This window comes from Gymnoscopelus microlampas, assembly GCF_963454915.1.
Source record: "Gymnoscopelus microlampas genome assembly, chromosome: 12".
Classification (NCBI taxonomy): domain Eukaryota; kingdom Metazoa; phylum Chordata; class Actinopteri; order Myctophiformes; family Myctophidae; genus Gymnoscopelus; species Gymnoscopelus microlampas.
In genome coordinates, this window is record NC_139949.1 from 9,762,004 (window position 1) to 9,834,092 (window position 72,089).

The 72,089-nt window shown below is 41.6% G+C and overlaps 1 protein-coding gene across 1 annotated transcript; it reads right to left on the bottom strand.

The window, feature by feature from the left end:
* Positions 1-44,286: 44,286 nt before the first annotated feature.
* Positions 44,287-53,130, bottom strand: LOC311056844 (uncharacterized protein). Its single transcript, XM_084073681.1, has 6 exons — positions 53,048-53,130; positions 51,413-51,598; positions 48,982-49,137; positions 48,174-48,353; positions 47,400-47,432; positions 44,287-46,850 (listed from the first exon to the last, which is right to left on the bottom strand). Exons 1-6 carry the CDS (start codon positions 53,067-53,069, stop codon positions 46,582-46,584), a joined length of 846 nt encoding a protein of 281 aa, XP_083929807.1. The 5' UTR covers positions 53,070-53,130; the 3' UTR covers positions 44,287-46,581.
* Positions 53,131-72,089: the final 18,959 nt, after the last annotated feature.

Here is a 72,089-nt window from a genome sequence, read left to right on the forward strand (position 1 = left end):
CACGGAACTCCATATATGGGCATGAAAGGGACACAGGCAGACGGATAGATACAGACATCTCCACATATGGGCATACGTAAAAGGGGCACAGACAGACAAAGGGGAGGGGCATTGTTCCCATGCAATGGGCATCAGTTCCCCATCATGTCCTCGAGAACCGTCCAACTGGAGGTACAGACCCGTCATGGTCCATTTGGACCCTGTGTGGGTCCCCGGACAGCACGTTGGGAAGCACTGCACTAAATTAGCTGTCATCTGTCATCAGTGGACTCAGGAAACAGCCTTGTCAGGGCTGACATGTTGACATTTGCTAAATGCACATTCAAATAAGCTGCAATTGCAAACGCAAGCACAATAAAAATGTTGAAACGTGTATTTCATATCGTAGGCTTTTTTTGGCCTAATGTATGAAGGAAAATACATATGTACGATATGATATGTTTGTAAGTTTTAATGGACACGGTCAGCTAAAATCTTAAAAAGGATATTAATTATTTATTTTAAATAAAATAAAAATCCATCTGCCAGATGTGTTTCTTAAAAGAGAATAAAACAAGTTCAAGTTTATTGTCATGTACATGATAATGATGCAAATCAGAATATACGTTATCGTTACATCAAGCTTACAGCAAGCTCTCAACATCACAGTTTGGAGATAATAATATATTTTTTTACTATTTCTAATTCTATCACCTGAACTATTTTCTACAAGCTCTGGCACATCGGTTATTTTCACTATACATTTTTCCACCATTGTGCAGCAAGGTATAAAATAGGGCTCATTGTTTTTTAATATAAAAACTCTTCTCGATCATTCAAGTAATCGAAAAGTAATTTATAGAATAATAATAAAGACATAATCGCTATTTGAAGTCCTATTGCAGTTACAGGAAGAGTTAAAATAAAGAAGAGAGAAGAGAAAAGAGAGAAGAGGGAGGAAAAGAACACAGAACAGATCAATAACAGGAAGGTACCGAGAAATCAAATATACCATACTAATCCAATATACTTAAGGTGCATGATTCAATAAAATAGCAAATGGATAGATGGCCCTATGGAAGGCATGTGGAAAACCTATCCAGCATAAATAGCAGCAGGTATATAGGATAGGATCACAGTTTCATGTGCATCTATATTACCAGTAATGACATTCTTGGTCTCAGGGCCAACTGAACTGTACAAAGAAAGACAATTCAAATGTTCGTCAAATATTCTGCAAAGTTTTAGGGTGCGTACCAAGCAACATCTCCAGGTGCTCCCCTGAGAACTAAACCAAAAATAAAATGAGTGCACTCCTGGTCATATCACTGGTTTACAGGTGTGGGCCAAATTATATATAGGCTACTACTAGACCATATCCGTGGGGGGATATGCGCACATGATCTGGCAACCCAGGGGCCAGCGAACACAAAAACGCTAATAAACAGCTGAGATTTCGTGTAATCGGAGCACATGGTAAGGGTCAATGGCTGTGTGCAAAGCCACTGAGGAGAACCGGGCAGAACAATGTTGGCCTCACCACGACACCATGCACCCACGCACTACAGAGGTTTGTCAAATTATAGGAGGATTTTTGTACAAGCTCCCAATGTTTTGCAATGAGGAAAACAGAGGAAGTAACGAGGAAAGATTCAGATAACAAGAAGACACAAATATATGAAGGTGAAATATACAATCTAATGATGAAATGAGGCAGAAATGCTTATTGTGCAAGTGATAGACATCACTTAGCAGCAGATACCAATACAAAAATGAGTCATAGCGCCAGTATAGCAGCAGTGAAGTGTAATCAGAATCATACCTACACATTGTTTGCAGAATCTACCTATTTCAACCGGTTTATGTTTTGTTTTTGTTGTATTTTTGTGTTAGTTAATTAGTAATGAGTGTCATGGAAGCGAAAATAGCTGATCCACAAGCTCACTGAGCTTATGCTTTTGATACATGGGTATCGATTGCCTGGCCGTGGTCTCAGCAGCGGCGTGAACCGATTGTGGCTGGGGTGAGTGACCTTTATGACCCGTCCAGAGTTCGCTAAACTGTATTTAAAAGACAAAAGATACAGTACTGTATACTTATGTGCCCTAGTGGCAGCGTGTATACTAAGCTTGGCACTGATCGGTCCAGGTGTTCACTAGATCAATTCCGGAGAGTTACACGCACGCACGCACGCACGCACGCACGCACGCACGCACGCACGCACGCACGCACGCACACACGCACACACACACACACACACACACACACACACACACACACACACACACACCCTGTCAGAGGGATAGACTCGGCACTAGCCATGCCGTAAAAAGGCAATATATAATCATATAAGTATATACTTTAGGCCACTGTTTTCCAAACAATGGGTATAGGGACCCTGTCACAATTAAGGGATGTGTCACAATTAAATATACTTTTTGTCCCCGTTATTTTTAAATTTTCAGCAATTTTTGAGAAACAATTAGTTTAAAAAAAGGTTTTGAAATTCAGCTGAGACATGTACCACTTCAGCCCTATTTAAACTTTGTCCATTTGAAAATAGCCGATCTACAAGCTCACAACGCGTCGCGATGCGACACGTTGTGAGCTTGTAGATCTGCTATTTTCAAAACATTTTTATACATTCTAGACTTGATAACTTGTGAAACGGGAGATTCTGCTTAACAAATTACTTTTACTTTTAGTACTTTAAGTATAGTTGGATGCCAACACTTTTGTACTTTTACTCAAGTCAATTATGATTACCGGACTTTTACTTGTAACATATTTCTGCATTGAAGCGTTGATACTTTTACTTAAGTAAAACATTTGAGTACTTTTTCCCCACCACCGCATACATAAACGGACAGCAGATCTGAGCGGTCTGCTCAGCAGCCTGATGTGAAACCGTCCCTGAGAGTGGCATTTGATACCGGGCTGGTTAGTCCACTTAATAATCCATTTAGCCTTGGCTACGCACCGGCTGGCTCGCGTCCTGGAGGGGGGCGAGCTCACCTCCGATGAACTTTGGGGCGTTTGATAATGGGCTGGTTAGTGTCCTTAAAAAGCAGCTTCTCCTTGGCTACGGACCACCTGGCGTGTGGCGTTGTGTCCTGGAGGAGCTCACCTCTGAAGAACTTTAAATTAAAGTGACTGGTAGTAACAACATAAACTGCGGTTTATTCTGCAAGTGGCCAAAAGGGCAAGCGTGTGAGGTACAGTGGTAGGAAAAACTTAAGTAAAAGTATCAATACTGCAATGTGGAAATACTCTCTGTTACAAGTGTAAGAGTCCGGAATTCAACATTTACTTGAGTGAAAGTACAAAACTATTAGTATCAAAATGTACTTACAGTAGCAAAAGAAAAAGTACTCGTTAATTCACAAGTTTTCAAATGTATACAAATCTTTTGAAAATAGCAGATCTACAAGCTCACAATGCGTCGCATCGTGTCACATTGTGAGCTTGTAGATCCGCAATTTTCAAATTGCCAAAATGTATATAAGGTTGAAGAGGTTAATATATGTTTTGTAATAATAATCAAAATCTACAGAGTAACTCGTAACTCGAGTATGTTTTGTAATAATAATCAAAATCTACAAAGTAACTAGTAACTCGAGTAAAAGTATAATATTTGCCTCTGAGATGTAGTGGAGTAGAAGTAAAAGTACTGAAAATTGGAATTCTACTTAAAGTAATGCTACAGTAGTAAGGTAACTTTTAGGTAACTTTTTCAATAAAACTAAAGTTAAATTGTATATCTTTTGTGAGTGGCAAATGTTTCACAATACCCACTCCATGAATTTCACCCCCGAAAGCCTTTTATTTATATATTTTCTATTGAACATGGTCGGGGTTGACTGTCCCGCGTAAATGACGTCATCTGGCCGGAAAATGGAAGCGGAAATGCACCGGTTTCCTGTTTGGCCAGGAACTACTGCACCGGTTTCCTGTTTGGCCAGGAACTACCGCGCTAATAACAAAAAGGAAACTCACGCTGATTTTAACAGATTGTATGATTTGAAGAACGGGAAAAAAAACAGAAAAAGAAAACACAGCTCACGGTAACTAAAGTTCCACTGGCTAAGAGAAACGATCCACAGATCGTATAAAACAATTAAAAGAACGCTTTTTGAAACGCTTCCGTCTTCCGGTGAAAACGAATGGAATTCTGGGTAACGCAGTAATCAACAAACGGCGTGCAGTGACGGTAATGACCAGCAGAGGCTGCTAAAAATCGTTTTTTTGAAATTTGCACTGTACAGCTTTGAGTACAGTACTTGAGTAAATGTACCTATAGTTACTTTACACCACTGGCGAGGTAAGTGTCCATCCTCCTGAAAGCAGTTTAGGGCTGCAACTATGGGGTCCGCTCAAAATTTCGACATCACATTATTCCGACATCCCATTATTCCAACGTCCCAATAGTCAATAGACAAACGTTAGGTTAGTGTGAGGTTAGTGTGAGGTTACGGTTAGGGATAGCCAAGTGTGTGAGGTAAGTGTCCATCACTATGGTCTGTGTGTGTGTGTGTGTGTGTGTGTGTGTGTGTGTGTGTGTGTGTGCGTGCGTGTGCGTGTGCGTGTGCGTGTGCGCGTGCGTGTGCGTATGTGTGTGTGTGTGTGTGTGTGTGTGTGTGTGTGTGTGTGTGTGTGTGTGTGCGTGTGCGTGCACGTGCGTGTGCGTGTGTGTGTGTGTGTGCGTGTGCGTGTGTGTGTGTGTGTGTGTGTGTGCATGTGCAGCTGGTGTGAATCTGAAATCAGACAGCTTTGTTCTGAGTTGCTGTGGACTTTGTTGGTGGAAGGGCACGCGAGACGTCTTGTCGTCATAGACGACATACTCACACATCTCTGTTTGTCTGCAGACAGACAATGCCGCTGTGTTCAATCTGGTTCTGCCGATCAATTCACGGGGACAGCTTTTGTCTGCGAGAGACACCCTGTCATTCTGAACTCTCTTTTCATCTCTGCTGACACTTGCCAACCAAGATTCTTATCTCGTCTGATTTCTTTTGTGCAGTCGCTCTCACGCTGTTTCAGTCTCCACTGATCTTAAAACATTTTCAATGCCCACAGCCACAGTTCCAGCACGCTACGCTGGTTTATATATGGGAGGGCACTGCTAGGCCAACACTCCAAGATATGCCTATCGATCATCCTGCCCCAAACCCTCTGAAAAAAAAACAGAAACACACAAACTTAGCTATAAAACTCAACTTAAACTAAACCCATGTGACTAGTGCGTGTAAAACTGTGGGCTTTTCAGTGGGTCGTCCGTCAGTCGGCTTTAGTTGTTTACTCTGTCAATCTCTCTGCCTGATTCTTACTCACTTTTCACACCTCTCTCTCTCCATCGCTCCATCTGTCTGTCTGTCTGTCTCTCTCTCACTCTCGCTCTCAATTGAATTACATTGAATTCAAAGGAGCTTTATTGACATGAGAATGTGAAATACAAACAGTTAAAACTCAATGTGAGTACAATTTAAAGGAATGAAGAAATGTGTACACAGCGCTGTGTCCAGGGCCGTAGGAACGAGGGGGGGGAGGGGGGGGGTATTTGGGCCACGGGGAAAAAGAGGAGGAGGAAAAAAAGCCTCACGATCAGCTGTGTGAGGTGCTTGAAGGTGGAGGAGCGGCCCCACCCCCCCTCTACATTTTTTGGTACCGAATTAACCGAATTAAAGTAATAAAAAACGGAAATAAAAGGGGAATAACCACGAAAAAACACGAAATACAAGGGGAATAACCGCGGAAAAACTCGAAGAAAATCGCGTGCGCTGCGCGCGCGTGCATGTGTGGCGCTCGTGCATGTGGGCCGGTACAAATATATCCCCCCCAACTGGGAATGGCTTCGTACGGCGCTGGCTGTGTCATGTTGCAACTTAGAAAAGCTAGGTTAGAAAACCGCACTATGCATTTGCCATTAGAAATAGCTTGGTGCCCCCCCCCCCCCCTCTCTCTGTCTCTCTACCCCCTCCTTCGATGCCCCTCCTTCCTCTTTTGGCTCACAAATCTTGTGCAGTAACATTTGAAGGATGGCTCTCTGGAAGGCCTCAGCGGGAGGCCATGCTGCTCTCAGCCAAATGAAGACAGCCTCTCTGTCCTTTGGCCTGACCACAGTAAAACCAGCCTGTCCGCCCACCGGGCAACCACATCGTGAAATCCTGAGTGGTAATTTAACTCTGAGAGTGTGCAAATGGCACCATATGGACCCATAAGGGTCCATTTTAGCAGAGACACATACAGGGGGGAATCAATAATAAATGCATTTGGTGTCTCCTGCATGAATAATCTCTCATCGCATCCATGAACCTCCTATTCGGCCTTCATCTTCAGCATCCTTCTCCCAATTTATCCCTAGTCTTTGCTTTGCACACGTCCAAACCATCTCATCCTCGCCTCTCTTGCTTTATCAGTATAAGAGTATATATATTGTCTAAAATGGACCTTATGGATTCAAGTCTCCATGGGGTGACTAATCAATAGAAAAAATGTTTTTGGGGGGTGAACTATCCGTTTAAATACAATTTCCGACGGGGCATGTACGTATGCATGTTCGTTTGGTTCCTATGTCTGTCTGTCTCCCAGTAGAGTTGTATTTCCATACCTTTCCCCTCCACGCAGCGCTACCTCCTCTGACTGACACATCCTATTTAACTTCTGAATCCTTTCTAGGAAGTTTTGTGACAAACCCCCCCCCCCCTCCCCCCACCCCGTTCGTGACTCATGTTTGCCACACTCGAGGCTATAATTTGTGCAAGCCACCGAGTGTAACAATTATAAAAGCAACCGTAAGTGTAAGACGTGCGTCGAGGACCTGAGAGCCGAAACACAAAGTAATTATTTATTTCCCCGGTGACTCACATCCTATATAGCGCCAGCTTCTTCGTTGTCCCAGGTGGATTGCAGTTGAAACATTTAGTCGGGGAAAAAAGAGTAGATGAAAGGTACAGTAAGGCTGTTTTGAAACAGGAACACCGTCTTCTCCATTGCTCATTTTATAAGCCTCAGGTGGCTCAGAAGTGGAGGGGAGGGGATCAGACCCGTTTTGAAGCTACTATTTAGCAGAAAAAAGTACTCACATTTGTTACTTAAGTGAAAGTATCAATGCTGCAATGTAGAAATACTGCAAGAATACGTCCGGAATTCTAAATTTACTTGAGTAAAAGTACAAGGTATTGGTTTCAAAATGTACTTACAGTAACACAAGTAGAGAGTACTCATTATGCAGAATGTCCCAAGTTTCCAAATGTATAAAAGGTAGACTAATCTTTTGAAAATAGCAGATATACAAGCATTGCGCCGCATTGTGAGCTTGTAGGTCGGCTAATTTTCAAATGGCCGAAATATATATAGGGCTGAAGTGGTTAATATATGTTTTACAATAATAATCTAAATCTACTCAAGTTATTGTAGTGGAGTAAAAAGTACAATATTTGCCTCTGAGATGTAGTGGAGTTGAGGTAAAAGTACTGAAAATTGGAAATACTCCAGTTAAGTAAAAACACCTCAAAATTGTACTTAAGTACAGTACTTGAGTAAATATACATACTTTACACCACGGCAAATTCAAATCCACCATCTTGGAACTTCTGGTTCCGAAAAGCAACTTGAAATGACTGCTATTGGCTGCAACCGCAGCGAGGGCGGGTCTTCACTCGGTGGAACCAGTAGAAGCCCTAGAATTCATACCCTACTTTATCATTATTATCTTTTATTTATGGGCACACAATTTACTACTGTAAACACATATGTAATTGAAAAAGAAATGGGCGGACCGAAGAAAAAATATTGATTGATTGATTGATTGATTGATTGATTGATTGCTTGATTGATCGGTCGATCGTATGGAGGGAAGTCACCATTTGCTTCCCTTTACATATCGTCCATCTACACACAATGGCCTGCAACCATTTCTGATAATTGGATTATTGTAATCTGATTAGCATAATCAGATTACAGCAAGCAGATAACATGCAATCCATTAACACCACGACCATAATCTGCTCCCATTAACACAGTAGAGAGGGGTAATGGGAGAAGCTGGCCTGTATTGTGTGGGGCGTAATGGTGCGTGCATGGCAGATGACAGGAGTGCCAGAGAGAGAGAGAGAGAGAGAGAGAGAGAGAGAGAGAGAGAGAGAGAGAGAGAGAGAGAGAGAGAGAGAGATACTTTAGTTGTTCCTGCATGTGCGCTTCCAGGTGCGACCGGCTTTGTTCAATTAAATTAGAAATGCTGGGAAAAGAGCCTCTGCTTGGTGGCTGTCACACCGGCTGGAAATTGATGTTTTTGTTAATGGTCTTTATTTACCCTCGCTCGTTCAGCGCTGGAGTATGTATCCATTTCTCCATTTCATGGGGCTTTCTTTTTGGGAAGTAGTCTGTGAAATAAGGAGTTTCACTTCCCAGCAGTGTGTTTAGGCATGGGTAATGCAAGGCGAGTTTATTTGTACAGCACATTTCAACAACAGGGCAATTCAATGTGTTCTACATAAAGCATGAAGCAAAGGAAACACATTATAAATAGGAATTGAATTCACTAAGAAGGAAGAAAATAAGAAGTCAAACACCTATCTTCTTAATATTAAACACATATTCAGGACATAACAAATCAACAATAACAACGACAAAACTATATAAAGTACTCACTCATCATTTGCGCTTGGGTGGCGCAGTGGTAAAGTAGCTGCCCACCGCCACAGAGGCTGGGGGTTTGAATCCGTCGTGGACACAAGTGTTCGGGGAAGGGAAGCCGGGTGGGGGAGGGTGACATTAAGTCAGTGGGGAGGGTTTGGCGGGAGGAGTAGGACAGAGGCTCTACGTCTACATCCTCTCGGTGGGGGCTCCTCACTGGCAGGTGAGCCAATAGGATACACAACAGCAGTGACAACACACAGATATGTGTGTGGGGAGGAATCAATTGGCATAACGACTACATCGGGGCGAAAAAACGGTTAAAAAGAAGGGTCATTTGAATACTGTAAAACAAAAAAACAAAAAATTTAAAATGAATAATTAGAGAGTAAAATTTAGAATAATTAGAATAATTAAATCCCAATAAAAGGGAGGCAGAATTGAAACACGAAAACAAGGCCGTTAACCCCACTGTTTGTCAACCAGTGGGCCGTGGACAACCGGTTGTGAAACGGCGATCTATAAAATACGTCTTTCTGACTCTGATGAGAAAGTCGACCTCCACCGCAACACGACACCTTACCCCCTTCTTTTAAAATTCAATTACCACCTCCCCCTTTGGAGACACACTGACAATTAGTCGTTTTGTGTGTACGTGTGTGCGTATATGCGCGCGCGCGTGTGTGTGTGTGTATGTATGTGTGTGTGTTGGGAGAGTTGTAATTACGATGAAGTTCTCACTTCACCGTGGCCTTCATCATCTCAGTCATCATCGTCTAAATTACTGGTCCAAATTAGCTTCTTAATGTGGTCACACGCCATTATGTTCAATCATAGAGGGAGTCCTCCATCGCCGGTTGAATTATGCAGCTCCCATCCAGGAACCAGTGTGAAGTTCTCTGTGTCACTGTGTTTTTTTCACCCTCACATTCTGTTAACCGCTTACAGCCTTCTAGTCTCAGAGAACTGGACTGGAGTCACAGCTGTACTTTGACCGCTGTCTTCCGTCTACGCCAAATCTCTTCGTCAAAAATAGACGATCTGCAATTTCACAACGTGTCACGCTGCGACACATTGTTGAGCTTGTAGATCGGCCATTTTTTGGCTAATGTTCCCTCCAGACTAGGCATGCAGGGGTTTTAACACATTCCTTACCATTGACGGAGATCTACGCATTTTTTAAAAAATCATGTTTTTAGTGATTACGCTAGAGGGCGCCCTTCGCCAACCTATGAATGATCCCTTGACTGCGAGAGAAGGCTTAGAACACTAAATGACGTCATCCCAAAAAAAGTCACTCCATCCACTCCTATGTTAGTATGTTATGAGATATAGAAAAAAACTCATCTAGCTCGTTTTTTGGTGAAAACGAGCCATATTCAACTGCCGATAACAACAGAACGGACGATCGCGGTTAAAAGGTTTTTCTTCCGGTGGATAGAAGAGACCCTCCCCCTCCCCCCCAGACAGCTTTTGTTTACATCCGTCTCCTCATCGTGGCTTCCATGGCTCTCTGTGGATCGTCAAAATAAGGTAAAAAATGCTGGTAGTGGCCGAATGAATTAATTAGTGAATACCTGTCAGTGAATGTGTTAAAACAAATTTTATGAAAACCATTCAGCATCATTGCTGGGTGTATAAGCGTGTTACAAACAATAGTTACTTTTTGTAACGAGTAACGTGGCACGTTGCTTTTGCAATTCAAGTAATCGGCTACATAGTTATGTTTTCATATAAGCCTTAGTTTAAAACGGTGCTTTTCAAATGTTTTCATGTCAAGGACCCCCAAATTGGCATGTGTTTGGCCGCGGTAACCCATAAGAGAAGATTTGTCAAGATTCTTTGAAATGAGCAGATCTACAGCTCACTATGCGTTGCTATGTGACACATTGTGAGATTGTAGATCTGCTGTTTTTGAATAGCTGGACCATAAAGTGGTGCTTACGTGTTATATATTTGGCCTTTTGTGCCAGAGACCTCCATAAGAGAAGATTTTGGCCACATTCTTCGAAAATGGCAGAGATCGGCCAGCCGGAAAATTGAAAAGGGGCTTAAGAGTTTAAACGGTTCCTCATTTTGCTGGGCACCCCCTCAAACCCCCACAAGGACCCCTGGGGGTCCCCGGACCCCACTTTGAGAACCAGTGTTTTAAAACTATGTCCCTGTCACTTTTGCTGCCACAATTGAAAATAAAATTGCGATGCATTCGCACAATTTCACTTCATTTCCTACTTCTCGACAAGCACATGGGAGGCGTTTCCAGGTGGGTGTGTCAGTACGCAATGTACAGACGGCTCCGTCAGCCACTGACAGAGATTCAGAGAAGGCAACTATGTCAGCCTTTACGTTATAGAAGTATTCAACGCTATCCTTAACCCTTGTCGGTGAAAGGTTAAGAATTGTGAATGTGATCAGAATGGGTACTCAGTCAGAAACAGATGGACAAAATAAGGCAATGATATAACAGCTCAGGTTTGAAAGAATGAGTGATTATTATTTTAGTACTAAAACAGGAGATAGACTTACAGTTTATCTATCTGTCTGTCTGTCTGTCTGTCTGTCTGTCTGTCTGTCTGTCTGTCTGTCTGTCTGTCTGTCTGTCTGTCTGTCTGTCTAGTCATGAAAGAGACAACGGATATGGTCATGGGGATTCACCCGAACAGAGTGGGTGACCCAAGGGAAAGATGAAGAAAGGTTGAGAGGGAGAGAGAGAGAGAGAGAGAGAGAAGAGAGAAGAGAGAGAGAGAGAGAGAGAGAGAGAGAGAGAGAGAGAGAGAGAGAGAGAGAGAGAGAGGATGGAGTGAAGTACCCTTAGGGGGCAAGACAAGGTAGCGCCATCTGTTCACGTGCAAATACCTGTGTGTTCTGTGTGTGTGTGTGTGTGTGTGTGTGTGTGTGTGTGTGTGTGTGTGTGTGTGTGTGTGTGTGTGTGTGTGTGTGTGTGTGTGTGTGTGTGTGTGTGTGTGTGTGTGTGTGTGTGTGCGCGCGTGTGTGTGTGCGTGGGTGTGTGCACATCGGTTTAGATGCTGTTCTTTCCCCAAACAGACCCACAACGACTCCACGCCTCATGGGGCTCAATCCCATTTCTGACACCGCCTGCCCTCTTTTCACTGCACACAATAAACACAACTAAATGCTGTTGCATTCACAAGATGGTGCACAATGATTGTATATGATGTGCAATGATGTGTAATGTATTAATATTTTTGGCCGAATGTTCGTCCCCAGAATAGGGACACGTATTGCAAAAAGTTGAGCTCGTAGATCTGCTATTTTCACTACTTTTGTGTGACTCTTGTATGGACTTTAATTTACGAAAAAAACATGAGAAGTTGAAATATGAAGACACAAAGTTTCTGCCTGACAGTAACGAGATACACCTGACACCTGCCATACATACATACATACTGCATTATTAGTCTGTTATTATGTACAGTATGGCCAAGCTCGACTTAAAGTAAATAACACAAATAAAACTAACCGAACGGCTAATCTACAACAAGCTAATTATCTCCTCCGCATTGTGTTGTGGGGTTTGCCACCGTGGTGTGTATTATTTATGGATGAATGCGCTGCTTGCTGTGGACTACCCCTCTAAGGGGCCATGTGCACAGAAAGAGATTTCTAAAAAGGGTGCTGGCAGCCGAAAAAAAAAAAAAATCTGTTGACACGGCCCTCTCTCCTACGCCCCCGCCACCCCAACCTCTCTCTCTCTCTCTCTCTCTCTCTCTCTCTCTCTCTCTCTCTCTCTCTCTCTCTCTGTATGTGCATCAGTAGGCACGGTGTGTATAACAAGCATGTTAAACATGTTTCAAAGAAGACAAACTATAAAAACATATTTGCATATTTGACCATAGAGACTGTAATGCTTTAGTTGCTGTAGTGATGTAAGGGGTACGTTTGTGCAACACCACCCATCGTGTGTGCCTTGTCTGCGATTGGCTAAGCTATGTTCCATTAAACAAACCTAACGGCTAATTTAAAACAAGCTAATTATCTTCCTCCACATTGTGTTGTGGGGTTTGCCTCTGTAGAGTGTATTATTTATTGATAAACACACTTGCTTGCTGTGGACTATCCCTCTAAGGCGCCATGTCCACAGAAAGAGATTTATTCATGTATTTATTTGTTTGTTTTGTTGTGGAGCACTTTGGATAGCATGTCCATATAGCGCAACACATGCACTGAGAGAGATATACCTTGGCTCACTGTTTGCTGGCTGCTTGTGGGCATCGTGTCACTCCAGCCCTCTGCAAAACAAAGTGACGTTGATGAGCAGCAGCGTTACTTCACGAAAAGTTGAAAAGTTTTCCACTCAAGGTGCTCTGCCGATAAACACTGGAAGGCGAGAGCACAACCTTATTTACAATTTGAAAAATATTTGAGAATTGAGGTTTGACTTGCTGTCAGCCTGCGCGAGAAAAATGGACGCCAACCGGTACAGCAGTTTGTGAAGTTGGCGACAGACAGACAGTGGTGTAAAGTAACTAAGTACGTTTACTCAAGTCCTGTACTTAAGTACACTTTTGAGGATTTTTTTACTTTACTGGCGTATTTCTCATTTTCAGTACTTTTACTTCTACTCCATTACATCTCTGAGGCAAATATTGTACTTTTACTCCACTACAATAATTTGAAAAATTGAGTTACTAGTTACTTTTCAGATATAAATTATGATTATGAAACATACATTACCCATAGCCCTATTTTATACACAACATAAACAACGCGTTGCGATGCGTTGTGAGATTGTAGATCTGCTATTTTCAAAAATGTTAGTACTTTTACTTTTGGTACTTTAAGTATGTTTACTAACAGAGTAGTTCTACATTGCAGTATTGGTACTTTTACTTAAGTAAAAACATGTAGTACTTTTTCCAGCACTGCATACACATCTCAACTAAGTCTCAGTACAATGGATCGTACAGCAGCCTGGAGGAAGAGAAGCATCAGTATGATGCATGTGTTCAGAGCAATGAACAGTCAAATATGATATATAGGAATACATTGACAGTCAAATATTCATGTTGAGCTCTTTGAATATTTCACTTTCTCCCCCAGAATGCAAAGCTCCATGTGAGAATATACACTATAGGAGGTCTGGATATGAAAAGGTGCACGGTTTTACTACCACACACACACTTGATATACGTATATCACACCCACACACACACACTTACACACCCACCCTAATCAAGACGCGCGCGCGTACACACACGCACGCACGCACGCACGCACGCACGCACGCACACACACACACACACACACACACACGCGTACATATGTGTACATACGCAACCATACATATACACGCTCAAACACATACTTGCACAGAGGCACACACACTTGGATGCGCACACGAAACACAGAACCATAAACACAGGTCTGGATGCGGGAAATGTGCATGGTTTTACTACCACATACTGTACACACACACACACACACACACACACACACACACACACACACACACACACACACACACACACACACACACACACACACACCACACAGAGACATGCTCTAAATCTCTCTCTCTTCCTCGTTCCCTCTCTCTCTCTAGGCTGCACTCCCATGGTGGTGACATGTTTCATAATGAGCCAGTTCCACTGAACGAGCACAACTTACTGTGTGTGTGTGTGTGTGTGAGAGAGAGAGAGAGAGAGAGAGAGAGAGAGAGAGAGAGAGAGAGAGAGAGAGAGAGAGAGAGAGAGAGAGAGAGAGAGAGAGAGAGAGAGAGGATCCAATAAAGCTTACAGTATGTTTGGGACTCGATCGTGCTACGTGTGTACGTGGAACGCACAGTACGTGTGTGTGTGTGTGTGTGTGTGTGTGTGTGTGTGTGTGTGTGTGTGTGTGTGTTCTCTCAGCAGGTCTTGTCATAAAGCAGATGTACAACCAAGCTGAGATTATCCTTGGGGAGCAGAGGGTTGCACACGCATGCACGCACGCAGACGCACACATTTTGACATCAATACAGACACACACACACACACACACACACACACACACACACACACACACACACACACACACACACACACACACACACACACACACACACACGCACGCACGCACGCACGCACGCACGCACACACACACACACACACACACACACACACACACTGCATTCACGCGGACATACGCACACATTTAGAAAACAGGGATGGATAAACTATGCATGTGCGTGCATGTGTGCGTGCGTAAGCAAAGCATATGGCAAATGCTGTGAATCCCCACACACACAATCCCCATATAATTCACACAGTTCAGAGATGATGAATGAGTGAAGGACTGAGTGAGAGAGGGAGACAGAGAGATCCAGTTAAATAGAGACAAACAGAGAGAGTGAGACAGAGAGTGAGACAGAGAGAGAGAGAGAGAGAGAGAGAGAGAGAGAGAGAGGTCCAGAAGTGGATTCAACCCCATGATACGGCAGGTACGAGAGTTCTGCAAATAAATAAATCAATTAAAATAGCTGACTCACGTACGACCATTCAACTCATTACAAATGGCATAACAATTTTAAAAACAGCCCTGTAACCATGGCAACCTGTGGGCTTCACAGATTGGTGGAGCTTTGCGTCTCGTTTGTGCCGCTTACGCCAATATAAATGGCATCGTGTATACGCCAATATAAATGGCATCGTGTATACGCCAATATAAATGATGGCATCGTGTACAATGTAACCCCGTTTGCCTACGACCCACCACGTACGTCACAACACGGCATAGGCAGTTTCTGATGACATCAGGGACCCCTGTATCTCCATATTTAGTATGTTAGTGGGTACCGTACTGTGTCTCTGAGCACACCATACAACGGGTATTGCATAAATGGGTCTTTTTTATGCCTTTATTTAGAGAGGGGACAGTAGGCTGACAGGAAATGGGGAGAGGGAGGGGGGGTGACACGCAGCGAAGGTCGTCGGGAGCGGGAGTCGACTGACTTGGTTCTCCGGTAGGCTGATGCCCGAAGTATCAATTCCAGGAATCTGGTTCATGTCTGTCTGTGTGTTTCTCTCAATATGACCAAATATTATTTTTAAATATTTAAATATGAGAATATTGATACATGAAGATACATTTTAGTTTAGTTTAGTTTTGTTTATTGAGATGTGAACTCACAACCCAGGACCGCTCATCTCATCTCATCTCATCTCATCTCATCTCATCTCATCTAATCTCAACTCCATATTTGGCCACAGACTGACAGACGCACAGATATTTGAGGAGGTTGTAGTTTGCGGACGATGCAATGTGATGATGTTTACCCCCATGCTGGAAAACTGATAAATGTTATACAAAACAAGGTCTGTTTATAGAATGGCTGCACACACTCACACACACACACACACACACACACACACACACACACACACACACACACACACACACACACACACACACACACACACACACACACACACACACACTGTGCGAGTTTTGGACAAAATGTGTGGGAATGGGGCTCCTACACCAAATTCAAATCCACCACCTTGGAATTTCCAGTCCCGAAAAGCAATTGGTGAAAAAATCTATTGTCTGGAATGCCAGCAAGGGTCGGTCTTCACTCAGTAGAACCAGTAGAAGCACTAGAAGCATAGAAGCATATTATCATGAATCGGAAGGTGGAGTTAAACCTGATGCAGCCTGTTATAGCACCACCATGAGGCCAATACAAATTCTGTGGCTTGGCTTGGGTACAATATTCACACAAAGTTGGGGCCATGTCCATCATCACCCACTGTACACAACCCGTCCTGCAGTCCCATGCCAAACTAAACTCCTGAAGACTGTCCAGAGTTTTAATATGCCTGCTCGACCCTAAGGCGGACAGCCACACCTTCTATTTGTTCTAGTTATCCACATGGCCAGCTTAGAACATCTTTCTTCTTGGCACGGTATTATGGACCGAAAACAAATAAATCAAAAAGAAGAAAAACACTATCCCCAGAACCCCCCAGAAACCACTACTTCAATAATCTAAACATAAACAGTTCTGCTAACCTCGGAACACTGTATAAATGTGCTACTGTTTCATTTTGTGGACAAAAAAGACATCCCACCCTGGGACTAGGGGAGGGGGTCCAGGTGTGTCTGCCTGAAAGCAATGTTGCCAGATTTTCCAAGGGAAACCAGCGGCCAGTTCTATGAAAACGAGCACAAAAGAAGCGACTAGGCCACATGAGCTCGCGAGCGTGCACACACGCACACATGCACACACGCAAACACACACACACGCGCGCACGCACGCACGCACAAACAGCTATTTGAAAACAGCAGATCTACAAGCTCACAATACGTCATTATCGCACTAACGCATTGTTAGTTTGTAGATTTTTTCATATGGAAGATAAGATTTCATTTTCGCCCTAGGCTATATGCTTGACGTATTGACAAAGACTAAAACTTTGGGCATTTTCTTAATTGTATTAGTTAGTGATGTTATTTTAGGTTACTTTTTTCTTTTTTGGTAAAGCCTCATTTCTATTTTTATTTCAGTTAACTTTTTTAAAATTATTATTATTATTTAATTCTAGTTAGTTAACTACTTTTTTTGTTAACTGTAATAACCTTGCCTGGTACCCCAAAGCAAAACTGGGTGTCTTTAGTAATGGTTCATCGTAATTGAATGAAATTGATAGTATGCAAATGGCTAGGCTCATTCTGGGTTCATTCATTGTGTAACTGTAACTAGAGAAAAAGGTGTCATTACACACAGCTGTGACTATGTATAGCTTCCATTGCGCTGGGGTGAATACTTGGAAATTATCTTGAATTTCACTTTCCAGCCATTATATTTGGTCACCGTACCTGTCATATTGTAATTCTATGAGTATCACACACATAGACAGGGAGATGTGCTGAGGTGGGAGAATTGAATATCCGACATGCCTGAATGACAAGGCCTGAACGTTGTCATATTAGTATTCTGTAGCCGATGTGGCCGTGTACATTTTAATATTAACATTTGGTAGAGTGGGTCCCGACCTTGTCTGGATCAGGGCACTTAGAAATCTCGTAGGCTCCTGGTGGGGCTATAACAGGCCCATGTGAAAACTTTTGGGGCAGAGGTTCTGCTCTGGCATCCAGAGAGTGATGTGTGCACAGCCATCATGCCAACGGTGCCGGAGATTAGCTTTCCACATACAGAAGGAGACACACACACACACACACACACACACACACACACACACACACACACACACACACACACACACACACACACACACACACACACACACACACACACACGCGGTGCAAAACATAGTCTCGGCCACGCCTTTGGCCTGGCGGAGACAACAATAAAATCCTAATCATTTAAGGGTCCAGTATTTGTCCTAGAAATAAAGCCTACAACAAGCTTTGACTGCTATGGAATAAACATATGAGAGGTTACTTTTTTTAAAGTTGACAATTATTGATGTAAAATTGTTGGTGTTTAATTTCAACACCAGCATTTTCAGGACGTATTTTCAGCATCGATCTCAGGTACAACTGATATACACAGTTAGTAATAGTAAATACAACATTCACTTCAGTTAAAGCTTTAAAGAATGAAGATTTACCTTGATAAAACCGAAATGGGGAGTCGATAAGCAGAATCGGAATCGATAAAGTCCTAACAATGAGGACTATGGGAAGACAGACAATCAACCTCTCCTGACACCTATCTGGCTGGCACTGCCCTTTTAGTGTGTGCAGTGAGATTACTTACTTGGGCTATACTATCTCCAATAACCTTTCAGATGACAAGGACATCTATAGACAGCGGCAGAAGCCGTATGCCCAAGCGAACATGCTGTGTCGCAAATTTAGCATGAGCTGGGTACCTGTGAAGATCTCTCTCTTTAGATCCTTTTGTACACCACTGTATACTGCCCACCTGTGGTGTAACTACAGACAAGGCAGCATCAGACGACTCGCAGTGGCCTATATTGACTGCATGAGGCTGCTGCTGAGAGCTCCAAGAAGCTCCAGTGCAAGCCAGATGTTTGTTAGCGTCGGGGTACCCACCTGCTCTGCTGTGCTACGTAACCTTATGTACAGGTTTATGTTCAGGGAATATGTCCTAATGGACCTTACATGCAGTTCTGTCAGGTTCTCCTCTAGACTGTGGAGCCATTGGCGCACATGTTTGTATGTAAGAAACTGAACAATGTGGGTCCCCCCCCCTGTTTTATTATTGTGTTGTGTTGTATAATTGTAATATGGATCTCCCTGGGCCTGAAATAAAGATTGAATTGAACTGAATAGGCTCTATGCAAAGCAGCCATTTTGGAGAGAAATTGGGCCTCTTCTTACTTCCTTCACAGGTGTTACCAATGATACTAATGAAGGCTCTGTTCCATTCTGGTCAAACAGAGTCACGGTGCTGATATTGTGCATTTTTAAAAGGTGTGTAACTCTGAGAGTTATGGGGGTCCTTGAAATTAAAAGTTTGAGAACCGCCGTAAAAGCCTTCATTAGTATCATTGGCAAAACCTGTGAAGGAAGTAAGAAGAGGCCCAATTTCTTTCCAATATGGCTGCTGTACATAGAGCCTATTATGGCAGTAAGATGAGTCGTCGTAGAACAGTTGCAGCAACAGCTGTTCTTTACAAGATGCACACTCCCAGCAGTCTCAAATCACTTCTAGATTTGAGATCTAGAGGATCTCAAATCACTTCTACCCCCCAGCTCACATCCCAGGTCAAACTACCTGGAGGGTATACCAACAAGCCACGGCTTGACACTCCCCACGTCCAACACCAAAATGCCTTGAACAGGAGCTTTGCAGAGCTCTCCACTCTGCAGTAACAACAATGGAACAGCCTCTCCCCCTGCTGTTGTTGGAGACATTACATCAAGTGGTGTTCATGCCTTTAAAGACGCACTGAAGTGACATTTTCGGTCATTTTATTTTGAAGGTTCAGCCCGAAACGTCGGCTCAACGACTCTAAACCAATCAGAAGGTCCCATCCCTTCAGGCTATGGGACGTTGGATCTCAATCACTTCAGCCGTGCTGGCACACGGCTAGTGTTTGTTTACAAGTGAGAGAGAGACGGCCAGTGAAGCACGTTTGCTACTACCTGGCTTATTTCTAACCTATAATGTTTTCAGATACATATTTTAGTGTGCAGATGAAGTTTAAAATGAGTAATACACTCATCTTCAATGAGATTCAAAACGGAGTATCTCTGTAATTAAAATCAGCTGTGTTTGAAGAACGTGCAGCTATGGGAATCAAACAGGTGCATGTAACTGATTCATTTATATTCGTGAAGGCTGTATTATGTCATCACGCAGCACGTTTTCGTTTACAGGAAGTAATTAAGATTGGCTTTTTAGGGACTTTAGATGTAAAAATACACAAAAATGTTTTTTTTTTTCATTTTTTTTTTGCATCTATTGTTAGGTATGCCCATATGATGACCACGGATATGCTCTAAAAGTGTGAAAAACATATTTTTCATTTCACTACACCTTTAAAGAAGAGACTGAAGCAACACCTCCTCAGCATGGAACTGTAATTCCCATAAAGTTCAAGCACATCCAATCATCCTACATTCAATTCATAATAGACTAACCCTACTCCTGAGTAGCTGCATATCAGTGACAGGCTCTCTGAGTGTCATTCATAAAGCCTGTATCTGCCAAAGCTTAATAATACAAAAAGAAGAAATGTCCCTCCCTTTTGACGAGTCATGCACGCACACAGTACATTGCAATGGGCTGTTAAACGCCATCTTTTGTTTTGTTAAATACCCCAAACAAAACATGAGCGAAAGATCGTTACTTATTTGTCTTACACATGAAATAAAATCAAACTCCTTTCGGTGAGAGCCTGTGTTGCGGACCACCAGCGAACGGGCAGTGGTCTGTGGACCCCAAGTCGGGGACCCCTGCCTTGTGTGACAGTCTAACACAGACATGGTACACTGCTTTCTTCCCCCTCTCATCAAACTCCCCTCTAGCAGCGGGGTTGTAAATTACAGAAACCTTTCCTCCCCCTCCTGTCACTCCCTCAGCAACAGTCTGAGATGAAGATCTGTGTACTCCCCTTCCTCATCCCACTGGGATGATAGAGTACAGTTTATCATCTATGTCAGTAAAAGTAACAGTTTTGGACATAATGAGGTTTCCACCCGACAGAGACAATATACTGGAAGACGGCAGCGACCTTGTCTTGGCTCTATTTATAATTTTTTTAGTCTAAAATAGTCACATACTGAAACACAACTCTCATGTTGTGTCATGCCTCTGAAACATTCGTCCGTCATTCTACATTTTGGATCAGGTTTGATTTTCGGTGTTTTTCCTGCATCATCTTGTCTGTGTGTTGTAGTGAGTTGAGGCTGTAATGATATCTGCAAGATTCAGGAAGGGCTCACTGCTTAGCACGCACTTCTTCCGAAGCAATGATAATTTGGAATGGCAATATGTACAGTATGCACGCACGTACGTACGCAAACACGCGCACACACGCACGCGCACACACACACACACACACACACACACACACACACACACACACACACACACACACACACACACACACACACAAACAAAATAGGGCCTTGGCGTGCGTTACAGTATAAGCCGCAATCCATTTCATTATCTTGTGCTACAGTGTTTCCTAAAAAGTCGAATCAAACTTTTTCTTTCTGTTGAACAATTTCCTTAAGCAGAGCTCTCTTCAGCATATCTCTCCCATCATTTATATTTAAAGAACCAACCCTTAGCCCCTGCATTGGAGTAGAACTAGGAGGGAATAAAATAAAATCAGTGGCAAACACCCAGCGATGCATGATAATGATTCTACTTGGCCTTCTTCACCCATTGTCCAATACTTGATTTTACTGTCTCCCTCAACAGAGTTACACATGTTTTGATTAAACTTGTCTTTTTTTATCTAACTAATTCCGGGTAGCTCAGTCGGTAGAGCTCTCGCCTTTAGACCACAAGGTTTTGGGTTCTATCCCGGGCACCGCCAACCGGAAGAACGGCTTGGGCGCGGCAAATCGTGCGGTAAGTGCTGGGGAGCTGATGGTAGGTATTGCGCTTCACCTCAGAAATACATCTCCCAGGGGTCTGCCGCATTTTAATGGGGATAGACTCCCGTGTTCTCGGCTGATACTGACAATAAGCCAACTTTTTTCCAGAATGGTGACACACTAATAAACTGATTGATTGATTGATTGATTGATTGATTGATTGAATACTTCATTGACACGATTATTAACAGTGCAGGTAGTACGGTCAAAGGTTATGTTAGCCCCAGAGGGTTTGTTTCCATTGTGTTCCATTGTACTGAATTCATCAGTAATACATACCATACAAGACGAGACGAGACGAGACAATACAAAATATAGAATATAGAATCGCAAGGTATATTTACAGAGAAAGGAGGGGTGGGGCAGGGAGGTTGGGGGCAGAGGATTCTGCTAGGAGTAAAACAATGTTGAATAAATGATAAATTAATGATGAATTCTTTGAGTTTGGTCAGGGAGTCGAGAACGTTTATGCGGCAGCATAGTATGTATATATCAGCATCCTGAAATGACTCTGTCACCTTTATTGACTTCCATAATAAAATACACACATTTATTCTGAATATAGATTCATATAGTCAGTCTTACAAAAACTGCATCAAACAAAAATGCCCTCAGAATCATTCTTTTTGATGTTCGTGTTAAGACTGCAAAGTTGTCAGTCGCCACAACATATTTCACAAACTTTTTAGCAGTGCCTTTACCTAGGTTTTAGCATGACTTTATTTTATTTTCCTTTTATTTTAGTATTTTTGTTTCCAAAAGTATCCAAAAATACTAATAAAGTACAGATACTCAAACTATTTTCGGTGGATTCCACAGACGCCAGCATGGCTTTCTGTTGGTTGGCTTTTGGCTTTCTCTATACAGTACATATTTTATCTCTAGGGGGATTTTGCCATTCTTAATCAAATGATTATTGTGTCAATCTTCCTTCATGAACACTTCGACCAATGTATTATTGCATGAAGCCTAACACATCATGTTCACTAACCTCCTCATAACCCTGGCGATCAGGCCTTCTGCTCAGCCGCCCCCCCTACTGTGGAACACCCTCCCTGCCCACCTGAGAGCACCACAGTTGGTTGATTCTTTTAAGAGAGGACTAAAGAACCCTATCTTTTTAACAAAGCATCTTTTTTTTAGCTACACTGGTTTTACCTCTAGGCTTTATGCCCTCATGTTTTTAATGATTTGTTTCCGTTTCTTAGATCTTCTAATAGTGGTGTGATGTTTTTTATGCTATGCTTAATGTAGCACTTTGAGATTTACCCATACGTAAAGGGCATTATAATATGGCAGCAACAGTACCTCCTCCTCTGCTATGCCTGGGTCAGGTATACGAGTCTAGCTTTGATGGACAGAGGTGGAGTCTCGATGGACGCAATCCTCGACCACTTGGTCATGCAGAAACACAAGATGAAGGAAAGATGAAGCTATAGCGCTGAATAAGAATAGAAACAAACTTGAACTCTGGCACCGCATTCCCTGTTCACTCATCACCACTCACGCTCACCCACAAACTCCCAGCATGCACGGGGGGAGACAGACAGAGAGACAGAGAGAGAGAGAGAGAGAGAGAGAGAGAGAGAGAGAGAGAGAGAGAGAGAGAGAGAGAGAGAGAGAGAGAGAGAGAGAGAGAGAGAGAGAGACTCCAAACAAAAAGGCAGTGCACTGACACACTGCAACATTATTAGTGGCACAGTGAAGAGAAAATACATACATCACTAGGGGTGTGCCGATACACTAATTTCACCAAACGATACGATACGATATTTGGCTCACAACTTCGATACGATTTCGATACGATACGATACGCACTTTTTTATTATGAAAATAAATGGGGGAGAAAACAAATAATTCTGTTTTTGCATTATTCAGACATGCAAACTTGTAGCTTTTCAGCTACAATAGCCGTTTTGAATCCAAATAGGGCAATAGTGTGACACCTGACCCGAAAAAAACCCAACATGTTGTCACCCTTTTCACCTCGGGGCTGTTTGCATGCCTGATTATTATTATTGTAGTAAAAAAAAAAAAAACATTCAAAACGATATTTTTTTTTTACAAAACGATACATTATCGTCACGAAAACATATCGCGATGTATCGCGGGACGATATATCGGCACACCCCTATACATCACTAATCACTATTATATAACTCACATAGGCTATTAGACTTTTCATGTCTTTTGTGCGCTGCATTAACTTGTTTCCAGGGAGGTCTTGTTAAAATAATGATGGCAGCAGAGCCTCCGTCTGTTTTTCACAAAGTGTTCTTCTCTAAAGGATGGAAACTAAACTCCTGTCACAAAATGTTCTATCCTCAACACATAATGACCACTGGTGGACAGTACGAAAGCACATAATTGAGTACTTATAAAGTGGCACTATGTAACTTATTTTTTTGAACAAAATGTAATTGTGTCCAATCTGTATGGTAAAGTAATAGTTAAAGGGATATTTCACTTTAAGAAAAAAACTTTTGGTGATTTTATCATCTACTCAAGCCTTTGTGAGCCCCCCAGACAGTTTTTAAGTTGCTCGATTCAGTATTTAGATATTTGATGTTCATTTTATCAGACACGCCCCCTTCCTATACAAACCCATTGTAACTTCAAACTCCATTTTAACCATGTTAGATTCATCAAAAACACCCGTCCTTGGTTCTGGTGACTCACCCTGCCCTCCTAATGCGTGAGGGGGCCGTGTTTTTCAGAGGTTTTTTTTTTAATTTATTTTATTTTATTTTTTTATTGTATTTTTCTTTTCTTTTTTTCCTAAAAAAATATTAAAAATAAATGAAAAAAGTAATTGAAAAAACACAGCCCCCTCGCGTATTAGGGGGCGGTAGGAGATGGGTGAACCAAGGATGGGTGTTTTTGATGAATCTAACATGTTAAAAATGGAGTTTGAAGTTACAATGGGTTTGTATAGGAAGGGGGCGTGTCTGATAAAATGAAAATCAAACATCTAAATATTGAATCAAGCAACTTAAAAACTGTCTGCGGGGCTCACAAAAGCCTGAGTACACGATACAATCACCAAAAGTGAAATATCCCTTTAATACACTAGAAAATACTGGTTCCTGAAGAAACAGTGTGGGTTTGCTTCAAGCCAAACATGTATAGTATAACAAGAAAAGAATGACATACAATAGATGTCATTGTGACTGGAGAGCTAGGACATATTATCCAATGTGAGAGTGTGTGACGCGTTGTGGGCTTGTAGATCTGCGATTTACAAAAACTTTTGACAAAATGTAAAAAACGTGGAATGTTTTTGCAAACATTTTTAGACCACAAATGTTATGCTGGTCCCTGGCACTAACCTTGTGGTCGTTGGACATGGATACAGTCAGTGGAAAAAGCATTCACATGTTTTACTTTAGTAAAAGTATCAATACTACAATGTAGAAAATGTAGAAATACTATGTTAGAAGTAAATGTCCAGAATTAAAAATGTACTTGAGTAAAAGTACAAAAACATTGGTATCTAAATGTACTTAATAAAGTACCAAAACTAGAAAGTAGGCTACTCATTATGCAGAATATCCCATTGCACAAGTTGTCAAATGTATGACATCTTTTGAAAATAGCAGATCTACAAGATCTGTGAGCTTGTAGATCGTCAATTTTCGAATGGACGAAATGTATATGAAGGTGAAGTGGTTAATGTAAGTTTTGTAATAATAATCGAAATCTACAAAGGAACTAGTAACTGAAGTTGTCAAATAAAGGTAGGCCTATTGCGCACATAACAGGCCTTCACATAATGTACATAGACCTACTGTAGTGTGCACATAACACTATAACTAGCAAGGTTAACATTAGCCTAGTACTGTAGTAGTTCAGGTGACACCTTGTCCAAACAATAACTATACAGAAAAAAAGAAACACTGTGGAAACACGATCGCATCGTCCGTCATCAGCGTCATGGCTGAACGTCAACTTGTTTTTTGCACTTTCTCCATTACAATCCGTATATCTACATAAACGTTCAGGTTTCAAATATAAAGTGCTAACCACATGGCCATGGATGTTACAATTATATACGGGCCGTCAGAAGTACCCGTGTCTTCCGTATTGTTCAATGAAAAGCATTCTAATTCGATCAGTGGCCTCTTTCTCCCAATTTTCTCCATGCATTCAACTAAGCGACCCTAGCGGTTGGGAGGTGTATTGCACTCTGATACATTGTAACTGTATGAGGAAATGGCCGTCGATCGGATTAAAATGCTTTTTATTGAACAACACGGAATAAACAGATACTGTTGAGGAACCATACATATACGACATCTCTGGCAAACACACACACACACACACACACAGACACAGACACACACACACACACACACACACACACACACACACACACACACACACACACACACACACACACACACACACACACACACACACACACACATAGTCCTTGGGCCAGACGAGATATCGCTACCACTAAGTTGGCAAAACCTTACCTATACTAAATTGTTTTTTGGGCCAATATAAGTAAATAAAAATATGATAGACTTTCCATAGGAGCAGCTTTTTATATTTTTTGACATGTTGTTATTTTTCTCTATAGGCGGATTTTCATTCATAGCCAACAACATATTAAAAGTTATATAACACACTTTTTGGACATCACACTGCTCCTTTTTTTTTATAAATTAAACAAACCTGTGTCCAATTAAAGTAGTTGATGAAGTGGGTGTGGCCTATTTGGTGGTGGAGCAGTTTTTTCAGGAATCAAAGCTGAAGTAGTAGAGGCCCTAGGAGGGGTCCACGCGCGACTGCTTATTTTTTTTTCTAGTTTTGATTTTTGGCATCCATAGGACCTCTAATATTGGGATTTTGATGATCCCAAGAAAAAAAGTGGTCCCAAGTGTGTTTTTTTCAATGTTTTATTAACCCTATGAGACCTGCGGGATGGCTGGCTGGAACGCCGGCGAGACTATCTTTCGGAGACTGTGGAACACTCAAATTTAGACGTAGCCCAAAGATAGAGATACCATTTGATTCCAGACAACCTCAGGTTTCCAATGGGACCAACCTTGTCATGCTACCTTGTCGGGAAGGGGGCTAAATACCTAATGATTCAAAGTTAAGACAACATTTTGGCGAGGGAAAAACGACCATCACCATTTTCCAAATGGTCCCTTGAGCTGTCACCTCAATATATGTGAATGAAAATGGGTTGCATGGATACCTACAAGCCTCTCCTGTACAGACATGCCAAATGTATGCCTATCTCATGCAGTTCTGGGCAAGAACCATGCAGTGTTTTGCATGCAGTACAAATATGTAATTTCTGCCTATTGTAAAAAGGAGACCACTTCTAGGAGAGGAGACTGCATCTATAGCTGTATGAGACCACTGTACTGTATCTAGAAACCACTGTACTGTATCTAGACCACCACACTGTATCTATTGCTATATGAGACCACTTTAATGTATCTAGAGACCACTGTATTGTATATATACCACCGCACTGTATCTATTGCTATATGAGACCACTTTACTGTATCTAGAGACCACTGTATTGTATATATACCACTGTACTGCATCTATTGCTACATGAGACCACTGTACTGCATATATGAGACCACTGTATTGCATCTAGACCACTGTGCTGCATCTACTGTATATCCCACTGTACTGAATCTATGAACCACTGTGCTGCATCCAATCCCACTGTACTGAATCTATAAACTACTGTACTGCATGTATAGACCATTGTACTGCATCTATAGACCACATACATTGACCACTGTACTGTATCTATAGACCACTATACTGCATCTCAACTCAACACAGCTTTAAACATGTATATATAAAGCACATTTAACATGACTATGTCGCCACAAAGGCTCGGTAGATGCAGTACAGTGATCTACAGATGCAGTACAGTGATCTACAGATGCAGTAGAGTGGTCTACAGATGCAGTAGAGGGGTCTACAGATGCAGTAGAGTGGTCTACAGATGCAGTAAAGGGGTCTACAGATGCACTAGAGTGATCTACAGATGCAGTAGAGTGGTCTACAGATGCAGTAGAGTGGTCTACAGATGCAGTATAGGGGTCTACAGATGCAGTATAGGGGTCTACAGATGCAGTATAGGGGTCTACAGATGCAGTATAGGGGTCTACAGATGCAGTATAGGGGTCTACATATGCAGTATAGGGGTCTACAGATGCAGTATAGGGGTCTACAGATGCAGTAGAGTGGTCTACAGATGCAGTATAGGGGTCTACAGATGCAGTAGAGTGGTCTACAGATGCAGTAGAGGGGTCTACAGATGCAGTATAGGGGTCTACAGATGCAGTACAGTGGTCTACAGATGCAGTAGAGTGGTCTACAGATGCAGTAGAGGGGTCTACAGATGCACTAGAGTGGTCTACAGATGCAGTAGAGTGGTCTACAGATGCAGTAGAGTGGTCTACAGATGCAGTAGAGGGGTCTACAGATGCACTAGAGTGGTCTACAGATGCAGTAGAGGGGTCTACAGATGCAGTAGAGGGGTCTACAGATGCAGTAGAGTGGTCTACAGATGCAGTAGAGGGGTCTACAGATGCACTAGAGTGGTCTACAGATGCAGTATAGGGGTCTACAGATGCACTAGAGTGGTCTACAGATGCACTAGAGTGGTCTACAGATGCACTAGAGTGGTCTACAGATGCAGTAGAGGGGTCTACAGATGCACTAGAGTGGTCTACAGATGCACTAGAGTGGTCTACAGATGCAGTAGAGTGGTCTACATATGCACTAGAGTGGTCTACAGATGCACTAGAGTGGTCTACAGATGCACTAGAGTGGTCTACAGATGCAGTAGAGTGGTCTACAGATGCAGTAGAGGGGTCTACAGATGCAGTAGAGGGGTCTACAGATGCAGTAGAGTGGTCTACAGATGCACTAGAGTGGTCTACAGATGCACTAGAGTGGTCTACAGATGCACTAGAGTGGTCTACAGATGCAGTATCGGTGTCCAGAGATGTCTACAGATCACGACAGTAGTCTACAGACATACTAGAGGGGTCTACAGACACACTAGAGGGGTCTACAGATCACGACAGGGGTCTACAGATGCACTACATGGTCTACAGATGCACTACAGTGGTCTATCGATACAGTACAGCAGTCTATAGATACAGTAGCTAGTCTATAGATACAGTAGCTAGTCTATAGATGCAGTACAGTGGTCTTTAGATGCAGTACAATGGTCTATATATGCAGTACAGTGGTTTATAGATTCAGTACAGTGGGATTCTATGCAGCACAGTGGTCTAGATGCAATACAGTGGTCTCATATAGCTATAGATGCAGTACAGTGGTCTCATATAGCAATAGATGCAGTACAGTGGTATATATACACAATACAGTGGTCTCATATAGCTATAGATGCAGTACAGTGGTCTCATATAGCAATAGATGCAGTACAGTGGTATATATACACAATACAGTGGTCTCTAGATACAGTAAAGTGGTCTCAGATAGCAATAGATACAGTGTGGTGGTCTAGATACAGTACAGTGGTTTCTAGATACAGTACAGTGGTCTCATACAGCTATAGATGCAGTCTCCTCTCCTAGAAGTGGTCTCCTTTTTACAATAGGCAGAAATTACATATTTGTACTGCATGCAAAACACTGCATGGTTCTTGCCCAGAACTGCATGACCATCTTGGATGGCATCTTGAAAATCATGCCTTTCTGCTAAGTATATTTTCCTGGATATTTGGGATGTTCTCAAGCATGCCTAAAGGTACCAGAATCAATTGAAAACCCTTTTGTATCAATGTTTAGGGAGGTTTAGTGGTACTCTTTCTTATATGCCTATTGACCGGTCTATTTCTCATAAAAAGTGCTTGTTTAAGATAAGGCTGAAAATGACCACCCCAGAATGAAATACTATGGGTAAATTATACATTTCCTGAATCCTTAGGGTCATGTCAGTATTCCAGTTGTTGTGTTTTGTGTCTCTGATGTTTCTTGATGCCACAGAACTAAAAGACAATATATGGTTTAGGGGGAAATTGTGAGGAAAAAAAAGGTTATTAAAGGTTTGAAGAGCTCCAGTGACCACTGTACTTATCATACATAGTCACCAAAGGGCTCGGATGAAAGCTCAAAGTGTCCCCTTAAAAATGATACCAAACATAAAATATAAAACATTGTAATATGCCCTGAACGTGAGCCAATACCAAGATATGCACATGTGTCTAAAATGCCATTTTTCAATGGGGGGTGGTAACTTTAGCAGCTGATAACCCCAATTTAGCTGGGCCTCAGGAAGGTCTATCATACAAAAATAATATCTAGGGATGTATAGGAATAAAACAATCCCAACTAGAATTTGCCATCCCAGGTGGTAGCGATATGTGAGATTTTGGGGTTTGGCCCAAGGACTAACACATACAACCACAACCACAAGAAATCAAGACAGCAGCGTCATGATCCTCACCCCAGCCAGCAACAACAACAAAACAAGATTATGGCCTACCTTTCTTTGAGGTAAACTGTGAAGAATAATATTGCAAAAATAGTTCCAATCCAGTGCGTAACACACAAACAAAAACTCCTCATTTTGAGTCACGAGCGAAGAAAAAGTGTAGGTGTGTGTGCAACATGTGTGTGTGTTGTTGTCACGTGACTACTAGCAGCGTGCCTGCCGGCAGGGCACGCACGCACGCACGCACACACACACACACACACACACACACGCACACGCACACGCACACGCACACGCACACGCACACACACACACACACACACACACGAGATTGTCGCGGGGGAGGGGCTACTAGCATGGAGCTAGACGCTATTAGTGGAGAAGCTTAACCCCATTTTTTTACATTATTGAAACGAAGCGGATAAAAGCGCCAAATTTTTTATGAGGCTTCTTTAGGACCTACTGATGGATTCTAGCCTTGGGTACCAAACTTTATTTTGAAAAGTATCCATACAATTATCCATATCAATATCCATTAAAAAAAACAGGCCGATTCAATTTTTGGCCTATAACTCTTGAACCGTAGGTCATAGAATCAAAAATATATTTTTCCTGGACTCCTTGGATCACGACACAACTTCTCTTATAGGTCCCGCCCCTTTTCCGATTTCAATTCAATTAAATCCAATTTAATTTTATTAAATCCAAAATTCACACAAATCGGCACACACTGTGTCTTTGGTCATGTGATGTAGATGTATCAGTCCGATTTCTCATATTCCCCTCAGATTGGCTACGATTGGCTTCTAAAATTTGTACACCTGCATTTAAATGCGCTTGGCAGCCAACTCCCCTGCAATCAATTAGCTCGTCACTTCTCCTTCTCCACATGACCAAAGACACAGTGTGTGCTGATTTGTATGAGTTGGACAACATTTGTAGGAGTAATAGCAAAATGTGTGTTTTGAAAATAACGCAAAATGGCGTCAAATTTTGAAATCGGAAAAGGGGCGGGACCTATATGGGAAGTTGCGTCATGATCCAAGGAGTCCAGGGAAAAATACTTTTTATCCTATGACCTACGGTTCAAGAGTTATGGGCCAAAAAGTGAATCGGCCTGTTTTTTTTAATGAATATTGATATGGTTAATTGTATGGATACTTTTCAAAATAAAGTTTGGTACCCAAGGCTAGAATCCATCAGTAGGTCCTAAAGAAGCCTCATAAAAAATGTGGCGCTTTTATCCGCTTCGTTTCGATTATCTTGTTAAGCTCTCCCACTATACAGCCCGAAGGGACAGTCATGGGTTTGATTGGTTGTTGTTGGTTGTCAGGGAAATATCACAACCAATCGGTGGACGGCCAACAAATGATCACACGTTCCAGATAGTCTGTGAGCCAGGGGGGTTGGTCATTATCATTTGAGGGGATTCATTCTCATAGTGATTTTTGTCAAGGTATGCATGTCTAGAGTTAGAAAATATGTGATAGCATTGCACCAATGGTAGCTTTATGGGTGCTATCATGCATTTTATTTTATAATACTAGGCGAAAATTACATGGGTGAATATATGAAAACATACTACTTAACCCCCCCAAAAAAATTATACAAAAAGTTTTTCAATTGGTTTTGGTACCTCTAGGCATGCTTAAAAACATACAAAAAAATCTAGGAAATGATATGTATCGTAAAGCCATCATTTTCAAGATGGCGTCCAATAAGGCTGCCAGGAGCTTAAATGGATTTATGATACTGTTCAACCTAGAAAGGTGGTTTTGGTGTCTAACCCTAGGTTTTAGGGTTCAAGAAATGGCTGAATCAGTGAAATTACCACCAGTAAATTATTTATCGCCAAATCAAAGATGGTGTCCATCCCAAGGTGATGCCCCATTGTACAAAGTTATGTTAAAAACAACAAATTGTATTGCAGTTGTGAGAGGGAATCTGTGAACCTTTAGTGATTCATAGGGGAACCTGGGGGGGGGGGGGGTTCATAGGTGTAGAATCTATTTCTATTGTTATATTTTCACTTGCGGTCAGTCTTTGGCCTATGTGCTAAAGGTCAGGTCAAGGTCTCTCTTGCACCTTATCATCCAACCAGGTGTCCAAGCAGGCAGCAGATATGGTCACTATGGTCATATATCACTGGTTGACATGTACAGTATTCACCTCACAATTGACATGGAACCGTTTGTTTACACCTTGCAGGTATGCAATCAGCCAGAACAGCTCTATAATGTAATTGTGCATCCCAGAGGGATGCATGTTATACAGTCCTTCCTCGGCTGCATTGCAAAACTTATGCAAGTTGAAATGGAAATGCATGTGGTTGCAGCATAGGGCTGACAGGCAAGTTCAGTGGTCAGTCCTTAGTGTATCAGCAGCATTCTTGAAGTGGTTTCTATCAACTGGGCCAAAGACATTCATACAGATACAGCAGTAGCCTACCTGGACACTGCACACCTCCATCCTACTGGCTGACAGTGGGTATAGACAACCTCTTCCTACACATCCACCAGTTTGAATGTGCAGGGAGACACATTGACATTAACTTGTGACCTTTTCTTTCATGATGCATGATGAAGTACTTCTTCCGTGCTGACCATGTGCAGTACACAGTGCCTGCTGAAGATGCTTGTGCTCCATGCCATAGAGGCTAAACTAGACCGTGTCTGTCAGCACCATGATGGATTCTGGATCACTGTCTCTGCTCACCTGTCTGGGGGGCAGACTGCCATACAGATCAGGAAAGATGCTGTCATGATGCATGTGAGTGGAGTGGACTGACGCCTTCCCCAAAATGTGCAGAAACAGTAGAGGGGGAGTTGAAGCACTGGTGTGTCTTAGTCATAAAATATCGGAGTGTATCCTCACACACAGAAAGATCACGCCCTCATCTCTTCAATCCCATCCTTGGCTAAATTGCCCCCATGCTGTTGTGAATGTTGTGAATAGTAATGTCCTTAACCCACATGAGATGTCAACCTGAAGAGCAAGAACATTAAGCAGAAGCCATTGAGCATGTTGTACACCTTCTGTGCTGACGATAGATACTGCATTTAGTCATGATGAAGCAGACATCACCATGAGTTCCTATGTCCCTGATGCAGCCATCTCTGGAAAGGGTGTGACACACATGCTCATTGATTAAACTGATGTTCTTGTCCTGTTGGTATATTAGGTGGACCTACAGTGTAAAGTACAGATGGAGTATTTGGATAGGACAGTCTTGTATGTATGGCAACGGCAAGATCAGAGCACACAACACTTTGCTGGCTGGGAACTTCCCAGGCTACCCTGATGTGCTGGGTGAGGTGAGGGCCACAAGTTAAAGGCCCTTCCTCCAACACTGACCAACCTGTTGCACCACGTGTGGGCTCATTTACAAGTGATGTTGTGGAAAGTGGCAGCCCACCAAGCTCCACCTGACAAGTCGTTTGATGTCACAACATTTGGATGGGAGATCCAGAATAGTATCCCTGTTCCTGACATTGCTAAGGATGACCCGGCACCATCAAAGCTATGTGACATGGTGCAATATCAATTTAGGGCACAGAGTAAGAAGTGCATCACTGATGTACTGTAACTGCTCTGTTGAAGATGGTTACTGATGATATGTTCAAGCTACAGATGAGGAGTGATGTCAATAAGGAAATGTTGAGACAGAGGTAATTCTACATATGAAAATCCTAAAAAAGAGAAGTATTACACAGAGGTATTCTAGGACAAGCGGATCAAAAGTAAATCTTTTGCCAGGCGTTTAGTGGCCATTTTGGATATTTTCCTACACTCTTGCACTATATTTTGTTTATTGAATTTCATTATACATTTTCTTAGAATCTATGTATGTAAACATGGTTTTAAATCTTTAGGTAATTTACAAAGAAATCTTTGTCAAAGAAAGAGGGTCAATAATAAGAGAGAACCATCATTTTTGAAGTAGAATGCTTCATTCGGATTTTGAAAACTGTGTTTTGGCATGTAGTTATAAAAGTAGTGATAACACACAGAAAGCTACCACAGATGCAATGCTATCACATTTTTTCCTAGCACTAGGGGTGTATACCTACCCAAAAATCACTATGAGAATGAATCCCCCCAGTTGATACAAATGACCCCATATTTGGGGTCCTGGCTCACGGACTAAGACCCTTTTTTAGCAAAAACGCCCCCTTTTTCCTACAAACAGGGAATTTGTTACCCAACCCCGCCCCTTTTTCACCAATGCCCCGCCTCTCTTTAAATAGCTTCAGAGGTTAACTCCCACATTCCGATCATACCGGCACATCTGCGTAGTAGACTGGAGCTACTCTCCAGTCAAAAAGAGGTCCCAGGCAGTGCTCTGTTTTTCTTGTGTGTGTGTTCTTTCGTGTGTGTGTTCTTTCGTGTGTGTGTGTGTGTGTGTGTGTGTGTGTGTGTGTGTGTGTGTGTGTGTGTGTGTGTGTGTGTGTGTGTGTGTGTGCGCGCACACGTGCGTGCGTGCATGTGTGTGTGTTCGCGTAGGCTCCACTTGCCCAAATTGAACACCTGTTTCCATTCAAGTAATTGCCTAGCCTGGTTCCAGACCATAGACCCCGCCCACTCTCTGTGTGGACTGCCTCTTGGGCTGGTGTTGTAAATGTGAACCTAGGATTTATTCGGTACAAAATGTATTGTCCAATGAGAGTCGGAGGTGGCGTTGGGGATCCCTTAGGATTGATTTAGCCTACACTGGAGCCAATGTCAGACTGAAGCTCCACGTAGCTTCAGTCTGATAATCAGGCTAGTAATTGCCATCAGTTACGCACCTGCCTGCATTGCTGATGGTAGTGCGGGGGTGACGGGTGTGACCGGTGTGGGGTGCTGCGGCTGCCCCCCTGGGTATGGGTTGTGTGCTTGTAGATTGGCTATTTTCCGGATGTGCACAGTATGTTCATATGTGTGTGAGTGTGGGGGGTGAGAGGGAGTGGTGGGGGGAGGTATGGCCAGTATGGCCAGTATGGCAGTATGGGGTGGAGGTGGCGGGTATAGGGGGTTGGGGTTGTGTGTTGGGTGTGGGTTATCCGGGGTAAGGAGGAAAGTTAGGTTTTTCTTATTTTTTTGCAGGCCTATCTGTATTTGATTTGACTATATTTCAAAGACAAATATTGTACTTTTGACTCCACTACATTTCTAGGAAGGGAAAAACTATAAGTAAATAAGTATTGGACACTTACTTTATCAAATTAACGATATCACTTACACCCCCTTTAAATTTCAGACTGTAAAAATGGAACCACACGGACCCTCAGTGTATACAACTTGGCTCCATTTGTACATTCTCTACGAATCGATAAATTAACACAGCGAATTTGACTGTGTGGAATTAAACTTTATCTCCGACTCCAGCTGATATTTGACTTGGCGGTTTTTCCATTTTTTGTTCATGTGAGTTTAATGACTTTTGGGCCTCTGAAACTCTGAAACCTGTCAAAGAAAAACCAACTGTATAATCTCACAGAGACTGGAAGTCAATGAGGGAATAAGCCCTTTCCCCCCAAAACAGATTGTACAGTACAAGTATTTTTTTTTTCTCCCAGAAAGACATGGTTTTCATTTGACTTCTTCTCTGAGATTTACGAAGGTTTTATCCCTCCAGCCTCAGTTGCTGATCGTCGCTGTCGGGAGGGAAACCTCTCATGTCCAAAACCTCAACTTTTCAGGAAAGGGAGAAAAACTAAACTAATAATAATGACCTGTGTTCCAATGGATCCAATGTATTCATAATTTAGTCACAAGCTCTTGGTAATACCTTTCATTGGTTCAATATTTATAAAACCCACAGACACACTTAAAGGACGACTTCACCGATTTACAATCCATGTTCATTTAATTGGTCCTTAATGCTTGCGTTGTTGTTTTTTTCTTCTTTCTTTTTTCTTTATTAGCATAAGAGCAATGGCTTCTATTATAGCATGCTATAATTTCCAGGAATAGAAAGCCTGCAGTTTCTATTAGCTTGTATTCCACAGCCCTCCTCTGAGACACTGAGTGAATAGACAAAAATGGTAACATATTATAATGAACATTAATGAGGACCAATTATATGATAAGTTGAAGTCGTCCTTTGAAATATGGAGTTACGAGGTTTCTGCCCGACGGCAACATTGCGTGCCTGTACACGAGCATGTGCTGTATCGTGTGTGTAAAAAAAGATAAAAAAGATAACTTTTTTTTCCATTACATTTGCATAACATTGAATTTTGCCGTTGGCACTTTGCCAGGGGTGTAAAACAAACAGTACTACCTGCAAAAATTACATGAATAGATCAAATACAATGCTCTTACACTGTACGTGTATTTGTGCATAATGCTGAAAGTACTGTACACCAGCGGTTCTCAAACTTTTTCATGTCAAGGACACCCGATAATATGTATCTGGCTGCGGACCCCCATCTGAAATGATTTTGTGCCAGGGACCCCATACAAAATTTGCGTTGTTCTAAATTCAAATGTGTTCACGTTTATTTATTCATATAATTTATAGCAGATCTACAAGATCACAACTTGTTGCATCGCAACACATTGTGAGCTTGTATATCGGCTATGTTCAAATAGCACCAAATGAAACCCATTCTGTCATGTCTCGCTAGGACGCGCCTCACTAGCCAACACACAAGAGGAGGTTGAATGAACTGAAACCAGCACACCCCGAAACAATATGTTGGGAATTGATTGCATGAAACAATCACCTGTGCGTCCAGTCTCAATGTTGGTAAACAAATAATTGGTCTATAGAATTCATTGGTTGGTTAAACTGATTTTGATGCCATATTAACTCATTTTGCTGGGGACCATGCATGCAATTATATTTGTGTATGTTTAAAGGTTCTGGGGGCATTCATGTGTTATTGTATTTGTTTGAAACAGAATTATGTCAAAATGACAACGGTGACAAAATAGGAAACATTTCAAAATATGATAAGCCTCTGGCCCTTGACACCTGCAACAATTTGTTGCTGTCGGGTGGAAACCACATATATGTCCGAAACTGTACTTTTCAGGATTAAAATCCCCAAAAAACAAAAATAGCTACAAGCTCAAAACGTGTTGCATTGCGGCAGGTTTTGAGCTTGTAGATCAGCTATGTTTCAGCTACACATGCTGTAGTATGACGAAGTAGGATATGGAGATACAAGGTTTCAACCCAAAAACAACAAAATCACACATTACAAGCTCAAATTGATTTTCACAGACAATTTAGAACTAATAGTCATTAGTATGCATTATAAACATGTGCGTACGGTATGCACGTACAAATACACTTTCATGCATAATGCAAGTGTATAAATTCCATCTCGTTCTCTCATATGGAATCAATTTGGAAGAGTCAACATGTGCAGTGTACTAATATAAATCATTACATCTGTATCAAACATGCATGTGTATGTTTTATTAAGCTTATACACGTCACATTACATCTTTCATGAACCACATGAACCCTTTACTTAATTGACCGGAGTTCCCCAGGGGTCTATACAAGGCCCCCTCCTTTTTCCCCTCTTCATGAAATATCTTTGGCAAAAATAGCAGCTCCACAAGCTCACAATGTGTCGTGTTCTGATGCGTTGCAAGCTTTTAGATTGGCTATTTTCACTGAATGTTCGCCGCCATAATAGGAATGCTAGGGTGGTTAAAAGGACCACTTCACCCATTTTCAACCTATCTTCATATAATTGGTCCTCACTAATTAGAAGATGGCACCATTTCTGTCTATTCAGTGTGTCTCAGACAAGGGCTGGGCCTACCAGTGACGTCATCGGTAGGCAGGTTTGGTCATTTTAGACAGCATATACTAATGCAAGAACAATGGCCTCTATTTCAGAGTGCTATCTTTCCCTGTAAGAGAAATGCTATAGTTTATATTAGCTTGGATTCCCCATCGATGATGTCACTGGTAGGCAGGTTTCTGAACCATTCACGGCCCTCCTGTGGGACACAGAGTGAGTAGATGGAAATGCTGCCATATTATACTGTGCATTAGTGAGGACCAATTAGTTGAAAATGGGTGAAGTGCTCCTTTAATCCATTAAAACTGGAAAAGCATCTGTGTCATTTAAGATTTTACTTTTTTTGCATTTGCAAAAACACTTGGGATTTAGAACAGTGGTTTTCAAATAAAGCAAATATACAACTAAGCTCACAGCGCGTCACTCCATTCTTCAACATTTTTGAAAAATCTTGTGGGTCTAGTGGCACAAAACATTTTCACATGGGGGTCCGCATGGCCAAATACATATCAATTGGTCCTTGGCACGAAAACATTTGAGAACTATACTTTAGAAGGCATTTGTAGAATCGGCCTCAGGTCTTAAAGCTCCGACTAAAGCTCTCAAATGTCTGTCTCTCTCTCTCTCTCTCTCTCTCTCTCTCTCTCTCTCTCTCTTTCTCTTTCTCTTCTCTCTCTCTCTCTCTCTCTCTCTCTCTCTCTCAATCTCTCTCTCTCTCTCTCTCTCTCTCTCTCTCTCTCTCTCTCTCTCTCTCTCTCTCTCTCTCTCTCTCTCTCTAAATGGAGTGATGACAGGCCACAGGTCCCTGAGCAATGCTGTGCTCATATTTGCTCAGAAAGCGTTGACACATCAAAAATGACATCTTTTATCTGCTCCCAACCCCCCTCCTCTCTCTCTCTCCCTCCCTACCTCCCTCCCTCCTTCCTTCCTTCTCCCACTCTTACACTCCTCTCATCGTTCCCCTGTGTATCATGACACTTAGCACTTACTACCCAAACACACGCACGCACGCACGCACGCACGCACGCACGCACGCACGCACGCACGCACGCACGCACGCACACACACACACACACACATACACACACACACCTCTCTCTAACATTCACACTAGCGCATACTGAACTTATATAATGTGTGTGTGTGTGTGTGTGTGTGTGTGTGTGTGTGTGTGTGTGTGTGTGTGTGTGTGTGTGTGTGTGTGTGTTTTAATACAAGCATGGATACTGGATACATAACACACACTGAACTGATTTTGCACATACTGTATGAATGAACGGATAACTCATAATCTATACACACACACACACACACACACACACACACACACACACACACACACGCGCGCGCGTGATACGTGATGAGGGACACACACACAGTGGCACCTGACACCTCTTACATGTATGAGTGTATGTACAGATTGTACAAATCACATGCAGTGCACATGTTGACATATTGCATATATACAGTACATGCATGTGTCTAAATTACATGTGTGTAATTTACATGTGCACACATTGTCGACACGCATGCACAAACACGTACAGTACATAATCAAACGTGTTTCCCTCATTATAAATGGATGTAACCATGCACATATTAATGCACGTAATGGCTGTGCTGTCTGTTTATTCAACACACGCACGCACACGCACGCACGCACACACACACACACACACACACACACACACACACACACACACACACACACACACACACACACACACACACACACACACACACACACACACACGTGCGCACACACACACACACACACACACACACACACGCGCGCGCGCGCGCAAGCACGTGCACACTTGTATTACTGTACTTGTGAGGACATCAATATTTTATGACAGCTTTTTATGAATGCCATCCTGACGCTAAAGCCGCAAAACCCAGCAGATCTGCAAGTTTACAACGAGTCACAGCAAGACCGCGCCGTGAGCTTGTAGATCGGCTATTTTCGGCAAACAACACTTCCTAATTGTAAACCTATAGTCTAAACTTAATTTTTTTTTACCATAAAACAAGCATTTTGTTTTGTGTATTTCTAAAATTCCATGATACGTATTGTAATAAAAGTACACACACACACACACACACACACACACACACACACACACACACACACACACACACACACACACACACACACACACACACACACACTGTACATGTACTACATCATAACAGCATGCGGGCTCAGGGTCCCAGCATGCAGCTGGGGGGTGGGGGGGAGGGTGTAGCTTCTGGTTTGACCTGTAACGACCTTGCCTCTAATCCTGCTGCAGAAGAAGATCTCAGTGTTTTTATTAGCTGCAGCTGCTAGGAGAGAACGACATGCTAACACACTGGAGAGAGAGAGAGAGAGAGAGAGAGAGAGAGAGAGAGAGAGAGAGAGAGAGAGGCTACACTATAAATTGGATTTTGTTTTTGAGTTTGGGACAACCAAACTCCTATACACAGGTTTGTGGTATGATCGGAATGTGGGAGTTAACCTCTGAAGGCTTATAAAGAGAGGCGGGGCGTCGGTGAAAAAGGGGCGGGGTTTGGTAAGGATAGCTCTGTTTATGGGAAAAAGGGGGCGGATTTGCTAAAAAAGGGTCTGGAACACGTCATCATTTGTTGGCCGTCCACCGATTGGCTGTGATATTGCCCTGACAACCAACAACAACCAATCAAACCCATGACTGTCCCTTCGGGCTATAGAGTCTAGCTCCACAACATGCTAGTAGCCCCTCCCCCGCGGCAAGTTTCTGTGTGTGTGTGTGTGTGTGTGTGTGTGTGTGTGTGTGTGTGTGTGTGTGTGTGTGTGTGTGTGTGTGTGTGTGCGTGCGTGCGTGTAGCATGCTTTATTGTGGGTGCCAGAGGTGTCGTATTTTGGTTTGTTTGACAATGGATATACTATTGATCTTACGACGATCGTCTGTCACAACCGTCATGGATGAACTTCAACCTGGTGTTTGCACTTTCTCCATTTACGGTCCTACATCATAAACGTTCAGGTTTCAAATAAAGAACTTACCTCATGGCCACGGACGTTATAATTATGTACGGTTCCTCAACAGTATCCGTTTATTCCGTGTTGTTCAATAAAAAGCATTTTAATCCGATCGACGGCCATTTCCTCATACAGTTACAATGTATCAGAGTGCAATACACCTCCCAACCGCTAGGGTCGCTTAGTTGAAAGGGTGGAGAAAATTCAAAGAAAGAGGCCACTGATCGAATTAGAATGCTTTTCATTGAACAATACGGAAGACACGGGTACTTCTGATGGCCCGTATATAATTGTAACATCCATGGCCATGGGGTAAGCACTTTATATTTGAAACCTGAACGTTTATGTAGATGTACGGGTTGTAATGGAGAAAGTGCAAAAAACAGGTTTTTCATTTGACAACTTCAGTTACTTGTTATTTTGTAGATTTCGATTATTATTACAAAACTTACATTAGCCACTTCACCCCTATACATTTAGTCCATTCGAAAATAGCCGATCTACAAGCTCACAGCTCTTGTAGATCTGCTATTTTCAAAAGATGTCATACATTTGACAATTTGTGAAATGGGACATTCTGCATAATGAGTAGCCTACTTTCTAGTTTTGGTACTTAATTTACAAAGCAATATTTTTGTACTTTTACTAAAGTACATTTTTAATTCCGGACTTTTACTTGTAACAGAGTATTTCTAGATTTTCTACATTGCAGTGTTGATACTTTAACTAAAGTAAAGAATGTGAATGCTTTTTCCACTGACTGTATGTCCATGTCCAACCACATGCAAGGTTAGTGCCAGGGACCATCATATAACATTTGTGGTCTAAAAATGTTTGCAAAAACATTCCACGTTTTTCACATTTTGTAATTTTTTGGGGGAAAAAAGCAGATATACACGCCCACAACGTGTCACAAACTCTCACATTGGATAATATGTTATCCAATTAATTCTTGTTTTTCGAACATCTACCATACTTTTAGGCCCGAAAACCCGAACAATCCGAAAGATATCATTGTGTGCTTAATATCCTCAAAGTCACACACCCAACAAACTGAGCAGATTGGACCTTCTGTTCCAGAGATAATAGCCAAACCATTTTGGCGGTTTTCGATCGCCAATTTTCGATTGAGTTTTGGCCATTGTCGCCCGTTTTTCTTTAATAACATGGGCTAGGAAGGTCGTACGGCAACAAACTAGATACCTGAGGAAAGCTCACTTTGAGCTGCATCCAACTTGAAAATGGCCGATCTACACGCTCACATCGTGTATTCATAGAAAGACATCATAAAAAGAGAGAGAGAGAGAGAGAGAGAGAGAGAGTATTAGGCCTAGAGGTGCGCTGCGCGAGAAAAAAAGAAATAAAAAAGACGCTCTGCTTGCAAATTCCGCCGATTTTCGCCGTTTTTTTCCCTCTCACCGTTTGGTGAAGCCCCCAAGGTTGGTGCCCTGTGCTGCGCCGCTTTTATCCGCCAGATGGGGACGTTCACGGCATATTTTGCACCATCACGGTGCGTTCATCATCGGTGACGAGTGCCTCTAACAGCCGCTGCAGCGAGGCAATGCGAGGCGATGCGAGACACGCACACAATGTCCTCTCCCCCTCCGCCTAATGGCTGTGTATGGGGCCGACGCATGCTTTAGCGTGATTGTGTGAGTGTGGCTTCAGGAAGTAAATTCCTAGTCTCGATCTCCAGGCTTTTATTTTTTATTTTTGCTAAAAAATAAAAGCTTGGAAATTCCTGTCCCAGCTGTTGGTACGCAAAAGCGCCTCGCGTCGTCTGATATGGTGCGCATTTTTTATTTTGGGTGCGCATGCGCACCTGCGCACCAGTTATGTGCACCCCTGTTTATATGGTCGCTGTTGGGTGGAAACCTAGTAGCGGGGACCGGATCCGGGTGGCTGCTCGGAGACTTCTCCGGTCATCAAATTATTGGCCCAGGAATGCGACAAAAACTCGCCATGAATTCAAGGCTTCATGGGGTGTGTAATTGATAGAAAAGAAGTATTTTTTTTGGTTGAACTACTCCTTTAATCTGTATCCTGTGTGAGTTATCTATCCTGTTTTATGATTTTTGTTTAATAAAGAGCTGGAGAAACATTAGCCTGGCGTAGACAGACTATATCACTGCGTGGATATGAGTCTGGTGCTTCCATGAGGTCGTTTTTTTCCCAAGGGGCGGGATCAAAACAATGGCCCTCGACACAATTGGTTAGACCTACAACCAACTACCAATTACAGTCTCCCATATTCGAATACTGGGCCCTGATTGGTCACACACGTCTACTGGAGCAGGAAATGGATTCTCTATTGGAGCGGTACCAGACCCAAATCGCAGAGTGCAATTTTTTTTTCACTCGCAGATTCGTATGGTCCCAGGCTAGAGAAACATGGTGACTCCTGTTACTGGACAATTAGCATTATAACCAATTCATAGAGTGGGGGTATTATTTTTTTCCAAAGGTGGTTTTAGGTAATTTAATACCTTAATAACACAATTCCAACTTTTCACCTTCTTTGTTGACCGTTGAGCGTTTTCAGAAAACGGTGACTTTATATGTACATTTGAATACATGGATTTTTGGAGGTACAATCATCATTCCTATGTCCATCTTGCAGATATTTCAATACCCAAAATTGTGTTATAATGACAGAGGCTTGCAAAAAGTCATGTTTGAAATACTCGCAATCAACATTATGCACTCAAGTCAGCTACTCTCCAGATTTATCTTCCATCTGAAGGTAGACATGATAAACCGGTGCTGTGGGAGCCTACACATGGGCATTCCCACATCAAAATAATGTAGACATTCTGAAGAAGGATGCATGAGCAGAAAGTAGTGGTGAGCTAGCCAGACGCATGGAGAGAGAACCGAGATGGTTCTCTCTCCAGCGGAAGGTGCCGCGGAACTGCCGGCGGCTGCCGGCGGTGGAGCGTCGGGCTGCCGGTGGAGGAGCAGCAGTTGCCGGCGGTGGAGCGGCAGCGTGGAATCAGTAGGACTGTAGCCTACTAATTCTTGTAATAAAATATTACTGAGGTTAGGGTTAGGGGTTATGGTTAGGTTTAGGTATAGTTTTACTGAGGTTAGGGTTAGGTTTAGGCATAGTTTTATTGAGGTTAGGGTTAGGGTTTAGGGTTAGGTTTAGGCATAGGAAACTGCTGCTCCGCCGCTGCTGCTGCCGCCCTCCCCCGCCTCCCGGCACCTGCCGGCATCCCACCCTCCCCCGCCAGCAGCTCCGCGGCAGCTTCCGCTGCCGGAAAATGCACTCGCTGTCCCTCCAATTTGATCTGAGTCGTGCGTCATGCGAGTGTTAAGATCCCATAATGGTCTGGCACATAAACAAATGGACAGGAGTCAGAAATCCTTCTTTGCCTGGTTTATTAATTATTAAGCAGGCATGTGGAAAATTGTTCCAACAAACTGGTGTACATGGGCATATACTGTTTATATGTATCGATCATGCAAACCTAGTTAACTTTACATTCCATTGTCATCAAGTTGTACAATAAGTTTTGTATTCATACTGCTACCTTAACATGTGGGATCAATTAAGGTAAGCAACATTCATTTTGTGAACAGTCAGTAATGTCACAAGAAAATCCCATGACATTCACATGAACTTCCTAAAACATATGCATACTTTTCCTTAACATGGAGCTTGCAGAGAAAACTGGACATAAGGTTTGCTACAAATATTAACACATACTAACAATGATTTTTTTATTATTATACTTTGACATCTGGAGCCAAAGCCATTCTTCTCTTCTAAATAAGAATGATAGAGACACCATCTTGAATACATCAGTGCAGGTCATGTGATCAGCACAGTAATGGAATCAGGTACAATCAATTTTAAAAAAAAGATCAATGTGCACTTGATGCATACACTCAGTAGGCTATGCATGAAATAGCATCAAACCAATGGTCATCATAACTTCAGTTTAGCTGTAGAGAAGCTCCTGAACTAGATAAAACAAACTAAACTAGAAAAAGTGCTCCTCGGAGCACAGGTCTCCGCCAGGTCAGGAAGGTTATTGTGGCCTCCTGTTGGCGCTATAATAGGCCAATGTGAAAAGGGTGCCATTTCTTCTTAGGCCTTGCACGGCAATCGGACACTGCATTCATGATTTGAGGCATTTTGTTCAAAAAATGTGTTTTGCTAAATTAGACCTGCTGGTGGCGATATAACAGGCAAATGTTAAAAGGGGGTGCATTTCTCCTTTCCGACATGTCGCCTTTCCGACGTTGACGAACCCTATACCTAACCCTAACCCTAACCGCACGCGGAAGCCACTAGTCGGAGTGGTGAGATGTCGGAATGGAGAGTGAACACCGTTAAAAGGGTAGCATTTGTTCCTCAACATAGTGTGAATGTGCATGCAAAGTTTGACCGCAATCGGACGCTGCGTTCATGATTGAACGCATTTTGTTCATAACGGGCCACTACTGCAAACTTTAGATGTGAATCTTAGCCAATCGGAATGGAATATGAAGGAGTAATGTAAAGAAATATGTTTTAGATAAGTCGACCACCTGGTGGCGCTATAAAAGGCATATGTGAAAAATGCAGGGCAAAGGTTTTTCCTTGACCTCTAGGGAGTGCACATACAAAGTTTTACACAGATTGGTGCAGTTATAGGTAAAAACATGAATGGGGCTGTTATAGCGCCACCATGAGGCTCATTAGCTCATTAGTGGGAATGTGCGTGCAAAGTTTCACGGAAATTGCATGCTGTGTTCATAATTTGAGGCATTTTGTTCAAAACGGAGCAGTCCTGCAAACTTTGGAAGCCATTTTTAGCCAATCAGGATGGAATATGAAAAATCTGAAAGATCTGTTTTGTTTATTGACTATAGAGATACTGTGTACCGATTTGCATGACGTTTGGACAAAATCTGTAGGAGTACTGTGAAAAAATGTGTTTTGCAAAAAGCGGCCTCCTGGTGGCGCTATAACAGGGCCATGTGAAAAGATTGGGGCAGAGGTTCTGAATTGGCATCCAAGGAGTGTGTGTGCACAGTTTCGCTGCGATCAAGCCAACGGTGCGGGAGATTAGCTGTCCACAGACGGACGGACGGATGGACGGACGGACGGACGGACGGACAGGGGGTAAAACATACTCTATCGCCATGCCTTTCGGCCTGGCGGAGACAAAAATGCAATTATATTGTTGTTATAATGGAATAATGAATCTTCATATTCCAGCCTTACAGACAAAGAACATTTACCCACTTAGCATCATGTACAATTGATGACAATGAGATACTGTTAATAAGAAAAGAAAAGAAAACAAGTCTTCAAGACCAACTTTCATACCCATAGCATCTTTTAAAGGCAACAAGGTGTTAGTACACAGCACCCACCAAAACCATACAACCAGTTATATCATTTTAAATGTAGCTGTTTCTTTAAAAATGTGTTAAATTTATCTCTAAAAAGTCTCTGTAATTTTTGGTATTTGGTGATGATCTACAATTGTATTTTGGTCTGGAAAAGGAAGACTGTTGCTGTAAAGTAACATAAAGTAATATAAGATAACAATTGCTGTCACTAATAATGAAGATTGAACCAGCCTCCAAAACAAAATACTTAAATACATTCTAGTATGACTGTTGCATTCTCCAAATGTCTGCCATATTTCTAGATTTGATCAGATATTTAATGTCCAGACTAAATATGTTCTATTCTGGACATGTGGATGTGACTAGATTTAACAAGGAGATTTAACAAGGAGTACCCAGATCATCAATGAGAAACGGCTCACACTTCTGCAGACCATCGTAGAATGCTGACATGGCTTTTCTTCCTTTTAGACAAATCATGTCATGCAACATTCTCACTTTGTCTTCCCTGGTCTTTTCTGCCCTGATTTCGTTATATGTCGATTCTTTCAGTATGCCTTCGCCAAGAAGATGATCGACGACACCCAGAACCTCTGTGACGCGTTGAATTAGGTCAGTTCTGTTCTTCTTCACGAAGTTAGCTTTCATGTCTGTTAAAATAAAAAAGTTGGAATATTGTGTTGAATTGAATTCTACTTTCTGCCCTCACAAAAGTAAAGGTGCACTGGACAATAAGGTATTATTGTTATGTAAGGATTTTTTTCAAAAAAAAAATGTACAGAAATTGTTTAAAAATATGTTTTTATGTGGACACGCCTCCAGTTCATTAAGTATGCCTGGTTCTCACCTTAGCACCTCCTCCACCACCTTAGCACCACCCACCTGTCCTAGTCCCTCCTCCTCCTCATGCCCACACCTGTTGTGTTATGATAATGAGGGGGAGGGTATGTTTTTTGGGGGCTCTGTGATGTCACTATGCCCCTGTTTTTGGATTGGCACGTTTGACTCTCAAGGTTTCAGCCTCCAGGAAAAAACTCCAAATAGTCAGAGAAGACATGAAACACCATAAAACCACCAGCGGGGGCCTTAATGAAGTTCTATCAACCTCATAGACACATGAAAAACAGAAAAAGTGCAAAACCATGGCACCACCTCTTTAAAGGTAAAATGTACAGGTCAGACACAAGTAAGGGTCTTACCTGCTGTCAGGGTGATCTGAAGACCTTTGACACCTGAGGCATTTGAGAGAAAGAAATCTTTGTGATATTTGACCATTTCATGATATGATTCTGTTAATTTATAGCTGAAACACAGCTGTGCGATTAGTAGCTGTAATGATGTCCACTCAGATGGACCACCCAGATGCATTATATAATCCTTTACTGAACAACTCTTATACATTAAAGGTAGGAATAACATGCTACTTGCTTGCTGCCAACTAATTAAGCTCACTTCTCGATTCTTAGAGTGACGTCATGCACTAGTTCTTAAAGGTACTATGTACCTGGAATTGGAACCCGACTGTGTGCAATATGTTGTGTACTTAAAATTACCAATAATATCATAAAACAAGACTGGATGGTGTCCAATCAAAACAATCAAGACATGTTTACATTCTGGCAAGAGACAAATGATAATTTAATACTAATCAATATCATCAAACAAGAGCTCAATACACTCAAGAACTCAAGAATGTGATAATCTTCCTACAATTACTATAATGACTATAAGTTTGATCCATATTTACACTAATATATGTGTCTGTTTATTCTGCTGTTGCTGCCAATCAATCAATACCATTAAACATGAGATATTTATGTACCTTACTTACTTAACTTACTTAAACAAGAGATCATTACGCCAAAGAACAGGAAAAAAATAAATGAGTTTGTATTCTGCTGTTGCTCAACCACTCTGCATAAAGAACATCACATAAATGTATAAAATATTAAAAGTAATCAGCTGAATCTCACCAAGGTTCATTTTTTCAGGAGTTGTTTCCTTCTTCATCATCCTCAGCTCTTCATGTTTCTTCTCCAGTTGACACTCTTTTTGTGTCAGTTGAACTGTAAGCTTCAGCAGGTCCTGGTTCTTTTTCTGTTGCTGTGTCTTTCTCTCCTGCACTTCTTTGGTGGAGTTCTGCAGTTCTCTCTCTGTTTCAACAACAGATAGAACATAATTTGTATAAGTTTAGATGAACCAAAGACATGCTACTTCCTCAATGAATCACATCTCCTCTTCTATGTCTTTCACTTGTATTCAATGTAATATTCTAGTCTTGCCGATGTGCTGAGTTTTAAGTCGATCGGTTCCATACTGTATATGTGCATGACCATATATGGGCAAAGCGGATCTAGTTTCACACCAAGTTCTACTCTATTAAACGACCAACATACAATACAATCCTGTGTTGTTAAAAACGTGCAGCCTCCACAAAACGATAAAGTGTGATTTTCTACTGTTGTTTACAAACAGTCATGTTTACCAATAACATCACATGCTACACTGGATGCTGTTGAGATATTTGACATCCTAGCAAGAGACAACTGATAATTTAATATGAATCAATACCATTAAACATGAGATATTTCTTTGCCTATTCACTTACTTACTTACTTACTTTAACAAGAGATCATTAAACTCTCACCAAAAAACAGGACAAGACTGTTAAAATATTTCTCCATGCTCTATGACTATACATTGATTCATATTAACATCAACATCAATTAGTTTTTATTCTGCTGTTGCTCAACTACTAAAAAGTATTTAGTAGAATCTCACCAAGAATAGTTTTTTCAGTGATGACATTATCCTTTTCCATTTTCATCATCTTCAGCTCCTCGTCTTTCTTCTTCAGTTGATTCTTATTTTGCGCCAGTTGAACTGTGAACTTCAGCGGGCTCTGCGGCACCTTGGAGGAGTTCTGCAGTTCTCTCTCTGTTTCAACAACAGAACGTCATTTACATAAGTTGAGATGAACCAAAGACATGTCATTTCTTCAAAAGTTTAGATGAACCAAAGACATTTAATTTCCTTAATAAAGGATATCTCCTCTTCTATGTCTTTCACTTGTATTCAATGTAATATTCTAGTCGGTTACTGTTACTGTATGCCCGTGACCATATAGGGTGTGTCAACGTGCCGTCACCACGGGGGGCATGGCATAGTAGCTGCAGACATTCTAGTGGGGGGCAATGTTAAGTCAACCAGGGCCCTATTTCACAAAATCAGAATTAGGGGTTAAGCCTGGATTTAACACCTATCCTGGCTTAATTTAGCCAGGATTTGCGATGAATCGGTTTCATGAAAGCTGAATTATCTTGCCAGATTAGCTTAGCCAGTTCATCCTGGATACGTTTATCCATGACTAGATTTCACAAAAGAAAATTGACGCAATCCTACCTTAGTTACCATGGAAATGTAGCTGTGAAGTTAGCCTGGTAGGGACCAGGCTAACAGCCAAGCTTACTTAATCCAGTGCCTTGTTCTTCAAGTTTTTCCACAGTTAATTCAACACATGTGTTTGTATATGGACTCATTTTAATGAACCTGCATTCAAATAAAATTAAATAAATACAATAAGATATTAAAGCTGCAAGCAGCGATGACCGGGCCCTCGACATTCTGTCTATGACACAAGTCTGTATGGCAATCAGCTGAAAAGTTAGGCTAAATTGCTTAAGCAAATTATGCCTGTCCCTATTGGCCGTCAAAGTGTACCTAGGAAATTTTGTAGGTTTTCGATTCTGGGAACCGGAGTTATGGCAGTTTAAATCCCAGCCAATAGGAACACAGAGGGGGCGGGCCTTAAGCAATTTCAGCCTGTCCCTATTGGCCGTATAAGTGTACCTAGCACATTTCGTAGGTATTCGATGCTGGGACCCGTGTTATGGCTGTTTAAATCCCAACCAATAGGAAGACAAGCAATTACAGCTCGTCCCTATTGGTGGTCTAAGTCCGCATACCAAATTTGTACTCTGTAGCATGCTGCAAACTCGAGTTATGGCTGTTTAAAGGCCAGCCAATAGGAAGATAGAGGGGGCGGGGCTTCAGAAATTATAGATCATCCCTATTGGTGGTCTAAGTCCACATACCAAATTTGTACTCGATAGCATGCTGCGAAGTCAAGTTATTACTTTGCCACGCTTTCTCCCTGGATCTATTTATTGCGGTCGTGTTTCCTTTCTTGCTTTATACATTTTACTTCCTCGCATGATTCCATGAGCTGCTGCAGTGCTGCAGTTCAGCCACAGAGAAAAAAACGCTGTTTTGTTCCCCGCAGCCATGATTGGTCAAGTTGAAGGAGTCTGCGCTCGAGTTCATGGTCTTTTATAAAAATACGTCGCCGCCCATTCAGCCTGGCTTCATTATCCTGGCTTGACAAGGTCTAGCTCGACAAAGGCGCTCCTTTTCAGCCTGGCTTGGCGTTCATGGAACGGAATAAACCAGGCTGAACGGACCCGACTTTGTCAAACCTGGATTTGACTTAAGCCCAGGCTTATTTAATTCACCTTTCGTGTAATAGGCCCCTGTTTATGCCCCACAAAGATGTCTGCCGCTACCAAATGACACTTGTTGACGCCCCCTTCAGGATTTTTGGCACGCACTATATGGGCATAGCAGATCTCCATATATGCCTATTTATGGCCGTATCGGTTGTGGATGGTCAGACCGACATCCGACCGACCCAATGCCAGGCACGCACTCTTTCTTTTTAAGCCCATAAGGGAGTTCACAATTCCCTGCAGTTCTCATTAATGGCCTAGCAGGTTTCCCTATGCCCCCCCGCTGGCTGCAGAACAATTACCACTCTTTACACCTCAGCTCATTACCTTAGCAATCAATGTCAAATACTGCTTTCAGTCGCTAGTTTAAAGTCTTTCAATTACCTTGATATGCATTTTTGTAAATTATGGTTCCATACATTTTAAAATTGATAATAAAGTAGGGTACGCTTACTGACTTACTTATTTACTTACTTACTTAAACAAGAGATCATTACACTCACACCAAGCACCAGGAGAATATTCAACAAAATATTCAACAAATTTCATAGAATTTGAAATGTTTTCTCCATGCTCTATGACTATACGTTATATTTGCATTAATACTTTTGTAGAAATTATTGTTTGTTCTGCTGTTGCTCAACCACACTGCATAAAGAACATCACATACATGTATAAAATATAAAAAATAATCCTTAGAATCTCACCAAGGTTTTCTGTGATGATATCATCCTTTTCCTTCTTCATCATCCTCAGCTCTTCATCTTTCTTCTCCAGTTGAACTGTGAGGTTCTCTACTTGGTTGTCTCTTTCCTTCAGTTGAGCTGTGAGCTCCAGCAGGTCCTGGGTCAGTTTTTGTTTCTGTGTGTTTCTCTCCTCCATGCCTTCTCTCTCTTTTTCAACAACAAACATTTTAACATGCTGAATGAATTCAATTCAATTCAAATTTAAATTGTCAAATCCCAACAAGTTGTCTCAAGACACTTGAGTGTCTTGAGATACACAATTAATCAGCCTCTTCTATGTCTTTCATTTTTTTCAGTGTAATACATGGGTGAAAGTGGCTCCGTCATCTGCTCATATGGCTTTCCTCGTTTGCTTTCTTGAGTTTATCCTTTTAGCATCCTTTTGTATAACCACACTTGCATAAAGCTAATTTGATATAATTCATAGCAAAATTAAACCAAATGGTGTATGTGTTAATTTTTGCACAAAGATGACTTTTGTTTGAAAATAATTTAAAATAACTATAACTAGTAAATAGTCTCTACCAGTGCACCTCATGTCAAGAGTGTGTGGTTTGGTTGTGAGGGGAAAACAAGTAGGTCTTCCACTTCAGGTTAAAAACTACAGCAGGGTAAAAGCATAGTATACAGTTTCGTAAGCAACACAGCTACAGCTAATCAAATTAATAATGCGTTTGTTGGATTTTAGGTGTTTCAATACTGTCAATCATGCCTGCACATTAGCATGCCCTTGGCTCTGGACTGAAAATCTAACACACTTTGGTGCAGCTTATTCTGCTGTAGCTATTCAAAATTAGCCTAACCCATTAAGCTGTATATCGTGGGTGTTGGGCAGAAACCTTGTATCTAGCACTCGGGTGGGGCAGTGATAAAGTGCCTCGGAGGGTGTGGGTCCGAATCCACAGTGGTGCATCAGCATATGGCTTTGTCGAACGTCTATACGAACACAATTGGCCGGGGGAGGGAAGCCAGGTATGGAGGGTGATATCATTATACCAGGTACTCCTACGAGCTGGGGTGGCACGCTCTATGCTCCTCACTGGCAGGTGAGTCAGTAGGATACAACAGCAGTGACAACATATACACAAATATGTGTGGGGAGGAATCAAATGGCAAAAATGATTAAATTGGGGAGAAAAGGGGTACAAATCACACAATAAAATACAATAAAACCTTGTATGTCCGTGTGTGCGTGTGCGTGTGTGTGTGTGTTTATTTGAATGAAAAGTGTTAACAAGAGCTTGTGACTAAATAATAACTATCAAGGATCCATTGGAAAACAAGTTATTTTTTTCCCTTTTCCTGAAAAGTAACAGTTTTGGACATACAAGGTTTCTGCCAGACAGCAACAAACTTGACTGTACTACAAATCGTAAACATAGCTGATCTAAAAGCTCACAACATGGCACGTTGTGAGCTTGTAGATCTGCCATATTTGGAAAACTATTACGGAAAAAACACAGATTTCTTATGAAAGGAGCATGTTAATAGACAAATTAAAACCTGTACCTGCATTAATAAATACTTAGCAGTGTGACAGTTTGATGAAAGCAAAAATGATTTTCATTTTGTGTGTTTATCTCCTTTCAGACTTACCAAGCAGATGTGCTGTTTCCATTCTGTCATTCTTCTCTTTCACTGTCTCCTCCCTGACATATTTCTTAGCTTTTCCTTTACCTACATAAATAGAGTTAAGCTGTGTTTAATAACTGGTCATTACAGTGACATGTTATAATTATTGGACAATATGTTCAGCATCAAATGTAGTCTTCAGATTGAACACTATTATCATGAAAACATATTGTCACATATTATCATCAGCTGCAGCAAAGTCCATGAATGTGAATAATCACAATGAATATTCTATTACAGAGGACATAATCTTAAAGATAGTGTGTGTGTGTGTGTGTGTGTGTGTGTGTGTGTGTGTGTGTGTGTGTGTGTGTGTGTGTGTGTGTGTGTGTGTGTGTGTGTGTGTGTGCGCGTGCGTGCGTGCGTGCGTGAACCTGTAAACTTGAAGAAGGGGACTACCTAATCTAAATTTATAACACATTTGCACAGCTGGCAAAAGTTACACTTACTCAATTATAAGGTTCGGATTTGTCTATGCTTTGTCCCTGAGTTGCCAATGGCAGCCAGCTCGCTATTGACTGGAGACATGTAAGAACCATTCAGTTTGTGTTGTGGTAGTGTGAAACTTTGAAAACACTTGGACATGAAGTAGAATAGGATTGATACTTACCCACTAGTTCATGTCCATAATTTATGTTCATAATTCATAAAGAGAGAGAGAGAGAGCGCAAATATTTATAGTTAGACATCATATTTTCAGAATTGTTTAATGGCCATATACAGCAGAAACATGAAATTATACCTCTAGATTTGACAATTTTACATGATGTGCATAGATGGAAAACAAAGTTAAGAACTTTAATTTGAAATGATCTAATTATATAATGAAACACTGTCCAGTGTAAGTCCTGTATTCATACAGTATCAAAGTAAAAGTACTAAAATATTTTAGAAAAATATTTAGTTAAAAAAAAAGTCTTATTAAGAATTATTGTTTATATATTTTTTAATAATAATTGATTCATCTAGATCTAAATCTGCAGTATCTAGTAAGTAAGTATCTAGTAACTAAAGCTGTCAAATAATTGTAGTGGAGTAAAGAAAAAGTACAATATTATATACAGGGGTGCACATAACTTTTTTAGGTCTGGTACGCAGAAGAGCACCTGGACATGTGACTTGGTGCGCATGGCGCCCGTCCCGTTTTGTCAACGGGGGCAGCCCGTTGACAAAAGGGGGGGCTTCAGTACGGTGCCCACCGGACAGTTTTGTCAACGGGGGGGGGGGGCGAGAAAAAAAGGACGCTCTGCTTCTAAATTCCGCCGATTTTCGCCGTTTTTTTTTTTCAGGCTGTTAGATAAAGCCCCCAAGGTTGGTGCCCTGTGCTGCTGCGCTGATTTTATCCGCCAGATTGGGACGTTCACGGCATATTTTGCACCATTACGGTGCGTTCATCATCGGTGACGAGTGCCTCTAACAGCCGCTGCTGGCTGCGTGCACGGCGAGGCAATGCGAGGCGATGCGAGGCGACGCGAGTCATATCTCTACCCCTGTGCCTAATGGCTGTACATGGGGCCGACGGGTGCTTTAGAGTGATTGTGTGAGTGTGGCTTCAGGAAGTAAATTCCTAGCCTCGATCTCTAGGCTTTTATTTTTTATTTTTGCTAAAAAATAAAAGCTTGGAAATTCCTGTCCCAGCTGTTGGTGCGCAAAAGCGCCTCGCGTCGCCTGATGTGGTGCGCATTTTTTATTTTGGGTGCGCATGCGCACCTGCGCACCAGTTATGTGCACCCCTGATTATATATGTAGAAAATTGAAATAATATGTACAGTGAATATACCTCAAACTTCTACTCAGGTAGAGTACTTGAACAAATCACATCATTGTACATGTCAAGGTTCACGATAATCCACAGTGACAGTGGATCACTTACCATAACCTACTCCCACAGGAACCTCCTCGTGCTGGTCTCCATGTTGGACCTGACAGATGTAAACTCCAGAGTCATCTGTCAATCTGAAGCCTCTCAGTATCAGAGACACGTTGCCTTTCTGCATCTCCTGCTTGTTCACGGTCAGTCTGTTCTTATAGCGCGTCGCCTCCTGCTCCGCACCATTCCTATATACGTAAATACACTTTGACTCCTTAAACCACCTGATTGTCATGGAAACCGCGCTGGTCTCAGCAGAGAGGTGACAGGGGAAGGTGGCATTTTCACCTTTCCTACCCTCAACCTCGCCTTCAGTGACGAGTTTAAAGCCATCTGTAGGACAAAGGACATATAGAATGGCATATGCAATTACAGTAAATATAACAATAACAGTTTATTTAAACTAGTTATGTGACCAACACTAAGTGTCTTCTATATCTAAATGAATTTCCAAGTACATTCAACATGTTATCCAAGTGGTGATGGACAGTAAGCAAGTATGTACTTTGTAAATAAGTTGAGTATTTGCATTTTACTTGAGTATTTGTTTTTTGGCATGATTGTCTTTCACTGCACGACATTAAAAGACATATTTTGTACATTTGACTCCAATACATTTCTAGGAAGGGAAATACTATATGATAAATGAACGACTCAAGCCCTATTTCAAAACTAGCGAAAATAGAAGATCTACAACAGGCTTGTCAAACTCATTTTGGGGTCTGGGCTGCATTGTTCAAAAAGTGACTTGAGGTGGGCAGACTGGGCACGCAGACACGGAGACACGCATGCGCGCTCATGCACATTCAGTTATACATCATTGTTTTTCAGTCTGTTGTCTCAGTCACTGCTATAACTACAGTATATCACTTTAAAAAATGTTATTATGAAGATTATATATAAATGAATTATGAATTAATTAATTGCACGTCCCACTGGAAGGAGACCCCGGGGCAGACCAAGGACCAGATGGGGGGATTACATCTCCACACTGGCCTGGGAACGCCTCGGGATCTGTTGCCCCCTCGACCCGGCTCCGGATAAGTGGTTGAAGATGGATGGATGGATTATAAAAAAATTATAAATATTTTCAGTAAATAGCTACAGTACACAACATTATTTTTTTAGGCCTACTTTCAGCAATGCAACTCAGACAATGAACTCAGTTCAGTCTTTTTTATTGAACAATAATGAAAATTCAGAAAATGTCAATGGATCAAAATAATGACACATGCTTTTTTTTGTGGTTTTAGAATAGAAAAAAAATAACCCAACAGTAAAAGCTCATGTCAAAACAACAGGGTGCAGTACGTTAGTCCGACAGCGCATTCCTCCGACAGCGCAGCGCTCCGACGTTTCCAATACTAAACCCGAACCAAACCCGCACCCTAACCCTAACCACACGCGGATGCCACATAGTCGGAGAAAAGGTCTGTCGGATTAACGCATGCCTCCCAAAACAACATCCTTTTTTTTTTCTTTTTTTTTTCACAAAAAAAGGATGTACCCGACATCTCTTTGCTTTAACTAAGCTGTCAACATCAGGGACCAGGTTCTGAATGGTAGTAACTTTCATAATGTCATTTAGATGTCCATGTGTCAACTGTGAGCGCAGTTTGGAATTGTTGATGTTCATCACTAGGGATGGAGCTTGTTATTTTTTATTGATAATGAGCACCTTATCGATCCTGCTTATTGAGCCGAGCTTTTATCGAGCCCACTGTTGATCTTTTTCTATTAATTTGTGGAAAGACGTGAGAGGACAAATTCTGAACAGAACCGGTATCTTTTTTTTATTGGCCAGTTGTGACTGTGTTTGTGGCTGACCACCATCTAATATTAAATAAAGATGACTAAAGTAAAACATATGTTTGCCTATCATTACGTATTAGTGATAAGTGATAAGTGTTAAATGGCTTTATATTATGAATAGTATGCCTACTGTAATAATTACTATAAAATCTCCATGTCTCTTCAGCTCTTTATAAACAAAAAATGCATTTATTTTTGTCTTTGTTTTAGCCAAAATATATCACTTGCACTACATTTTACTAGGGTCTTCAAATACAGTACTTTTCTAACAGACAGAAGGCAAGTGACCTTTTTACTTTTGGAAAATAATATTGAAGCAACTGTTAACTGGTTAATGTGTGTACTGATCACTTTAAAAGCGCAATTTATACATCATCGTACAACAGTGTCACGCACCAAACATGGCCGATCTCCAAGCTCACACCGCGCCTGTTTGCACCACGTACTGAGCTTGTAGATCTGCCATTTTCGGCAACGATAGACTGAGAAGACAGCGCACATTGAATATGTCACGCTAGGTGACACTAGTCATTCATTCGCAGGGAGTTTTTAAGAGTTTCCTAAACAGATTATTATCATTTGGATTATTAAAATTGTCAACGGAGACAGAGGACGAGTGAAACTTTTGAGCGTTTCACTCGTAACGGCCGTTATTCCACCGCACATAAACACTAGGGATGTCCGATATTATCGGCCTCCCGATATTATCGGCCGATATTAGCATAAAAATTGATATCGGGAAAATATCGGTATCGGTTTTTGATAAATAAGTTACAGGAGTTCTTACTGTATATGGTGTGTGTGATATGAAATTTGAGCTTACCCTAATCACAATAATCCCCGCATATATCGGTATCGGTTGATATCGGTATCGGTAATTAAGAGTTGGACAATATCGGTATATCGGTTATCGGTAAAAAAGCCAATATCGGACAACCCTAGTAAACACAACGACGCAACCACCCGTACAAATGGAAATGGACCCTTACGGTCCCCTTAAAGAAGCGATGTTACGATGTATCCAATAGTGAGCCAATAAAATTCCTCGTCCTTGTTTCCCTGGGCAGCGCTGGTTAGCAGGGATCAATACACTTTTAGACTGACATGTTTGTGCCAGCGTGGGTGATTAGATTTATTTCTTGATCTCCTCTTGTCTTGATTGTTTAGACATGACTTGGCCATTGTTCTCACAGAACAAGTTTGGCGACTATTAGACCTTCGCAGTCAGAGGCAAGGGGGGTTGGGGGGGATAACTGGCTGCCGTGCCTGCCGCCTGCCTTTGGTCTTTTTTTTCTCTCTCTTTTTTCCCCCATTAGAGCTAGTATGAAAAGGTGTTTTTTCAAATCACCTCGCAGGCCGCCATGGACCTTTCGGAGGGCCGCCAAATGCCCGCGGGCCGCCACTTTGACACCCGTGATCTCTTAATCTACTGCATTTCTGACTACTTTCACTTGCTGTCAGTTTTGAAGAGAGTGACTAATGACTAATTGCCGCTTATGGGCACAACAGCAAAGGCAGCGGCAGCATTGGACTGAGCTGAGGCTGCAAGGGAAGACTGCATGTCTCCCTGCTGCGGACCATTCTGTCTCTCACTCTGTGTTAAAAAATGTTGCTTTAGACGAATGCATTGTTGTCTTTACTCTGAAAGCGAGGTTGAAGGTTTTTTACCATCTAAACTTAACCTCTCCATCTGGTTTCCAGGCAACCATGCTCCTCACTGTATACATCATGGTCATGAACAAATAGCTGAAACCATGTCCCACATCTTAAATGGGGGCCATGTATACAGGGGACTCTATATAAGTAGGCATGACAGAATAGTGGATTTGATATCAAAAGATATCACTTCTATTTTCAGGTCCTCCATCATGCTGTATAAGCATTCTACAGTGAAGCCGAGCATGCTTAACCTGTGTAACGATGATTCTGTGTTCTCTAACATTTCAGAATGAAAACCATAGGGAGGTGGAGGTGTTCATTCTCGAGGTCGGCTGTACTTTTGATTACAGCTTAGAGGAAGCCTTCCTAACCAAAGTGCTAAAATATCATCAGCTAAAGCAGACCATCTCTCAGCTAGGCTACAGATGTAAACGTTTGTTTTTTATCTTTGGTAGTCTAGGACACGTGCACAATTAGCAAATTAGAGTGCTCTCTAGATTCAATCACACATCTGAGCATTCCAAAAAATGACAAAGATTGCAAGACCCTTTCTTTTCACGATCGACCAAACATTGATGTAAATTCAGTGCAGATGTGATTGTGATCGGTGTGCGTGCAAATTATTTTCTTCTTTATTTATTTTTTTATTTTTTTAATTCCCTGCACCATGGAAGAGAGAAAGCTCATCAGTGTGCGTGTTTTCATTTCAACGTGTCTCATGCCTTGCACACACTTCCCACAGACAGTATAGCCTACATACATAGCACAATGCATTGCAATATCAACTGATTCAATTAAACCATGGGGTTTCAACGTTTTTCAAGCAACAGACCCCTTAGCTGAGAGAGAGATGAGGCAGCTAGGACCCATCACTACATGTTATATAAAGTTGTGTTGCAGACTACACTTTTTCTATGAAGTCTATGAAGATAGCTTCATAAACTTGTTTGACAGCACTATCATCAGTGTTGTGTAAATTAATGTTTTTTATTAATGTTAATGTTTATTTACACATTATTTAAACAATACTTAGTAAACTTGACCTTTGGCTCTGTACGTGGTCTGCTCTTTTTTCCTTATATACGAAACAACTTTGCCGAAAATAGCCTATCTACAAGCTCACAAGTGAGGCGTTGTGAGCTTGTAGATGGTTTATTTTCGGCTAATATTCCCCTCAGAATTGGGATGCTAGAGTTGAAGTGGTTAATGTAAAAAAAAAAAGTTCCTATCACACAAATATTTTGTGCCCCCCTGTAGTAACTCTGAGGAACCCCCAGGGGTCCCAGACCCCTTGTTGATGACGCCTGAATTAAAGGCCTATTCTCCTGAGGTAGACTAAGCTGAGTCTTACCACATGCATGAGTGTGCAACCCTTCTTAAATACAGCATGGATATTAATTATTATTATTATTATTTTTTTCATACAGTTGAGAAATGCAAAACTAGATGGACCAATTTGAGGGACCGCTACAGGAAGGTAATAGAAGCTGATTGTGACAAACCAAGTGGGTCAGGTGCTGGCACCAAGAAGCAGTGGACTTTGGACCTATACCAACAGATTTATGGGAGTGGATGAAGTGAAAACGTTAAGCTTTTATGAGCCAATGAATATTGCAGTTTTATGACAATTATTCATCTGCCCAACACATACATGCAGACTCACATTTGTTTGAAACTTTGCAGTAATGTAGAGGGTCATTCCAAATATCACTGAAACCAATCTTACTCCAATTGGTCAAAGGGTTAGGGTTAGCTATAGCAATTTTTTGAAAATGCAAACTTTAAACAGGCAAAAGTCATGCCTTGTTTGGCCGACAGTAGTGAAACTTGCTTACACATGTGCCTTGACTCATGAGGAACACATCTATCACTTTGACCAGTAAGCCTCGGCCTTAGATTTTCCACCATATTGAGCAGTTTGAAAAACATTTAAACCCAGGATTTCTGAGCAATTTGCGTGAAACTGTGTCATCTGTGTGAACTCCTTTTTCACCAGTTCAGGTCTGTTGGTCCAATGGCTGATTGGTAAACCATATGCCTTGCAACCACAGGATCGCCGGCTGACTTTGTTAATTAATGCATGTTCACTTTTTAAAGACAAAATGAAATGGCATTTTGACAGCATTTGTTTGTCTATTTTCTGACATATGTTATTCTAGAAAAGAGTCATGCTAGTGTGCAACACTCCCCCTGGCTTATACCCATGGATTGGATCCACCCACCTCACCTGCTGTCACTCCCTCTCTATCCATAATCACACCTGCCCTCACTCACTCCTCATTAGTCTCTCTCTCTCTCTCTCTCTCTCTCTCTCTGTGCCTGCCTGCCTCTGCCTTATCCCTCGAACCTGCTTATTGCTGCTTGCAGCTATATTTGTAGTTGAGTTAGTTTGAATCGGTTCCACAGGTAAATATTGTCAAAATCAGGGTCTCAACCCACATATTGAGAACCACGACGTTTGAGGCATGTGACAAATGCGCAAATCTACGTTGTTCTGCATGCTGTCCGTCCACTCGCTGCCCACCCATTAGACAATTTTAACGTACGATATTTGACACAGGGCGTAAGTGGTTAAATCCTATACTGTTTCAGTCAAAAGTACAATGTTTGTCTTGCAGTGGAGTGAAAGTTATACGTTTAAAAAAAACGGATAGAAATGATCTATGCTCAAAATATTTACATAAATACAGTAGGCTACTCAAGTAAATGTACTTTGTTACTGTCCACCACTGGATACAGCTTGAAACGTATCCACCAATTTATTTCTCTTCTCCCCCCCCTTTTTTTTCATCATGTCACATGGTATTCCATGGTTTATGTATCAGGAAGTAAGAACAGTGCTTTGGCCTACCATGACGTTTGAAGGATGCCATATCTCCTGTAGAAAGAAGGAAAACATTTTTCTTCAAATTACCACAAATATCCTCATAATATGCACATCTATACATGATGATCTGTACCTGTATATCGAGTTTGCAAATGGTATTTTGGTCAATTATTTCTCCCCTGCTATATTGGTATTGTATTACATATCGTTGGAAATCCTGATTTGTCACCTTTACAATGAGGTACAACTTCTAAGGATCGTGCATTTGTGGAATGAGCAACACTTTCACCCCTGCATGGTGGATAGATAAAGTGCCATGAATACTTAAGGGCATATAAGGGCAGCATGTAACATGAAGGCCTTACGTAGCCTATGCCTGTAATGCAGGGCTTTTTATCTGTTTATGTTGATCAAAGTTTCACTGGGAATTGAATGCAGTTCAGCCAGTTTAATAACATTTCTTTGTCTAACTGATACTGGTACACAGGGAAGTGTTAGGGTTATGCATATTGTCTCTCCACCGCGGCATGCTGGTATGCATGCCTACATTGTAAGTCGCTTTGGATAAAAGTGTCTGCAAAATAACTGTAATGTAATGTGTGCTGCATTTTGTGCACCACCAGCACACTACTGACTTTCCTCAAGATAAGAGAGTGTTCCCGTGTCGTTGGATTGAATTTACGTAAGCAATGAAAGTGAGAAACTACAATTATGCAAAGGATATAAAAAAACAACAACATTTGTCTATATTAAAAGTGCAACTTTTACATGAACTCCATCCGGGCGCTGCGCACGCGCGACCAGCAGTTTGAGATATGTTTAATGTATGAAATATGTTTTTTAATGTATGAAATATGTTTTTCTAACTCTTGCTGTAAACCCATTTGCCCATTTTTGGGACATAATAAAATAACCTTGAACCTTGAACCTTTTACATTTAGTGACAAATAAAAAGGTCAAAGTCCCACCTACACCCTGACAGAGTTTACAGACAGATAGACAGATAGACAGACAGACAGACAGACAGACAGACAGACAGACAGACAGACAGACAGACAGACAGACAGACATGCATGCATACATCTGTACTTACGTACTATATGCACGCACACACGCACGCACACACACACACACACACACACACACACACACACACACACACACACACACACACACACACACACCCACACCGACAAACACACACACACCCACACACCGACACACACACACACACACACACACACACACACACACACACACACACACACACACCCACACCGACAAACACACACACACCCACACACCGACACACACACACACACACACACACACACACACACACACACACACACACACACACACACACACACACACACACACATTAAATCTTACTTTATGGTTGATATGAATAAAGTGTCAAACGTCCAGTGTCTTTGATGGCGAAGCTTCAACTAACCTGACACACTCAGTAGCTGCCTACCTGGGCATCTGTCCAGAGAACCTGATTGGATGCCTGATCTGTCAGTCGAAAAAAGTCAGATAACTTGACACCTTCAATGCATTAAAGGTAACTCCCCCTCTGTTAATGTCGTCAACATTAGCTCAACTAAGTAAAGTACAGGATTCAGACTATCTCTGCAGTGAACACGATTAACATGCATTTATGAAATTATGCAATGTTGGACAAAGTACTCAACTCCTGTACTTGAGTGCAAATATAGATACTGAGATATTGTTGAGCAAATATTACTAAAACTGAAAATTGGTCCGTTAAATGTGTACTTGAGTATTGGAGTACTTGCTTTCAAGAATACTTTTTCATGTGAATACCTCAGTATTCAAAAGTACAAAGTAAAAGGTACATTTTCTTTTTTAACACCAGTGCATTGCAGTATTAAAATGTAGACATTTAAAAAAATAAATCGGAGACTTTCCAGACATTAACAAAAAATCAATTATTAGTGAAAATAGCAGATCTACAAGCTGCAGGGCTGGAGTGGTTAATTCATAATGCACTCTTTCCCCTTCCTAGAAATGTAGTGGAGTCAAGTAAAATATCTATCTTTGAAATGTAGTGAAGTGAAAGTCATGAGTATCTAAAATAATAATACTCAAACAATTAAGTACAAATACTCAAATAAATAACGACTAGAAGGGACAACTTTACCCATTTTCAACCAACCTTCATATAATTGGTCCTCACTAATGCTCATGTTAGAATGGTACCATTTTTGTCTCGGCCAGGCCGAAAGGCATGGCCGAGACTATGTTTTGCACCCTGTCCGTCTGTCCGTCTGTCCGTCCGTGTGTCCGTCGCCCCCTCCGTCTGTGAACAACTAATCTCCGGCACCTGGATGCCAGAGCAGAACATCTGCCCCAAATCTTTCACATGGGCCTTTTATAGTGCCACCAGGAGGCCGCTTTTTGAAACCATTTTTTTTTTTACAGTACTCCTACAGATTCGATCCAAACATCACGCAAATCGGTACACAGTATCTCTATAGTCATTAAACAAGACCGGTCTTTCAGATTTTTCATATTCCATCCTGATTGGCTAAGAATGGCTTCCAAAGAACGCAGGATGTTTTGAACAAAATGCCTCAAATCATGAACACAGCATGCAATTTCCGTGAAATTTTGCACGCACATTCTCACTAGGCCGAGGAAGAAATGCCACTTGAAAATGATCAAATCAGCCTCTTGGTGACGCTATAACAGGCCAATTTGTGTTTTTACCTATAACTGTTGCAATGCTGAATTGGAACGTGGTTGCGCTCTATTTTAATGACGTGACTAACACCTACACTACAGGTCACACAATGGACAATTGATATGCATCTATAGGCTCATTCCTATGTTAATCCACTTGGTGTGAGTCGGGAGCCTTTGTAAACTTTGTTGAGGTGTGAATTTAAAGTTGTTTTAAATCTATGCGTGTGCCTGCGCATGCTCCTGGTCAAACAGGTTCCTGCACGGCGTGCCGTCCCATGAGCAATGCAACCCTGAACTGCGCCGATCTGTTTCACATCTGCCTTTTATAGCGCCACCAGGAGGCCGACTTATGTAAAACACATGTTTGGATATTACTATTTTATCCACATTTCATGCAAATCGGTACACATGATCTCTATAGTCCTGTGATTAAGACGGATCTGTTAGATTTTTCATATTCCATCTTGATTGGCTAAGATTGACATCGAAAGTTTGCAGGAGTACATTTGAACAAAATGCCGCAAATCAGGAACCGATTGCGATTGATTGATTGTCTGATTGCGGTGAAACTTTACATGCACATTCGCAGTATACGTTGAGGAACAAGTACTCCTCGGAGACCTGTGCTCCGAGGAGCACTTTTTCTAGTTTTCTACTCGGTCTGTGTCATGGGGGGCTGTAGACACGCCTACCTGTGACATCATAATTAGACTTGTTTTACGGGGCCAGTCAGCTCTGGACCTGTTTTATTATTCGCATTATTCTGTTTCTTCTGCCGTTTTTGGCAGTTCTGGCTGAACCGTGCATACGCTTTTAACGAAACTCGGCCATATGGTAGATGGTCATGAAAAACTATCAAGAAATAATTCTCACAATCTTTCGTCCAAAGGTGGCGCTATAGCACTCAATTGAAAATGCCAACTTTGAACAGGTACAACTCATGCACTATTTGTCCTAGAGCCATGCAACTTGGATACACATATGCGTCTCCTCATGCTGAACAACTTTCACCCTCTGACTTTTGACCTCTGACCTTTAGAGCTCCCACCATTTTGAATTATATGAAAAACAGTCATTGGCTCCTAACTTCTGCATTTTTTCACTTATGGAAAATCCGCTACTACCGTTTTGTCGGCAGAGGTCCAAAGTTCATGTGTAAAGAGTTTTGTGCAGATTACTCAAAAATCCCAGGAGGAGATCAGTGTTGGAAAGTAACTAAAGTAATATGTAACTTAAAGTAATATTATCACTTTTTTCCATTAACTAGTGAAGTAACTAATTACTTTCACGTTTTGAGTAATAATATTACTTTCACTTTTTTCCAAAAGTAAGTTATTACTTTTTTTTCACAAGCCTTGGTGGTACTCTGGGCTTGAGTGTGTTTATTTGATCCTGTGTTGTTTTTGGTCCATTGCAGGGCCGTGCAGAGAGTGCTGAAGGGGCAGGTGCTCAAAATGTCCACGAAAGGGCACATATGCGCACGCCGATTTTTGGGGTGGTCTTTTTGTGGGTGTCCCTCATGCTATTTCACACCAGAAATGTAGTATGTTGGATGTCTTATGCTAATGGTGCAAGATGTTCCACAATAACATGGCCCATGTCATTACTGCCATTACCCTCTCCTCTGCCTCCTGCATTGGATGCAGGATGGGCACTAGGGACATACTGTATGGGCACCTCGATGTAAAATTGGCTATTTTGTCCTAAATTATAAATATATACATATTTGAAAAATGGTCTTAAGTAATGTAAAGTATACATGATGTGAACATGCATGGTACATCATTATCAGACTTAATTGTATCCTTCAACTTCTTGTTTATGCCCCAAAATGACTGGATACAGGTTTTGTAGCAATTTGTAGCAATTGTAGAAATATTAGACCTTAATTGCCGAATGTTTAAGCATATTCTAATCATGTACACTTTACTTTAAAACATTTTCCAAATATCTAATTTTTTAACATTTTTTTCAGTCCATGTGGGACTTTCATCAGTGTAAATTGCAACAAAATAAGCATTACATTCTCATTCTCATTACCATGTACAAATTTAAATAATTAACATTTCTCTATAGCCTGTTCGCCATCATTCCCATTTTCATTCTTCAATACTAATGATCAAATAAAACAGATGAAGGCAGGTGAAGATCAAAATTTACTAAAATATGTAGGCCTACCTGAAAACATTTGAGGTGAGAAACAGCTAATGCAGTAACATGCATGCTTCAGCAGTAGCAGACCATGGAGAAATACAGTAATGCTGCCAGGAGCCAATTTACTTAATTATCACATAGATTGGAAATAGGGGGAAACAATTAACCTGACTCTGTACAAACTAAGCTAACAAAAGCTCATGCAATGAACACTTCTCAGTTAAGTTTTGTAGCTAATCTGCACAAAATGTGAAGTGTAAAACTTAAAGCAACAACTTATTGATGGGGGAGTGAACTTAACATGCTTGCTGCCTGTCTCAAATAAAGTTGTTTGCAGCTGCAATAGCGAGGTGGGAGCAGGGGTCATCACCATGGCAGCTTGTGATGGACATTTTCATTAATATTTCATTTTTTTGCCACGGACATGCAAAAATAATCATCTTACCAAAAACACAGTGGCCTAGCCCTAAATGTATACTAATGGACTCCTAATGTGTCATAGGGTCTATTCCAATGTGCTGCACATTTTAAAACAATAGTATGTCTGCATTAACTACTGAGCCACTTAACGACCAACAAATTAAATCCTAATTATTTTGGATAATAATAGTTGAGTCTCATTAGTACAGACAGTGCTTCAAGCTCAAAAGGGCCACTTAGCTTCAAAGGTGAGTGGGTGCGTATTATACATCATGTAGCTAATATAGAGATTGCTGGCTTTTCAAAAAGTTACTTACTTGAGGACAGAAGGAGATCAAGTTCTACCAGCTTTGGTTTGGCAAGGTATGGTAGCTAGTGGATTCCATTAAGGTGATCAGGTATTCTCTGTTGATGAGAATGTCCAAGGCATGCACATGTACAATGGAAAAAGACACACCCTACAAGCTGCACTTGATTGGTTTTTGATTTATTAGACATAATAATTACATGTTTCTCACAGAAACATCAGGGATAAAATGCCAACAAGGAACAAGGAAACTTGAGAGACAAAAAAGATATGTAGGCCTACCGATTAATGAAGGGCATGCCAGGATTACAATTTAATGCAGTGTCACAATAGTTTAATGCGAAGGCACCTAACTTTGATCAGACGTGAGCTAACTTTTAGGTTGGAGGAGATCCTAGGCTGTGGATGGAGGGTTACCATGGATTATGATTGTGGAGTGTTATCGTCTCCGCCAGGCCGAAAGGCATGGCGAGAGAGTATGTTTTACCCCCTGTCCGTCCTTCCGTCCGTGTGTCCGTCTGTGTGTCCGTCTGTGTGTGTCCTGTCCGTGTGACCGTTGGCCCGCTCGCTGTGAAACTGTGCACACACAGTCCCTCGATGCCAATTCAGAACCTCTGCCCCCAAATTTTTCACATGGGCCTGTTATAGCGCCACCAGGAAGCCGTTTTGTGCAAAACCCACATTACAGATTTTATCCAAACGTCATGCAAATCGGTACACAGTATCTCTATAGTCATGTGATCAACACGGATCTGTCCGATTTCCCATATTCCATCCTGATTGGCTAAGGTTGGCTTCCAAAGTTTTCAGGATCATCAACATAAAACCTTTTTGTTTTTAAAGACAAATATATATAGCCTACATATGTCTCATTATAATGTAAAAACATATTCTAATATACATAACTGAATCTTTAAAAGAAATTGTTTGAATAATGTTGGTGACTCATAAAGTGTCGGGATGACATTCTCATTAATATGTTGCAGGAGACTTGTGGTATTGTGTGTTGTACCCGTACATGATTGCATCATATGAGGACAACAAGACAACAAGATTCCCTGAAAATGTCAAAACATCCATTCAATCCTTGTGGGATACTAGTATTTATATTTTTTAAGACAATGGATTAATAGAGTGTGTGAGGTGTGCCAGACAATGAAACAATTAAAGTCAACGGTAATGTGAGTGACCACATGTGAAAAATGGTGCAGGAAAAGAGCAAAAACAGAAGGCATGTCATCTGTTGAGAAGGAGCACCAAGGCAATTAAAGGGCAGAACTGGACAAGTAAAGTTCATTTATGTCAGTTGAGAGAAAGCGTTTCAAAGTGTCCAATAATGATAATAATAACCGTAGTAACACTCCACAATCATAATCCATGGAAACCCTTGATCCAAAGCCTCACCATCAGACCTCCTCACCTCTGATCAAAGTTAGGAACCTTTGCATCAAACTATTATGACACTGCATTCCTTTCAATCCTGCCATGCCCTTCATGACTTTGTCATCAAGATAGCTAGTACAGTACTGTTCACCTTAATGGAAACCACAACTCTTAAAGTTGACACACAAAAAAATAGTTTAGCTGAAAGAACTTTATCTCTTCCTGTCCTCAAGTATGGCCCTTTTGCTCCTGCGATGCAAGATGAAAGGGGGTGCTCCTTCCATTCCGACATCTCGCCACTCCGACTAGTGGCTTCCGCGTGCGGTTAGGGTTAGGGTTAGGGTTAGGGTTAGGTATAGGGTTCGTTAACGTCGGAAAGGCGAAATGCACCCAGATGAAAGCACTGTACTGTGCTAAAGCTCTGTACTGATAAGACCCAATTATTGAAATCCCAAACATGGAATATACTTGGACCATGCCACATTTAATGCCTGCAGGAATGCCACCTGCCAGTATACAGTGGATAACTTCCCAGTCTCCAGGTTTTTGAAAGTATAGCTACCACTTTAACCCTGACATCCCAATTTTGGGCATGTGATTATACTGTAGGATAAAAAGATAAGAACATTACTGATCTAAGAGCTCACAACATGCTGTGAGCGGTTGTGCAATAGGCGTACTAAATCTCCTGCAACTCATGTCAGTGGCGTCCCCAGGATTTACATTTAGGGCCGGCGAGATTTTTCGCCCCCACCCCCCTCTATTACCCCCAAAAAAGAAATGTCAACTCAATCGAAAATCGGCGATCGAAAACCGGCGAAAGTGTTTTGGCCATTATCTCTGGAACGGAAGGTCCAATCTGCTCAGTTCAAAACTTGTTGGATGCGTGACTTTGAGGACATTAAGCAAGCAATAACACCTTTTCGGGTTATTTGGGTTTTTAGGGACTCTTTGAGTTTTTAGCCACTGATTCATGTAATGAGCATGTTACTTTACAAGTCACCAAAGTTATTCAAAAGCATGTTTGTATGTTTCTCCATTATAATGAAAAAAATCGCACCCTGTGTGAAGGAAGCGGTGCCTTTGATGAGTGGCCTCCTGGTGGCGCTATAATAGGGCGGGGCGGGGCTTCAGCAATTAATGCTCGTCCCTATTGGTGGTGTAAGTCCACAAACCAAATTCGGACTGGGTGGCATGCTGCTAACTGGAGTTATGGCTGTTTGTAGCCCAGCCAATGACAATACAGAGGGGGCGGGGCTTCAGCAATTAAAGCTTGTCCCTATTGGTGGTCTAAGTTCACGTGGTAAATGTGTATTTGGTAGCATGCTGCAAAGTGGACTTATGGCTGTTTAAAGCCCAGCCAATAGGAAGACAGAGGGGGCGGGGCTTACTACATTTCAGTTCGTCCCTATTGGTGGTCTGAGTCCACGTACCAAATTTGTACTCAGTAGCATGCTGTGAACTGGAGTTATGGCTGTTTAAAGCCCAGCCAATGGGAAGACAGAGGGGGCGGGGCTTATGTAATTACAGTTGGTCCCTATTGGTGGTATTAGTTGGACTTGGTGGCATATGCTGCAAACTGGAGTTATAGCTGTTTAAAGCCAGTGGCCTCCTGGTGGCGCTATAATAGGGCGGGGCGGGGCTTCAGCAATCAATGCTCGTCCCTATTGGTGGTCTAAGTCCACATACCAAATTTGGACTTGCTGGCATGCTGCGAACTGGAGTTATAGCTGTGTAAAGCGCTGTTTAAAGCCAGTGGCCTCCTGGTGGCGCTATAATAGGGCGGGGCGGGGCTTCAGCAATCAATGCTCGTCCCAATTGGTGGTGTAAGTCCACATACCAAATTTGGACTTGCTGGCATGCGAACTGGAGTTATAGCTGTGTAAAGCGCTGTTTAAAGCCAGTGGCCTCCTGGTGGCGCTATAATAGGGCGGGGCGGGGCTTCAGCAATCAATGCTCGTCCCAATTGGTGGTGTAAGTCCACATACCAAATTTGGACTTGCTGGCATGCTGCGAACTGGAGTTATAGCTGTGTAAAGCCCGTGCTCAAACGGACAAACGGACAAACGGACAAACGGACATACGGACGGACATAGTCAAGAGTAGAGCGGCTGGCACCGCTAAAAAATATATAGGCTATATCTAGAAATTTCTTTTCAAAATAAGAAATGTGCCTCGGACATAGACATGTCTGGCCACGGACATGTTTGTCCGTGTACGGACATGTTGATGACCCCTAGGGAGGGCACTTGACATCACTGCATCAGGTGAAAAGTGAGACTAAAACTGACTGATGGCAGCTAGCTCATTTAAATTATAATTATAAATAATAATTACGATAGTGAAATTATAATTATTTGTCAAATGTTCGTCTTGATAAGGGCCACGGATGTTGGGCAGGCCATAAAAAAATTACAAAATATATATATTTTTTTTAAATGTGTCTTTTGGGAAAAGGGCAATCTGAGGCAAAAGGGCAGGCGCTCAAGCCCCAAAAGCCCCCCCCTCTGCACGTGCCTGGTCCATTGATATAATGGTAGACTGGTTGGGAATGGGATCGAGTTGCTTTGCAGGCTGCTGATCCAGCCTAAGTCTACACTCTAGAGCGGATACGGAAACGTTGCGCACTTGTCTGTGTGTGAATTATCAGCTGTGGAAGGGCGGGCCTTAAACCGGATCAAACAGTGTTGCCATGTCTGCTCATTATAAGCGACTTGTTAACCGATGAAGACGCGCTGTAAGCTTGTAGCTCTCTCATTATCAGTTTGAGCCCAGGTGTTTTTATTTGAATATTTTATTAGAAAAAAATACATTAAATACATTTAAAATACTTTGTCTAAAAGGTCCTTCCAAAAAAGTCCTTGCGGTCTCGTTTCCATTGAGGTCCTTAGTATTCAATTCATAGTCAAATAGTTTTCATTTAGTCTGTAAGTTATGAATTCATACACAGAAAAAGTCTTGGTGTTAATTTAATTCAAATGAGTGTACAAATGGAACCAAATGGACCCATCATGGCATGTGTAAAGAACACTTTTTAGAGTTAAATCAACAATGAGGATTTTACAATGTAGGCTGCAGAAAAGAGAAAAAAACAACTGCTAATATTGAAAATGCAAAGTCAGACTTTTAGGGAGAAAGGATGCAATTACTGGGGGCGAGAAAAAAAAAGTAAAGTAATAAGTAACTAGTTACTTTTGGCAGGGAGTAATATGTAAAGTAAAGATATTACTTTTTAAACAAGTAATATGTAGCAAGTAATATATTACTGGTTTTGAGTAACTTTTCCAACACTGTACCTGTATATTGAGTTTGCAAATGTTATTTTGGTCAATTATTTCTCCCCTGCTATATTTGTATTGTATTACATATCGTTGGAAATCCTGATTTGTCACCTTTACAATGAGGTACAACTTCTAAGGATCGTGCATTTGTGGAATGAGCAACACTTTCACCCCTGCATGGTGGATAGATAAAGTGCCATGAATATTTAAGGGCATATAAGGGCAGCATGTAACATGAAGGCCTTACGTAGCCTATGCCTGTAAATATGCAGGGCACTTTATCTGTTTATGTTGATCAAAGTTTCACTGGGAATTGAATGCAGTTCAGCCAGTTTAATAACATTTCTTTGTCTTACTGATACTGGTACACAGGGAAGTGTTAGGGTTATGCATATTGTCTCTCCACCGCGGCATGCTGGTATGCATGCCTACATGCCAAAAGGCATGGCCGAGACTATGTTTTGCACCCTGTCCGTCCATGTGTCCGTCGCCCCCTCCGTCTGTGAACAACTAATCTCCGGCACCTGGATGCCAGAGCAGAACATCTGCCCCAAATCTTTCACATGGGCCTTTTATAGTGC

What these genes read in the sequence shown, in the direction of transcription:
- LOC311056844 (XM_084073681.1), bottom strand. Translation starts at nt 53,069, where the DNA reads ATGGAAACAGCACATCTGCTTG. An exon ending in TATCATCACAGAAAACCTTG is followed by an intron (nt 49,138 to 51,412) that starts GTGAGATTCTAA and finishes TTGTTGAAACAG; the next exon opens with AGAGAGAACTGCAGAACTCC. An exon ending in CACTGAAAAAACTATTCTTG is followed by an intron (nt 48,354 to 48,981) that starts GTGAGATTCTAC and finishes TTGTTGAAACAG; the next exon opens with AGAGAGAACTGCAGAACTCC.